The sequence below is a fragment of the Canis lupus genome, chromosome 31, assembly GCF_011100685.1.
Source record: "Canis lupus familiaris isolate Mischka breed German Shepherd chromosome 31, alternate assembly UU_Cfam_GSD_1.0, whole genome shotgun sequence".
Taxonomy (NCBI): Eukaryota; Metazoa; Chordata; class Mammalia; order Carnivora; family Canidae; genus Canis; species Canis lupus.
In genome coordinates, this window is record NC_049252.1 from 28,477,367 (window position 1) to 28,537,973 (window position 60,607).

A 60,607-nucleotide genomic window follows, 5' to 3' on the forward strand; every position below is an offset into this window, starting at 1 on the left:
GTGGGAAGGGGTCATGAGGACCCTTTTCAACTGTCTCTGCTCACGAGCGTGCTTTAAAATCAACCTATTTGCAGGGACAGGGGATCATAGCGGGAAAAAAAAAAAAAAAAAAAAACTTGGGCAGTACTGAATGGGTGTCAAGAAAAACCAGCACCACCCGTAACCCCGGAGAGAAGCTCTGGGTGGGCGTCCCAGCGTGTTTATTTAATTTGGAAAAGCATGCCTTTAATGTTGGGGGGCGGCGTCCCCCAGATCCGGGGCACACTGTACGTGCAGTTTCGCAACCGTTTTCCTACCGGTGTTTTCCACCCACGCGATGTGGGGAAGCCAGGTCCCCTCCCTCCGCGTCTCCCCTCCTCCAGCTCCCGAGCCCCGCCCCCGCTCCAGCAGCCCCAGCCCGGCGCTAGGGCTCCGGCCCGGGGGGGCGGGGCCTGTGGGGGGCGGGGCCTGTGGGGGGGCGGGGCCTTGGCGGAGACGGGGTCTCGGCGAGAGCCTCTGTGGAGGCGGGGCCTCGGCGGGGGGCGGGGTCTCTGTGGGGGCGGGGCCTTGGCGGAGACGGGGTCTCGGCGAGAGCCTCTGTGGAGGCGGGGCCTCGGCGGGGGCGGGGTCTCTGTGGGGGCGTGGCCTCGTCTGGCCCCGCCCTCCGGCACCCGGAAGCGGCCCGGGCGCGGAGCTGGAAGGTCGGCCGGCGCCTCGGGGAGCCGGCACGGGGGCGCTTGCCCGGCGGCTGCCGCGGCCCCCGAGCGCCCCCGAGCGCCCCCCGCCGGCTCCCGGCGCGGCCATGCGGCGGAGCCTGCGGAGCTTGCTGGGCGGCTGCCTCCTGATGTCAGGTGAGGGGTCCGCGGGGAGGGGGCTCCCGGCCGCGCTGGGGAGCTGGAGGCCGAGCCGCGCCGCGGGCGGCGCCCCCCGAGCGGACCCCAGGCGCCCCGGGAGTGCGGGCGCCGGCGCGGCCCCCGGAGCCTCCCTTTCAGCCTCAGCGCCCCGGCATCCGAGCTCTGCCTCTCCGCCCCCCAGCTCTGTGGCTTCGGGGCTCTAAAGCCACCGAAACCTTTTCAGCCCTCCTCCGAGTGTCCTCCCCGGCTTCAGACAGCAGCGGGCCCCTCCCTCCTTCCTTGCTGATGACCTGGGCTCCTTCCAGGACGCCGCACTCTCCCGGCCTTCCTCCCGCCTCTCAGCCTGTCTGCACCCCGGATCCTCCAGCCCTGCCAGATCTTGCCCCCGCCCCCCCGCCCCGCGCCGGCCCTGTAGGGGATACCAGCAGAACCCTGGCCTGGAGTACCATAGTACAGGCCGTGACTCACTGTGAGTCTCCCTTGGCACCGGTTGCAAGAGGGGCCAGTGGTTTATCCTACTCTTCACTCTGCTTTGGGGTATGCTTGATATTTTATATTGAAAATGGGGATGCCTGGGTGGCTCAGTGGTTGTGATCCCGGGGATCCTGGGGTCCATCCAGCCTCAGGCTCCCTGCAGGGAGCCTGCTTTTCTCCCTCTGTCTAGGTCTCTGCCTCTCTCTGTGTGTCTCTCATGAATAAATAAATAAAATCTTTAAAAATAAAAAGTTTAAAAGTGATTTCTATCTCTAGCCCAGATCTCTCCTCTGTGCACCAGGCTCCTTTCTCCAGCTGTCTGGGACATTCCTGCAGGTCTATCTCTCTAGTATCTCCAAGCTAACGCAGCTAAAATAAGACTTTTGGTGTCTTTGCCCCCAGTGCCAATCAGGACATCAGGTGCCTAAGCCGGGAATGAATATTAATCTCTCCATACCAAATGTAGACAGAAAGTCTAGAGTCTATACCTCTGGAAATATATCTAAAATCCATCTACCCACACCCTCACACCTTTTTCCCACCACCCAAATCCAGGTCACCCCCAACTGTCCCTACCTCTTGCTCTCTGCCCCACCCTGACCCCCCAGCACCCCCTGGCAGTTCTTCAGATAAAATCCAGAGAGTACAGCTAATAGCTAATGTATGTCTCGTTTCCCCTCACCCACATGCCTATCTGAAGACGTGGAACCATAGGGGAGACCCATGTGTTGGGTACGGTCATTTACTTCTACAACTGGTTTTAAGGAGCAAGGATGCCAACTTTTTTTTTTTTTTTTTTAACAGCATTAGGGCTGGTGCCACCTCCTAAAAACGTCAGAATGAAGTCAGTTAATTTCAAGAACATTCTCCAGTGGGAGTTGCCTGCTTTTCCCAAAGGGACTCTGACTTTCACAGCCCAGTACCAAAGGTGAGTCTGGGATGCTCTTGGCAGAAGGGCCCTGAGCTGGTCACTGAGCTGGACCAGAGGAGAGAGCCTGACTGCTGTCACCTGCATGATCATGACAACTCCTAGGGAACCTCCCTGCTGGCCTTTTTCTTTCTGTGTGGAAAATTCTTGTGAAAGTTCTCTTCTCTGAAAAGAGATACATCAACTCTTTCTTGCTTTTTGTTTGTTGTGATGGTTCAGCATTTGACCATCACAGGGCCACCAGTAGATACAGACATTTACTCGTGTGAGCATGGATGTCATTGGCCCTAGTGGTAGCCTGTTGCCCTATGAGCATATGGGATTTGTCACAATTGATGTTTTTTTAAGAGAAAAAATGTCACTGATATCATCTCCACTTATTAGAGCAGTATTGCTAGAAGTCAACAATTTGCAAATGGAAGCCATCCAGGAAGACTGAGGTATGCAAAACAGGAAGGCCCTTGCCATCCAGCCACCCATCCCCTCCAACAGATTATGACAGAACCTCGCCATGCAGTGAGGTGCAGATAATTTGCATGGTGGGTGCTCAGCTACTCTGTGGCTTGAAAGTAAAACAGCTAGCTGCTGGTTCCGAAAAGCTCTAGCCTCTGAAAGCAGCAGAGGCTAATGAAGGAAGGGTGAGTATCACCAAGACAATTATCTCAGCGGTGCTCTGACCGCCCAGTACCTGCCCTGCCGGTCGATTTTTCCCTCTGCCGGCCCTCCCTCAGCAGCTTGCCATCATACGCCACAGGCTAGACTGCAGGTGACACACCTTTACGCCAAGTGCAAATAGCAGCAGGAGGCCAAAGGGTGATGAGCCGACACACCTGCTTCCAATATGACCCAGAAATGTGCAAAGATAGTCCCTTTGATGAAGCAGGAGGAAGCACAGGTCCCTAGAACCCATTAATCCCACACTCCTCCTCCTCCAAATTTCTTTTGTAGACATAGCCCAGGCCTGCTAAGGCAGGGAAGAAGTAGGAAGATGAGTAAGATAGCCTTTGTTCACTTTTTGGGGAGCTCCTTTGTTCGAAGTAATTTGCAGCTAACAGAACACTTTAAGGTTTCAAGTACAATGCAAAGAACTTCCAAATCACTTATGTCCACATTCACCAATTTTTAAGATTACCACACTTTCTTTCTTCCTCTTTCTCTGTCTTAAGTCATGCCCTTTGCCCCTTAAATTTTCATCATGAATTTCCTAAGAGTGAGGGTAACCTTTTATATCACCACCTGCAGCCATCAAGGTTGGCAGCCTCGACATTGGTGCAGTGCTTTCATCCGACCTACAGTCCTCAGTCCAGTTTTGTCTGTTTTCTCAAGGATTTAGGAAGGATTGTTGTGCCACTCATCTTTCCCTGCGTGTATTTTCTACCCCTGATTGGTTTGATAATTTCATGACTGTTTCCACTCCCAACAGGGAGCCTGCTTCTCCCTCTGCCTATATCTCTGCCTCTCTCTCTGTGTGTGTCTCATGAATGAATAAACAAAATCTTAGAAAAAAAACAAAAAGAATTCAGCTTGAGAGGTTGTGTGTACAAACTCTCCCATACGTGTGTGCTGGGTAAGGGTGACCAGAGGAGGGGTACTTCGGAGGATGAGTTGGTGATTTGAATGTGGAAACATCTTTGTTGGTTTTTTTAAAAAAATATTTAGTTTATTTGATAGAAAGTGTGCACACACATGTGTGTGAGCACATGAGCAGAGGGGAGAGGGAGAGGGAGAAGCAGACACCCCACTGAGCAGGGAGCCCAAAGCAGGGCTTGATCCCGGGACCCTAGGATCATGACCTGAGCCCAAGGCAGACACTTAACCGACTGAGGCCCCCAGGTGCCCTGGAAACATCTTTGAAAATGAGATGTAAATATGGAGAATGGGTTATATTACCTATTTCACAGGGAGGAAAATATTTTTAAATGCAATAAAAATGACTTGATAAAAGAGAAGTTATTGCAAAACAACTTTTGAAATACTCCATGTTCCAGCCAGTTGATGATGCATTAGTTTAAATGAAGGAAGTGGCCACATGTGAAAAAGCCCCCTTAATGCACTGACCCCTGGAGTCTCCAAATGATGGGATGTCAGGCAGCCCATGAAGAGTTGACTGGCGAAGTGTTTGTGGTATAGTAAGTGAAACGAGCAGATTATAGGATAGGCTGAGCCCGATGACCTCTACGTACTTTTATTTTTTCTTAAGATTTTATTTATTTATTCATGAGAGACACAGAGAGAGAGAGAGAGAGAAACATAGAGAGAAGCAGGCTCCATGCAGGGAGCCCAACGTGGGACTCGATCCCGGGTCTCCAGGATCACACCCTAGGCCCAAGGCAGGCGCTCAACCACTGAGCCACCCAGGCGTCCCGACCTCTACGTACTTTTAGCAAGAACTTGTGGGTATCGCCTAGAATGTGGCCAGGTGTATGGTGGTGCCCAAGACCGTGAGCCCAGACGTCAAGCTGATCCAAGATCCACTGGGCAAGTTTCTTAGGTTCTCCATCCCTGCACCTCATCTATGGAGTAGGAGCAGTCTCCGTCCTGCCCTCGTGGGCTGTGAAAATTCAGGGACATAATACAGATGAAACACTTCTTGCCCTGCCTGACACCTATGTGCTGGACAAGTGGGCTCTGACTGTTTTTATCACTGTCACCTTGGTTGTCCCCTCTGAGGACAGCCACATTGGAGGAAGGGACACAGAGGAACCAGCCAGACAAAATCCTCACATCTTCCAAGACAGGAGACTGGGTTTCCTCGGGTCAGGTGGAGCTGATTACACATCCTCCGGTGGCTGTGACATCTCGAGGTCACATGCACCTGGTGGCTCTTCCCAGACAGTGTTTTCCTCTATAAGCTTCATGCTTCTACCACGCTTCTCCCTTCAGGGCTCAAGCTGTGTTTTAAAGCAATCATATGCAACAAATCTGTAGACAGATGAATCATTTTATAGTTTTTCCCTAGTAATAGCAGCTGTAGTGATTTGTAGGATGTTGTTTGAAATTCCTATAATAGGCTTATTTGGGCTAATTCATGTATAGCAATACTCACAAACTGTGTCCCTGTGCTTCTATAAATTGCAGAATCAAGGAGGGCAGCTTTCTTGGTCAAACATATCGAAGACTCAGCCCCGTGTTGGAGAGGCACACAGCTCATTAAAGCTGTGAAAGTCACTGAGGGAGTTCTGTTGTGAAGACAGACACCTCTTTACGTTGAACCTAGTTTCTGCCCCAGATCGTTTGACCAGGGGACAGATTTTTTTTTTAATTTTAAAGATTTTATTTATTCATGAGAGACACACAGAGAGAGGCAGAGACATAGGCAGAGGGAGAAGCAGGCTCCCTGTGGGGAGCCTGATGTGGGACTCAGTCCCAGGACCCCGAGATCACGACCCCAGCCAAAGGCAGATGCTCAACCATTGAGCCACCCAGGCGTCCTGGGAGAGATTATTTTTGACGTGACTTATGATATCTCAGGGATCACTGAAGTCCCGTGGGGCACAGTTTGGGAAATGCTCATACAAAAAAATAAGCTTGCTGTTCATCAAAACTGATGATGAAGAATTTGGTGTATTTTTCTCGTGTTATCCTCCATCACCCTTTGGTAGTGGGGATTAATAAAGCACTGGTCAGCCCCAGAGTGGACTGGAGTGAGAACTTTCATGTTTTTTTCTGATTTTACAGTTATAGGAAATTCCAGGATCTATGCACAAGTACTGCCTTCACGGAATGTGATTTCTCAAGTCTTTCCAAGTATGGTGATCACACCCTGAGAGTCAGGGCTGAGTTTGCAGATGAGCATTCTGACTGGGTAAACATCACCTTTTGTCCTGTGGATGACAGTAAGCCACTTTGTTTTCCATTTCATTGTCATGCCATCATCATGCCTTGGTTTTCTTTCCCCAGGAGGTAGCCTGTCGGAGGGAATTCTTTGAGCCCCCACAGAGTGGGTGGGTGGCCTTGCAGAAGGGGGTTAGGAAATATAATAATGAGATCTATGACCCAAAAGAGGTTTGTGGGAGAGACAGGAAGGGATAGCCATAAAGTCAATATGATGATTAAATATAAATCTATCAACGTTAATGCCTGGTGGCTATAGAATGAGTTAAGGCCAGTGTTGTCAATGAGAAGAACGGGAAGGATTAATGTAGTACATTTTCTGGGAGGAAGTCAGTTTGGAGTTAGGACGTCAGGAAATGTGACATGACAGATAGAAGAATAAAGGTTATTCGAGACAGGTATCAAATAAAGGTTACTCGAAGACCAGACGCAGATGGCCAGCTTGGCCAGAAGGAAGGACAGAGCACTGGATTTGGCTAATGGCAGATGCATTGGGTCAGGCTGGCTGGTAAGCATAAAAAAAAAAAAAAAAAAAATGACCCCAGGTTAGATCTGGCGGGGGACTCACCAGGGGTTATGAGGTGAACATAATTAGAACATCGGGAATTGGAAACTAATGAAGCGACCTTATAGCAGTTGAGACAGCAAGAGGATAGGGGGTGACAGGAACCTCATTAACAAGGCTCAGGTGCAGCCTTTCAAGGAGTAGCCCCAGAGAAATTTGGAAGGATCGAGTCTACTCAGAGTGGGGTCTTTATACCGCCACCTGCTCTGGACCCCCATGGCTCCCACAATTTCACCCTCCCTGGTTAGGAATGCAGCTAGGATGCCCTTCCACTCTCTCCCAATTCTGTCCCAGGCTTGGGCACCAAAACTCTTATTTCTGGAGTCAGAAATTATCAAAGTAATATGATCTTTTTTCTAGGGATCTTTAAAAAACTAAGAAAAGTCAACACTTATAAAAAAAAAAAAAAAAAAAAAAAAAAAAAACCACAAGCAGCTTGACAGTAGTCAAGTTTCCAAAACATAGTTCAGGTTTCTGCCCCTGTAATTGTTCACTGACTTACCAGGTCCTGACTGGTTCCAGTTCCCTATTGGGGCCCATCTGTGGAAGTTCCCTTTAGAAATTCATATAGAATAGATAAGCAGCTTGCCTGAAGGTCACACAGATAAGGGGTGGCCCAGCAAGGATTCTGAGCCAGGCCCCTGCACCCATGCTCTTAGCAACAACTCCCCCTACTTTGAGTACTTACCTCTTGGACTTTATATGACAGGAAAGATATCAGAAAGAATTTGTTTATACTTGTTTTGAAAAGATATGTAGTAAGTTTTCTTATCTTGTTTTTAGCTACCAGCATATTAAAAACAGGGTAAAATCCTGGAAACAGGCCCATTGATAGCCTCAAAAAAAAAAAGAATACAGGATATAACTTGAATAGCACCGTCATCCAGAGATACTTATTATCCATTGTACAATTATTACTGAGCGCCTACTATATGTCAGGCACATTCTTAGTGCAGAAGCTGTAATAGCGAAACAAAATCCCAGCTGTCATGAAGCATACACTGTAATGGGGGAAGACAAATAAACAAATAGATATATATTTTATGATAGATGTGACTGTGGTTCCCCAGAAAATAAAGCAGGGTCCTGGGGCAGGTTGTGTTGGGAGCTGCTCTTTACATAGGGTGGTAAAAGAGTCTCCCTGAGGAGGTGACATTTGAACAGAGACCCAAATGAAGTGAAGGGGTTAGCCACATAAATATCCAGTAAAAGAGCATTTGGACAGAACAGCTTCAGACTCTATTGGAAATCCGTATGATTAACTATGTATGTTAGGCACTAAAAATAGTAGAAGTTACCATCTGTAGCTTCCAACCCAGCAAAGGAAATAAAGAAAATTCAACCCAATAGAAAGAAAAAAGAAGAAAGGAACAAACCAAAAAAAAAAAAAAGTCTTTGTAGAAAAAACAAAATAATATAGTTGGAATAATTACAAATATGTCAGAAAGACAATAAACATAAATGGACTAAACTTGATTACTAAAACAAAAGGCTATCAGATTTTGTTAAGAAACAAAATGCAACTACCCCCCCTTGGCCACATCAAAGCAATCTTACATCAAAGAGGAATCTTACATCCTTCAGTAGACCAGTTGGTCTGCACAGTTATGAAAAATAAAATGACGATGTTTTTAAAATGTGATTTTTGACTGCCCTTTTGCTTTGTTCTCTTCCTCTTAGCCATGATTGGACCACCTGGAATGCAAGTAGAAGCACTTGCTAACTCTCTCCATCTGCGTTTCTTAGCCCCTAAAATTGAGAATGAACCTGAAACATGGACCATGAGAAATATTTATAACTCGTGGGCTTATAATGTGCAATATTGGAAAAACGGCTCTGATGAAAAGGTAAGCCTGGCAAATCCCATGCATTTCAGACATAGGTTCCCCTTCTCTGTCTAGTGTTAATCTAAGCCCCTGACTATGGAGAAAAGAGGTAGGAGGCCATCCAGTCAGGGTCTTGCAAGATGGTAGTACCTTATAGTCCAGAGGATCTGAGGCTAGGTTCTCTGAGTGCCAGAAGCTTCCCAGTTTGAGGGATGCCTTGTATCTGGCCATGCTTCCCAGGTCCCAGGGGGAATTTGTAGAGCAGACTTGAGACTACAGATGGTAGGGTGCTCACACAGTGAGAGCAGGCCTGAAAGGAAGCTGCAGGAGAAGGAAGGTAGCACTGACTCAGCAGTTGGCTGGCGGAAGTCAGAGTCAGCTGAATCAGGTGACATTCTGCATGACTGCTGTTCTATGGTATGAACCCCCATGCCCCGTGTACACCATAGGATAGTCAAGTCCACACTCAGGACAGCCCCACCCCCAGACGCTAGATGAACAGTGTCACATTTTACCTGTCTGACCCCACTTTTCATTCTTGCTCTCCTCCTCTTCAGGGGATGGTTCCTTTAAAAACATGAGCTAAGAGATTGACCCAGTTGGAAGGTTGCCCCTGCTACTGGGACTCTAGTCATATTCTCAATCTCCACCTCCTCGTGTCTGCAAGACGGGCATAATAACCCACTTCATGGGGTGCCAGGTGTTGGCGGGGTGGCCCAATCAATTAAGTGTCCCAACTCTTGATTTCAGCTCAGGTCATGATCTCAGGATTGTGGGATCAAGCCCCACATTGGGCTCCACAACCAGCACAGAATCCACTTGAGATTCTCTCCCTCTCCCTCTGCCCCTCCCCCTGGTTGCGCTCGTGCTCGCTCGCTCTCTCTCTCTCTCTTTCTCAAATAAATAAAATCTTTTAAAAATAACCCACTTCATTAATAAAGTGGAGATAATTACCTACTTCACAGGATTTGAGAGAGTTTGATGACTTAATGAAAAGACTAAACTTGCCCTGTTACCTGAATAATGTGTATGGTGGATACATGGGGTTTTTCCTTCCCCTTATGTAGACATAATAAGGCTATTTTCATTCATCCTTGGTTAGGCTCTGTTCTTACACTCAGCACTTCCTAGCTGAAGGCCATTTGTGCTCCTAACTCACTGACATATGTTGTGTAAGTTAGGTTACATATATGTTATCTCCTCTCTATTAGATGTTGGTCCTGTTGCTTAATTCTCATGAGTTCGGGAGACAAGGGTCACCTGTGTGTGTTGTCTTAGGAATTATGGAATTAAATTTATATGTACATACGCATACGGCACAGGCTCTCAAAATCTCAAGTTGATTTTTCCTCAAAAAAACTCTTGGTTTTTATGATCATGAAATGATGCAGAATATTGGCCTTCTTGACAGAATAGATGATTTCACTTATAGTCAAGCCCCCGGGAGATGTGTGCCTAGAAAGCAATATAGGAAAATGAGTTTTACGGTCACTTATCAAATGCAGGCATCTCTGTGAAGCTCTGGGGTAACAAAGGTCTGACAGGGCCAACCCACTCCAGGACTTCACATCCTACTTTTATGAAGGCTCAGTTTCCACAGCTGCCATGCCTGAGTGCCTCCTGCACCAAGCGTGAAATAAACACCCAGCTTAGCTTCTCATCCAGAATGTGCCCACAGAATAGACATCTGGTTGCACATTTTTCCTGTCACTTCTGCCTTTGGTGTGACACCCCACGTGTCAGAAAGGCCTCCTGCGTCCCAGGTCCTCCTGGGTATCTGTAGTGTCGCCAGGACAGGTTTATACATGCCCTAGACTGACCATTTATGTCTCCCACCAAATTCACATGCTGAAACGCAATACCCAGTGTGAAGGTGTTAGGAGGTGGGGCCTTTGGGAGGCATAGGGTCAGTGGTCCCTCATAAAAGGGACCGCAATGAGCTCCCTCGGCAATAGACATAAGACAGTATGGTTCCTTTTTTAGAACTAATGCAGTGTGAAGGGAGCCTGGCTGGCTCAGTCAGTTAAGTGTCCAACTCTTGATTTTGGCTCAGGTCACGATCTCAGGGTTGTGGGATCTTGCCTCCCACTGCCACTCGTGCTCACTCTCTCTCTCTCAAATGAATAAGTACATCTTTAGAATGCTATGTTAAAAGGCTGCCGTATTAGGTCCCTAAACTCATAGCATAAAAAAAGACTTCGCGAAATTCTGTTTCGTCCCGATGGGAGAAAGTGAGCAGACAAAACCAGAAATTGCCCAGGTGTCAAAGATGGCAGGAAAAAGCAATCAGAGGGGACTTGAGCAGGGAGGCTCTTCATGTCTGTCCTTCCCTGCTTGTCACTATGGGTCAGGTCTGAGTTCAATCTCTGAAAAAATAGCATTGCAATGTTTTAGGGGTAGTGGATACGTAGAAACAAGAGCCATTCCAATTATTTTTAATTATTGGAAGTTGTACCATATTCTTTGCGTATTCAGTGGTACAACCCAATCCTTGTCAATAAGCTTGGCTTTCTCCTACAATGAAGGAATAGAGACAAGTTGTCAACAAACCCAGCACCGCCCCCCCCCCCAAAAAAAGAACAAATTGCTGAAGTTAAAAAAAAGAGTCTGTGCTCACTTTCTATTGAAGTTCCTATTCATGTAACACATTTTAAATAGGACCCTTCTATCAGGAAATATAACCAAGATGGAAATGTGGGTGACATATACTCTTCTGGCCCTTTATTTTGCTGGAAACTTTTAGTTTCCCAAATTCAGGAATATATCGTCAGTGAGGATACCCTATGCTCATACTAAGCCAAGTCAGGGAGGCCCCACAAGAAGCACAGTGTGCCTCCCAGAGGAGCCGGGCTGCCTGACGAGGGCATTTCAGGTGCTCCAGTGGAGGAGCGATTCTAAAGAGAACCCTGGGCCCCTAAGGTCAGAAACCTGCTCTTAGAAGGAAAAGCACATGGGGGCCTCTGGGTGGCTCAGTGGTTGAGCATCTGCCTCCGGCTCAGGTTATGATCCTGGGGTCCTGGGATAGAGTCCTGCATCAGGCTCAGGAAGCCTGCTTCCTCCTCTGCCTATGTCTCTGCCTCTACCTCCCTGTGTGTCTCTCATGAATAAATAAAATCTTAAAAAATATATAGAGAGAAAGTGAGTAGGATGGTTTGTATGGCATCTAAACTAGAGAATCCAGTAAACGAAGTGGTTTGTCAGGACCAGTCAGTCCTTGCCCCAGGCCTTAAAATGCTCCCAGGGCTCCCCCGACATGAACGGGGAGCAACACCTGCTTCCTTCCTCTTCCTGTTTTGAGCCCAAGGTAAAGATGATAACTGCTGAGCATGGGAGGGGGGAAGAAGATGGTGTCCCATCACTGCTGCGGCATGTTTTTATTTTTGGCTTCATTCCTAGTGGCCGATTACCTGTCAGTATGACTTTGAGGTCCTCCGAGATCTGGAGCCGTGGACAACTTACTGCGTTCGAGTTCAAGGGTTTCTTCCCGAACGGAACAAAACTGGGGAATGGAGCAAGCCTGTCTGTGAGCAAACAGCCAATGATGGTGAGTGTCCGGATGGAGCATCTAATTCCGCTTCCCCTGAGCCCTTCAGATAGCTTTATAGACCCCCTCGAGGTGTTTGCATCCGCAGGTTCCTCAGACTGGAACACATCCAGTTCAGAGTGCCTCCCCTTCCCGGGCTGCATGTCTCCAGCCTCTTCAGACATATGAGGAAGAGTGTAGATGCTTCAAGCACTGTCCCCCGCAAGGGCTATTTGTCACGGCCTCCAGGACCTCAACGCAGTGGCTCACAGATCTTAAAGAAGGAGGGAGAGAAGGGGGGAAGAGTACCTTGGGCCCGGACACTTGTGATCATTTACATACAGACACATCGCATTTGCATACAGGGTGATCCAAACTTGTGGCCTGGATGTCTGCACACAAACAACAGGCCTCTTTATTATTTAAAGACATCGTTGAGGGCGCCTGGGTGGCTCAGTCGGGTAAGTGTCTGCCTTTGGCTCAGGTCATGATCTCAGGGCCCTAGGATCGAGTCCCGCATCTCCTTCTCCCTCTCCCTCTGCCCCTCCCCCTGCTCATGCTCTCTCTCTTGCTCTCTCTCTCAAATAAATAAAGTATTTTTTTTAATGAAAAAAAAAAAACCCACTGCCAAGTGCAGTGTCATCTCACTGCGTTCATGATGATTTATGGGCATTTCTCAAAATAAGAGCCCTGTATTTGAGCACTTTTAGCGCATTTGGTCTGTCTACACCTTTTTTTGAGGATTAGCATTCTAAGGAACGCAGCCTGGGGAAAAACCAGCCCATTGTGTGCCATAATTTAGCAACAAATCACTCTTGTCCGGAAGAGGAAAGGCAGCCGGTTTGAGCGACTTCCTTCTGGGTGCCCTAAAATTGCTTTGAGTTATCATCCTTATTGTTTCCAAGTGTTGATAACCACATAATTATCCATTCTGGGTTGTTTGTCATTTTTTCCGGAGATCAACATCAAGCTCATTGGCCTGTAGTTTTTTTAATCTCATTGCTGTAAACGCACAAATTGTTTGCCTTAACCCAGGATGCTTTCACGGCTCCCAGGCCAATGATCTTTGCGGTGTCCTCCAAAGCCCTTCGGCAATGGCAGCAGCAAGTTTTCTCAGGGCCACAGAGCCACATAGAAAATGAAAGGCCTGCTGCTGTCTCCCTGGGGTGATTTCTCTGGCATTTGCTGTTTCTCTCCGCGCACTCCCCCACCCCCAGTTGGGGCCTCCCATCGGTAAGGCCAAGGTCAGTGCGCTAGTGAACTGCCTGTGTCCTTCTCCCTCAGTCTGAGGGTCTGAGCCAGCTGAGCCTCTCTGCAATGCCTTTCTTTTTTAAAGATTTTATTTATTTATTCATAAGAGACACACAGAGAGAGGCAGAGACACAGGCAGAGGGAGAAACAGGCTCCCTGCGGGGAACCCGATGTAGGACTCGATCCCAGGACCCCGGGATCATGACCTGAGCCAAAGGCAGATGCTCAACGACTGAGCCACCCAGGTGTCCCTCTGCAATGTCTTTAAATAACAATAACCCCTTCCTTCGTGGGCTGCAAGTTACTTTCTAGGCCACATGTTATTTCTACAGAGCTTCTCGATGTTTTTTCTCATTCTGTTCCTCTCTTGAATCATTTTTACTTGAATCAGAATTCTGTACCTTGGGAGCCCCCATCCTGCTTGAGTCACTAGAATATCTGGTCTTAGAATTATCCTTCTTTTGGGGCGCCTGGGTAGGCTCAGTCGGTTGGGTGTCCGACTCTTGGTTTCCATTCACATCATGATCTCAAGGTCATGCATGAGGCTCAGCCTGCATTGAGCTCTGTGCTCAGTGCAGAGGCTGCTTCAGATTATCTCTCTCCCTCACCTTCTGCCCCTCCTTGCTCACATGCTTGCACCACTCTCTGTCTTTCTCTAAAATAAAGAAACAAAATCTTTAAAAAAGAATCATCCTTCTTTCCTCTAAACACCTGTCACCTGCTTTCCCAAAACCTTGAATGTATTTCAGGATCATCCAGTGTCCTGTCCTTCCTCCATTAACATAACACAGGACATGGGACGAGTCCTAGACTGCTCTGTGCCTCAGCCGTCTCATCTGCAAAATAGGGTGAGCAATGGGCAGCCACGGTGGCTCAGCAGTTTAGCGCTGCCTTCAGCCCGGGGTGTGATCCTGGAGACCCGGGATCGAGTCCCACATTGGGCTCCCTGCATGGAGCCTCCTTCTCCCTCAGCCTTTGTCTCTGCCTCTGTCTCTCTCTCTCTCTCTTTCTCGTGTCTCTCATAAAAAAATAAAATCTTTAAAAAAAAAATAAGGAGAGCAAGGTGGTGTCACCACACATGGGGGTGGCAGGACTCAGAACAATGCCTGGCACACAGTGAGCCCTACGTACATTAGATATTATGGTTATTCGTAATGACGTCCTTAAAATCACACCGTGGAGTATTCTTAAAGGTTTATGTCCTGAGACAAGCCTCGAGGCCTACAATTTGACTCATGAGAGAAATATCTCAAATATTTTGTGGCTACAAATGATTGCCCATGAATGACAAAACACAAGCATTTTAGAAAAGTCTAACCCATTGAAAACCTGCTTTTGTCAAACATCACTTTAGGTTTGTTTAAACATAGTTCTCTCTTGGGGATCCCTGGGTGGCTCAGCGGTTTAGCACCTGCCTTCGGCCCAGGGCGTGATCCTGGAGTCCCAGGATCGAGTCCCAGGATCGAGTCCCAGGATCGAGTCCCACGTCAGGCTCCCTACAGGGAGTCTGCCTATGTCTCTGCCTCTCTCTCTCTCTCTCTCTCTGTGTCTCTCATGAATAAATTTTTAAAAATAAAAAAAGATTAAACATAGTTCCCTCACTTAAACCTCACAACAAATTTTAACATGAGCCTCTTGTTAAGGATCTGCCCTGCTTACAGACTGGGCAGTGAGGGTTCAGAGAGGTCAAGTAACTTGTCCAGAGTCGCTCAGCTAGTCAATGAACAGGGACGGAGCAGGTTACCTTTCCCGTAATTTACTGCCGGCGGATACAATGCACAGCTGAGCACAGGCCCGATCTCCCCGAGGGTGAAGCAGGGAGATGCATTCCCCTGGAATGTGTGGTCAGGGGGAGCTGTACCCAAGTGAGAGAGCTTTCTGGAGGGGCTTTCGACTCCTGGATCCTCCCCCACTTCTTGGCCTGTGTGAAGCACTGGTGACCTGTCCTTACCCTTTCTCTCTCTGGGGAAGTCACAAAAGCATGCTTTGAATTTGCCGGCCACCAAGCAGGTGTGCCTGTGAAGCATCCTTAAGGAAATGACGCTGACACTTCGTGGCTGGGTCACAGGGACCCAGGCGCTGCCCTCCAGGGGCCCAGCACGGTGCCATCAACGGTGCCAAGTTCAGGGGGCTCAGCCAGCAGCATTCAGTCTGTGTTCACGGAGGGATCCGGATTCGTGCCCCACAGCAAACTGCTGAGACATTAGATGGAAGGCCAGATGGACAGGTGGGAGCCTGGGGCTTCCCTAAGAGCTGGGACGCCAGATCCCAGGTCAGCCTCCTGTTGTCCCCTGCGGCACGGCCAGCTCGCCACATGACCCTGCATTCACTGAGAAAGGACATGTCTGGGTTGGACGGGCTCAAAGTGGAGGCTGGAAGGCACCGCTCCTCAATTCTAGCAAACGAAGCGAGTGAGAATTCACAGGGGATCAGGGAAGAGTTCCCCTGAGCTCAGCAAGGGCGCGGGGCCAGAAAGATGGTGAGGCCACTGCTGGCACGAATGAGACACAGTGGGGTGACGAGGGAGGAAGGGGGTCCCAACCCCTGCCCTCTCTGCAAACACCCTAACTATTCAGACATCTAAGGAGTGTCTGTGGGCCACGCACAGTGGAGTGGGGGGTGGGGACCAGCAGCTGATACCGCCCCAGCGTGCTTTGGTCTGCCCCGTGCAAGTAGGGATGAATATTTTCCCCGCAAATAAAATGACTCCCTTTCAAATGACTTGCCCTTGAAGAGCAGGGTTCATTTGCTTGGCAACTCTCAGCACCAGATGCTTGAGGTTTGAATCAGGCGGGTGGTGCCTGCCGGTGGCCGGGCACTGGGAGGGTGGGTGGCCCTGGGGTAGCAGGAGGAGGCGTCTGGGGCTGAATGAGGGGAGCCAGGACCACAGACGCCCAGGTCAGAGGTAAAGCTGGATGTTAGTTAGAGTGGTCACAGCAGATCTTATTCAGTGAGGACTGCAGGAGGCAAAGAGGGACCCGGATGTTTTAAAGGAAGAACAAGGGATCAGAAATGGAGAGAGAGGGGATCCCTGGGTGACTCAGCGGTTTGGCACCTGCCTTTGGTCCGGGGCGTGATCCTGGAGTCCCGAGATCGAGTCCCACATCAGGCTCCGTGCATGGAGCCTGCTTCTCCCTCTGCCTGTGTCTCTGCCTCTCTCTCTCTCTCTCTCATGAATAAATAAAAAATAAAATCTAAAAAAAGGAAGAAGAAGAAGAAGAAGAGGAGAGAGAACCAGGGAAGGGACAGATCAGGAGACGCAGCTTGGAAGGTAGGTCAGGGTCCATGTACTTCGGCCATCGGTGCCTAAGGCCAGCTGGTCTTTGGCCAGTTGGGCTTCCACCTTCCCCACCAAAAGCTGGGGGCCGGGGACCCTCCTTCATGATGATTGCAACTTCAAAGAAAGACAGCCCTGGGTTTTAGGAGATACCTACGCATCTCAAAGGGGTGGGGGAAGGATTTGCCATCATAAGCTCTTTATAGGGATCCCTGGGTGGCGCAGCGGTTTGGCGCCTGCCTTTGGCCCAGGGCGCTATCCTGGAGATCCGGGATCGAATCCCACGTCAGGCTCCAGGTGCATGGAGCCTGCTTCTCCCTCTGCCTGTGTCTCTGCCTCTCTCTCTCACTGTGTGCCTATCATGAATAAATAAAAATTTAAAAAAAAAAAAAAAAGTCCATAAGCTCTTTATAACAGAAGCGCTAAGAAAGGAAGGCCAGGTGTTGGCGAACGTTCTCTGGGCAGCCTTGTGTTCTTCCAGAGGGAGACCCAGGGTGGGTGCTGGGTCGTGCCCGCAGCGTGGCCTTAGGCCCCTGGAGGGCACGCTGGAGCTCGGGCAGGTCTCTAAGTGCCACGGCGTGGACGCAGCCGTGGTGCCAAGAGCTTCTGCCAATTGCAACACAAAACACTTCACTGCATGTGTTTGCTTGGGGCTCCAGGGTCCCCCTCTTCTGCTTCGGGGCCAAAGAGGCTTTTCCAGAATGGGGAGGCTCACGGCTCAGAGCTCACAATTCTTGCGTATTATATGTCCACCGTCGTGCCAGAAACCAAAGCTGGAAAAAGATGGGAAGGGGTGACACTCGCTGGAAAGCCCTGGATCCTTGGGCAGGTGCCCCATGCTTCCTCCTCACCCCTTCTGAGATGAGCGTCCAGCCCTGTTTTCAGGGACTCCCACCGGATTGCGATGGTGACAGTGTTGAGGTCAGGTGCCCCGCCGTGTCCTTGACCTGAACCTGACCTAACGCGGCCTCCTGTTGTCCCCGCAGACACAGCCCCGTCCTGGACTGTCGCCATCGTCCTGGCAGCCTCGGTGTGCGTGGCCCTCCTGCTGCTCGGCTGCTCCGCCCTGCTGTGGTGCCTGTACAAGAGGACCAAGCACGTCTTCTCCCCCAGGAACTGTCTGCCTCAGCATCTGAAAGAGGTAGGCCTAGGACGGGGTTGGGGGCCGGGCGCGGATCAGAAAACCCTGATCGGAAGGGCCGGCTAATCCCACACGGTGCCAGGCTTTCCTGGAGGATGACACCCTTCTGCATGCGTCTCTGTCCCCAACCCCTCCCCGGCGCCCATATCAGGAAGTCCATGGTCACAGAACAGCCTGCAGGGAAGAGGCAAAGCCCTCTTTCTCGGACCTTCCATCCCTGAAGCCCCGAGTGGTCAGAGGTGACAGGCACTCAGCTGGGGGGCAGCTGCCAGCAGTGACACCCCCCATCCCAGGCAGCTGGGGCGGCCAAAACCTCCCTCCCAAAGGAGGTCTGGGGGGCACACCTCAGCATCCACACCTCTTAGACGACAGGGACCTGCTGGAGCGGGACCTCTGAGACTGAAGTTGTTCCCTCTTCCTGGGGGAAGTTACAAGAGAAAGGATAATGGGACTGGCCCCAGTCCCCCCTCTGCAGCTGGTCCCAGGAACACAAGTGACACTCAGGGTCTCGTGGCTCCGCTGGGCCCCCTGCAGGCCCCTCTCCCTCTCACGTGACTAGCCACTGCTCATCTGCTGGGGTGACCCAGGCCCTCTGCTCTGAGAAGTCGGAGTCTCTGCTCATGGGCACCGGAGGCCTGTGCTGCTCTACTTTTCACTTGCCATCAGCATCTGAGACACCCAACGACTCCCTTCCTTGCCAGTTAGGCTCTTGACATGAAGAGGTGGCCACCATAGCTTCAAGTTTACCAGGACTCCCACTGTGCCCCCTGGTAGAAAGGCTCTCCCTCTGGGAACCCTCTAGACCAGAGGTCCGCAAACCTTTCCTGAATTAAAGGGCCAGAGAAGCAAGTAGTTGAGGCTTCACAGGCCAAGAAGCAAAAATCAAGATATTATAGGGCACTTCTCCAGCCGCTTAGACGGAATCCTTTAAAACTCTGAAAACCTTTCTGAGTCCCTGGGCTTCACCATAGTTTGCTGACCTCACTCTAGACTCCCAGAGCCTAAAGATGCGTGTGCAGGGAGCACTGGTTCCCCAAGTGGGTCACGGGGAGTGAGGGTAAGCGGGGCCACTCCTGTTTCTACCCCTTGGTTCCTGAACCCGTGTATGCTATGCATTGAGGATGCAGCATCTCCTATTGGCCCTTGCTCCCAGATTGCCCCCGGGTGCTGGAGGGTAGCACCCCCGTTCTCACAGGGCACCATTTCCTGGCTGGCACCTCACCTGCACTACCAGTCAGTCAGTCCATTGCTCCTCCAGGCCGGCAGCTGCTGGGTGGTGCAGTGTGTGGTGTCATCAGTGGGTCCCCGAGACATGTTGCCCACTCCAGGCCATGCTGGCCGTCATTGGGCCCCTTGGTCTGGCCTGATGTCACCTATTACAATGATGTATTGGCTTGTTAGCGCCTCTGTAACAGTCTGCAGCTTGTCATCTCTCAGTTCTGGAGGCCAGAGGTCTGAGATCAAGGGTGTGGGCAGGGTGGTTCCCTCTCAGGCTATGAGGGGGCATCTGCTCCCGGCCTCTCTCCCGGCTTCTGGAGTTTTCCTGGCACCCTTTGGTGTCCCTTGGCTTGTAGACCCCTCATCCCAGTGCCTGCCTTCATCTTCACATGCTGCCCTCTGTGTGTGTGTGTGTGTGTGTGTGTGTCTGTGTCTAAGTCCAAGTTTCCTCTTCTTGTAAGGACACCAGGCATATTGGATTGGAGGCCCACCCTGATGAGTGTGCTTTACCCAAGTTACCTCTGTATAGACGCCGTCACCAAGTAAGGTCACATTCTGAGGCGGTGACACTTCGAGGGGCAGCGGAGCACCTCAGCTGGAGCTGACACCTGCTGCAGGGATGATTTGCCATCCCGGCCCTAGAGGGCCTTGGTGGGCACCACTGAGGTCTGAGGGATTGTGTGCTCCGCTGGCCCCGGCTCCTGTGGCAGTCTCGGCGTTCTTAATGATACAGAGACACTTGGGGCTGCTCCCGTGGGTCCCTAACACATGCCTCTCCCACAGACTTCCTCATTCCTGACCCTCCAGTCCCCCTTTCTTCGGGGTCCCTGACCACCGGCCTAGCCATTAACCCCTGCCTGTGAGTCCCCGAAGAGCCCAATCTTGGGCCTTGTGATGGTCCCTTCTGGGTGGCACGGTCTCCCAGGGTCCTGTAGCCACAGGCTCTATCTCTACTGGGTCCCTGTCACATCCAAGAGCTATTTGAACCTTCTTAAAGGGTATAATTCTCTGCCGCAGATGGCCTGGCCTAGCTCCAGAACTCTAGTGATCTGCCCTGTGATTCTCCTTTGAGGATTTGCCGTACACTCCAGCCAGCGTCTTTTCCCACCACAGACCCTCAGGGACCTGCCAGGCCACACAGCCAGCTCACGGCCATTGGGTTCCGTTAATGTGTCATCATTGGCAGATAATGCCGGGCCTGCGTACCCCTGCCCCAGCCGGTCCCAGGATGTGGCGAGGGCAGCTTGCTCCATAGCCTCTACTTTCTGCAGGGCCCCTTCCTGCCCTTGGCAGCTGTCCTGTGTCACCCTGTGAACACACTGGAGTTGCATTGGCAAGGGTGGAACATGCTGCCTCCAGACCCACGGAGGCTCACCTGGCGTGGTGCTGGTTCTCAGCATCAGGAAAGGTGAGGTAGGCTCGCCGGTCCTGTACCTCGGAGAGGATGTCCAGCATGCCCTCTGCCATGGGTTTCTCAGGCTCTGAAGCACATCTGCCCAACCAAGGCCTCGCCACTTCTTTCCCTTCTGGTCCTGTTACCACATTGTCATGACAGCTGGTGTCAGGCCTTGTCCCCAGACCATCCAGTCAGCTGGCAGAGACTGTCCCCGGGAAGGACACAGTCCCTTGGCCTCAGCCCCTCCCTTCTGTATGGCACAGCTTCTGGGACTCTGCTCTGAGCCGGGCCAGCCCCCTTCCTGTTCTGGAAGCTACAGAACAAGCACCTCCACCGTGAGGGCTGGTCTCGGCCAAACAGCATCCACAGTGAGACCATGACCACCGGCAGGTGTTTCAGAGTGGCCAGAACCTTCTATCAAGAGTGGTGACTGAGACAGCAGAACCAGAATGGGCCAAGAGGCCTCTGTGAGATCTGGAGAAGCAGGAAGAACAAAGGGGGGTGGGCCCATTGCCCCGGGTAGAAGGTGTTTTGTAAGTAGAGACCCAACAGGAAGCAAAGCTATTCACCTGCTACTTCGGTTTCTGGCTCGCCATCACAGAGACCCTCAGACAGGAAAGGACAGATGGGGTTACGTGTCGCCAGGCAAATCAAAGCCAGAGACGGGCGGGGCGGGGGTAGTGAAGGGGGGGCCTTCGGAAGGAGCCCCTGCTGTGAGGCTAGAAGACTTTGCAGCCCTGCCTGCAGAGCCAGCCCCTGTGATTGACCTGAGAAATGGGGCAAGTGCTTGGGGGGGGGGGTGCGGGGGGTGAGCAGTGAAGGATGAAGGAAGTGAGTGCCAGGCAACCATGCAGACTGGGATCATTGCATCATGAAATCCTCCAGCCTGATGCATGATGTAAAAGGTCCACTAACCACGGCCAGAGAATAGTTAGGAATTTCGGGAGACTTAGTGGGGGTGGAGACTTTGAGTTGAAGCCACAGGGGGTTTATCCAATACAGCTAGATGGGGTTTCAGGGTGTCCCACCCAGAGACCAGCCTGATCCTTGCATTCCTGAGACTCAGCACATCTTCCTCCGCTCTTCTTTCCTGTGCCCTTTCCTGGGAGGATCAAGGGTGGCTCTAGTCCGATCTTACAGATCCCCTGGATCCGAGGATCTGCGGAGGCTCCTCCTGCCCCCTACCCATGTCCTCCTTTGGGCAACAGAAATCTGGACATAATTCCTCTTGCCTGCCCCTCCCCTCGCTTCCATCAGCTGGTCGAGACCCAGGGGGTGGGAGGTGACACCAGGGGCAGTGCGGCTGCCAGCGGCTTCAAGTAAGTGGCATCAAAGGGCTGAGTGTGCAGATTACGTTAAGAGGGGAGCCAACCGGCCGACGTGAAGCTACAGGTGAACAGAGGAGGGGAGAGGGGAACCTGCGGAGCCTTGGGACCGTCTCCACCTCATCCTGAAGATAGAGAGCGTAGGTGGACCTACAAGGAGGAAAAATGGCAAATGTGAAGTTGGCAGATGTTCTGGGAAACACAGCTGGGCAGCTCTCATGGCTCAACTGGTCAGACCAGGGTTCCCACCCGGGGCCAGCCCCGTGCCCTGGGAGAGACAAACCCACAAGGCCGTGTCCATAAACTGCTCTACACAGAAACATAGCGCAAGCCGTGTGTGGGGTAAATCGGCTAGTAGCCACTGGCTCGCGGCCGCCGACTGGGCGGGCAGCACGGGGCTGAGAGCTGAAATCCGGGACACGTCGGGGCCTGGCGAGCGCCAGAGCGGGCCCCTAACTCAGCCTGAGGACGCACGGGAGATCCAGTTCATTACTCCAGGACACATTCATCCCATGCCCGCACCAGGCTGCTGCCTAGAGGCAGCGACACTCAGGCTTTAGTGCCACAGCATTGGGAGTGGTCTAAAAATCTCTCTCCCGGTTTAAAAGAGGAACCATCAGGGGGTGCCTGGGTGGCCCAGCCAGTTAGGCGACTGCCTTTGGCTTGGGTCAGGGTCCTGGAGTTCCAGGATCAAGCCCCATGTGGGGCTCCCTGCTTGGCGGGGAGCCGCTTCTCTTCTCCCTCTGCCCCTCCCCACTGCTCATGCTTTCTCTCTCCCTCCCTCTCTCCTTCTTTCTCTCTCTCTCTCTGTCAAATAAATAAATAAAATCTTTAAAGGGACACCTAGGTGGCTCATTCTGTTGAGCGTCTCTCTTTGGCTCAGGCCGTGATCTTGGGGTCCTTGGGAGATCAAGCCCCACGTGCGGCTCTGTGCTTAGCAAGGAGTCTGCTTCTCTCTCTCTCTCTCTCTCCCTCTCTCCCTCTCCTCTCTCTCAAATAAACACATAAAATCTTTTCTAAAATTTTTCTTTAAAAAAAAAAAAAAAAGAGGAACCATCAGAGGGTGACCTGATTTCACCATGAGAGGTGGTCTGAAGTGCAGATCTGTTGTTGCATTTTAAGAAACTGTGGTAAAATACACGGAACATAAAATTTGCCATCTTGACCATTTGTGAGTCATTAAGTGAATTCACACTGGGTCCCGTTGTTGGGCAACCTTCACCACTGTCTATCTCCAGGACTTTTTCATCACCCCAAATGGAATCTGGCCCCATTCAACAGGAAATTCCTACTTCCCACTCTGCAGCCCCCGCAAGCCCCATCCTACTTTCTGTCCATGAATTTGACCCCTCTGGGGACCTCACCTGAGTGGAATCATATGACATTCGTCCTTTTGTGTCTGGCTTATTCCACCCAGCATGACCTCCTCGAGCTTCATCCGTGTAGCCTGTGTCAGAAATTCATTCCTTTTTAAGGCTCAGTGAATTTTCCCTTGTACGGAGGGACCCCATTTTATTTATCCATTTCGGCGTCGATGGGCATGTGGTCGGCTTCTGCCGTCTGGCTTTCGTAAATCACACTGCTGTGCACATGGCTGTACCAGTCCTCCTTTGAGACCCTGCTCTCGGTTCTTCTGAGTGTATATTCGGAAGTGAAATTCCTGCATCGTGCGATAATTCTATTTTTAAATCTTTGAGGAACTCTCCTGCTGTGATTGTCACATGCTTTAAACCAGCGTTCTCGGGGCGCCTGGGTGGCTCAGTGGTTGAGCATCTGCCTTCGGCTCAGGTCATGATCCCGGGGTCCAGGGATCGAGTCCCACATCAGGCTCCCTCTGCCTGTGTCTCTGCCTCTCTCTTTCTCTCTGTGTCTCTCATGAATAAATAAAATCTTTTTTTTTTTATTTAAAAATATAAATAAGTAAATAAAGCATCACTCTCCAGCCAGGAGTCTTGTATAAAATCTGTGTAAGCCCAGAAAAAGAATTTGGACAATTTTGATCATTAACTTTCTCTCTCTCTCGTAGTTTTTGGGTCACCCTCATCACAATACCCTTCTGTTTTTCTCCTTCCCGCCCTCTGATGAGAATGAAGTCTTTGACAAACTGAGTGTCATTACGCAAGTCTCCGAAAGCAGCAGACAGAGCTCCGGCAACAGCTGTACTCCCGGGACCCCGTCTGGGCAGGGATCCTCCGAGCTGGTCCCCAAGGAGGGAGCAAACACACAGGGGTGCAGCACCCCCCTGCTTCTCTCGCCTGCCACTGAGGGTCACCAGAGCGGGACACCCCCTGAGCAAACCCCAAATCCAGAACTCTCAGATTCCAGGACGTCTAAACAACCACAGAGCTAGATTTTAAAGACTGGCTTGGCAAAAAAAAAAAAAAAAAAATACTCCACGTTGGGAATTTGCTGCTCTATAAAAGGCCTCAATGATTTAAAAAGAAGAAAAAAAAAAGATACGTTGATCATTGGGAGTATAATTTTCAGCTTCTGATGCACACTAATATAGGGAACGAGTTTTGAATTAAATTAGAAGAAACAAAAATATCTAAAATGAGGAATAAAAACTGAGATGCTATAAAATCCAACCAGACGGCTGATGGACTGATCACCAAAACCACCTCAACTCTAAAGGGGTCAGCAAGCTTTCTGGATTCTCAGGGAGGGATACTTAGACTGAACTTATTTTGCTACCTGTATATGTTTTATATCGTGCTGGTGCTCTATTAAAGTTTTATTCTCTATTTAATATGCATGCATTAATGGAACCACACTTGGATGACTGTCAGATATTGAATGAGGCTCTCGTTTGCCATTGCTGGTGTCCATTCGTTCTACAGGTATTCCTCAGTCCCTTGCTGCTGTCAACCAGGAACCGCACCAGGTGTGAGGGTCTAATGACATCTGGGACCTGTCAGTCTAGGAAGCCTTGAATTCCACCTCAGATACCTACTAGCCTCTGACCCCGCCGTTTCCTCATCTGTACGTGGAGATGAAAAGACTTAAAGATTAGTCATACTCCATAAAAAGTGCTGCCCCCAGGGGAGCCTGGGTGGCTCAGTAAGCTAAGCGGTTGACCCCTTCAGGGTCGTGGGCTCCATGATCAATGGGGAGTCTGCTTGAGGATTCTCTTCTCTCCCGCTCCCCTTGCATGCCCCTCTTTTTTTTTTTTTAAGATTTTATTTTTTTATTCATAAGAGACAGAGACAGAGGGAGAAGCAGGCTCCCTGTGGGGGGGGGGGTCCAATGTGGGTTTCAATCCCAAGACCCCAAGATCACCCCCTGAGCCAAAGACAGACACTTAACCAACTAAGCCACCCAGGTGCACCCACCCCCTTTTCTAAAATAAATAAATCTTAAAAAAAAAAAAAGTAGTGCTGCCCCCAGTGCTTGTATACAGTAGGTACTCAATAAATAGTAGCCATTGTTTTTTTTTAATAGTAGCCACTGTTACACGCAACATAATCTCATGAGTATGACTTTAACTCCACAAACTGAGGTCAGCAACAAATGTCCCTTCCTCTGTGCCAGATTGCCCAATAAAGCATTCGTCAAAGGCCACAAACATAGGAAAAATAACTTCTTCGAACAACTTGACATTTTTAAAATGAACCATCATGGGCGGGGCAGCAGATAGCCGGGCAGGGAGATGAGCAAATGGTCAACCTTCCTTGCATTCATTTTACATTTCAGCATATTTTTTTAAATATTTTATTTATTTATTCATGAGAGATATGGAGAGAGAAGCAGAGACATACAGGAAGAAACAGGGTCCCCACGGGGAGCCAGATGCTGGACTTGATCCCCCGACCCCAAGATCACGACCTGAGCCGAAGGCAGATGCTCACCCACTGAGCCACCCAGGGGCCCCTACATTTCAGTATTTTTCAATTATTGTCAGTAACACCGTGAGGGAGTGATCACCATATTTTCGGTTCTCAGTGCCCCCAGAGATCTGTAGTCGGGGGGCTAAGTCTCGAGACAGGGGGGAAAGTGATTCCCAGTTGAGCAGGCTCCCCTCCCTACACGTACAGTGACAGAAGGGCTCTACTTGTGGGAGCACCTGGATCAGGGAGCATGTCCATCCCTGCTCTGGACACTCAGCATTCTTTTTGCCCCCCCTCCCCACCTTGCACCTGAATCTCCTTCACGTGACTGAGGCATCTCCCACTTTGCAAATGTGAACCCCTCCCTCTTTCTGGGGGCTCCAGAAGCTGCATGCTCGGTTCCCAGCCCCTTCGCTGCTGGGCTATAGGCACGCAAGCTTGGCTCCAGCCCAGCTTTGATTTAGGAGATGGGTGGCAGCGGCAGAGGCAGGGGTTCTGGGAGAAGTGGCCAGCGGCCAGGGGGTCACCCCAGCATCAGTGACGTCCCCACCAGCCTGGGTCTGATTTGGACATTGCTCCTGCCTGGGTCCCCGCCGAGGCTGTTTCCCCCAACCCTTCCAGAGAAATCTCTGAGCTCCTCTATATCATCCTGAGAAACTCCTTTTCTGCTTATATCAGCTGGAATCAGTTTCTAATGTTTGCAGCTAAAACCCTGAGCAGGGGGCACCTGGGTGACTCAGTCCATTAAGCGTCTGCCTTCAGCTCTGGTCATGATCTTGGGGTCCTGGGATCGAGCCGCGCGTTAGGCTCCCTGCTCGATGGGGAGTCTGCTTCTCCCTTTCTCTCTGCCCCACCCCACCCTGCTCTTGTGCTCTCTCTCCCTCTCTTTCTCCCTCTCAAATAAATAAATAAAATCTTTAACAATTAAATAAAGGGGCACCTGGGTGGCCTAGTGCTTGATCATCTGCCTTCAGCTCAGGACGTTATCCCAGGGTCCTAGGGTTGAGTCCCACATCGGGCTCCTTGCATGTGAGCTTCTCCCTCTGCCTGTGTCTCTGACTCTCTCTCTGCATCTCTCATGAATAAATAAAATCTTAAAAAAAAAAAAAAAGAAGAAGAAGAAGAAAGATTCCTATTTGACTTCCACTTTCCGCAATATGGCTAACTAGGCTACCTCCTTGACCCTCAGACAAAATCAACTGAAATGCTGGCTGTAATGTTTAAAAAAAAAAAAAAAAAATTTCGGATGTTTCCTAACAAAGAAGGGAGGAATATTCAAAGGACAAAAGCTACAGCAGCTAACCAAGTGCCACTTTTCACCTGGAGGGCATTTGACAAACCCTGCAGGTATCAGCCCCTCACAAGGACCGAGGAGACAGAGGACAAAGACCAGGGCTCACCCGAGGTGGGAGCTAAAGGAGCCTTCTCCCCATAAATCTGAAATCCCAAAGAGCCACCCCCACTGTGTCAGGGCCACTGGAATAAATGAATCCCATCCCGCCTCCACGTGTGTTTCCTTGCGTTGCCATAACAAAGTCCCACAAACTTGGTGACTTAACAGAAGCCTATTTTCTCACAGTTCAAGGGACCAGAAATCCAAAATCAGTATCACTAGGCTGAATTCAAGATGTTGAAAAGTCTTCAGAGGTTTTGGGGGACGATGTATTCCTTCTTCTTGCAAATGGCAGCGTCCCTGGGCTGGTGGCAGTGTCACTCCTGTCTCTGCTTCTGTATTCACATGACCTTCTCCCTTCTGTCTCTCTCTTATGAGGACACTTGTGGTTTGCCTGTGAGCCCCACCCAGATAATCCAAGAAATTTCCCCATCTCAAGAAACCCAATTTGAGCACATCTGCAAAGACCCTGTTTCCAAATAAAGTCACATTCACAGGTGTCAGGGATTAGGATCTGGCATCTCTGGGGTTATTGTTCAGCCTACCACACATCCCTACCACCGACTACAGCATTTCAGTTGATACTGAGGGAGCTTTTGTCTTGGTTTTGATCGTGTTTTCTGCTTGAAGGGGCAAAATACATCTTTCCTGAAAAGTGCTCTAAAGATTTACAGCCCTAGATCACACTGTCCGTCCAGGTGGTCAAGTAACAGGGTTAGCTGTTAGAAATCATGAAACACAAGAGGAAAGCATGGTGTCCAAGAGCCAGCAGAAGCAGCAGGCAGTTCATCAGACCCACAAAGACTTCAGAACCGGCCATAAACAGAATAGACAGCATGCTTAGTGCAGTTAGATACATGTAAGGGGCACTGATCGCGTCCAGAATGCACAAGAGGCTGGATCATTCAGCTTTACTGGGGTAGCACATGAATCCCAAATATCAGCAACTTCTTCATTCTAGGATCTAGGCTAAAGGACATGCTACGTGAGGGAAGAAATGCCAACCCCACAGAGGTTCTTAGAGCTTCTGCTTGGACGTGGGGCGGGTCACTTCTGTCCACATTCCTTGGTCAAAGACATGACCAAGGCCAATGTCAATAGAGTGGAGAAGTACTCCTCCCCAGGGAGGAACTGCAAGTCATATAGCAACAACCAGGAATGTATAATCCTCTTACAAGGAAGGGAGTGAACAATTGGGACCAGTAATTATGATCTGCTACAGACAAAAAGAACCAAATTGATTTGAGGGGTGGGATGCAAGTAGACCTGTAGAAATGAAAAATACAATAGTTGACATTTAAAAGTCAGAGGATGAGTTTAACCACGGATTAGACACAGTTGAAGAGAGAGAAAACTTAGGGTTCAGAGAAACAGAACTATTAGGTTGTGTGTATTTATAAAGAGGGAAGGAAATTTGTTTTAAGGAATCAGCTCACAGGACTGTGGAGGCCGACAAGTCCAAAATACATAAGGCAGACTGACAGGGTAGAGACCTAGGGAAGAACTGACATTTAGTTGAGTCCAAAAGCAGCCTCAAGGAAGGATGACTTCTTCCACGAAGACCTCAATCTTTTTTCTCTTAAGGTCTTCAACTGATTGGATGAGGCCCACCCACATGATAGAGGGTAATTTGCTTTATTCAAAGTCTACTGATTTAAACGCTAATTTCACCTAAAAAATATCTTCACAGCAACATTAAGACATGTTTGATCAGATAGCTGGGTACTATGGCCCAGCCAATTTGACACATAAAATTAGCCACTGGAAGGGTAGATCTGACATGAATATCAAGGATGCAATATAGAGAAACGTAGGATAGAAAATATGAGAGGTTGGGGCCCCTGCGTGGCTCAGTGGTTGAGCATCTGCCTTCAGCTCAGGTCGTGATCCCAGGGTCCTGGGATCGAGTCCCACATCGGGCTCCCCACAGGGAGCCTGCTTCTCCCTCTGCCTGTGTCTCTGCCTCTCTCTCTGTGTCTCTCATGAATAAATAGATAAAAATCTTTTTTAAAAAAAAAAAGAAAATATGAGAGGTTAATATATAAGACATATGATGGGTAGAGATAATCTATTAATGTCTGATCACAACCTCAGAGGAGAGGTAAGAGAGGATGAGGCAACAGCACTATCTGAATATTTGAAAAAACAACGGCTGATTAAAGACACCAGTCTATGGGACACCTGGGTGGCTCGGTGGTTGGGCGCCTGCCTTTGGCTCGGGTCGTGATCCTGGATCCTGGATCAGGTCCCACATCGGGCTCCCTGCGATGAGCCTGCTTCTCCCTCTGCCTGTGTCTCTGCCTCTCTCTCTCAGTCTGTGTCTCATGAATGAATAAATAAATCTTAAAAAAAAAAAAAAAAAAAAAAAAGACACCAGTCTACCATATCAGGAGTCCCAACAAATCCCAAGCTGGACAAATAAGAAAAAAAATCACATTAAAAAAAAAGGGGGGGAATCCCTGGGTGGCTCAGCGGTTTGGCCCCCTGCCTTTGGCCCAGGGCATGATCCTGGAGTCCCGGGATCAAGTCCCACGTCGGGCTCCCTGCATGGAGCCTGCTTCTCCCTCTGTGTCTCTGCCTCTCACACATCTCTGTGTTTCTCATGAATAAATAAATAAAATCTTAAAAAAAAAAAAAAGGAAAGAAATCACATCAGAGTGAATTTGACAGGATGTCAGAAACAGAGAAGGTAGATGACCTTCAAAGGAAGAACAATATTAAGTTTACAGATTATTTCTCAGCAGTTTTAATAGAACCCCGAAGTGGGTGGAATACGTTCCAAGTGCTTCAAAAATCTTGGCTGACTTAGAACTGCATATCCTGCAAATTTTGTATCCCTCCAGGAAAGGGGACAAAATACTCAGACAAACAAAAGTTGAGAGCGTTTGACATCAAAAGGTCTTTATCAGATAAAGTTCTAACGGGCGTATGTTAGGCAGAAGGATACTATTCCCACACCGAAGTTACGACACGTAAGAAGAAAAGAGGAAAGAAACTGGTAAATTCGTGAGAAAACCTAAACAAACACTGACTGCATGAAACAGCAATAATATATTCTGGGTTGGCAATGCAACAACTTAAACCCAAGAAGGCAAACAACTGCAGATAATGTGACCTAATGTTCCTGTTGTGTTAGGGCACCTGGGTGGCTCAGTGGTTGAGCGTCTGTCTGCCTTTGATTCAGGGCGTGATCCTAGAGACCCTGGATCAAGGCCCACATCGGGCTCCCTGCAGGGAGCCTGCTTCTCCCTCTGCCTGTGTCTCTGCCTCTCTCTGTGTGTCTCTAACGAATAGATAAATAAAATATTTAAGAAAAATGTTCCTGTTGTGTTTCAGAGAAGAATAATGGCAGTGGTTCATTTGAGACATGGATAAGTTAAGTATGTTAAGATTTCGAGAGTAACCTCATCACTAGAGAAGTGCTTCCCAACTGGGGACAGTTTCGACCCCAGGGATCGTGTGACAATGTCTGGGAACGTTTTTGGTTGTCAAACCTGGAGGGGTGTTACTGGCCCCCGGTGAATAGAAGCTAGGAAAGGGCAAAGCATCCAACAATGCACAAGACAGCCAACACACAACAAAGAATTATCCAGCCCAAAATATCAATAGAGGAGAGGTTGAGAAGCTCTGTACTACAAGGAAAAGCAGAGTAAGAAAAATGACTCAGTCAAGAGATTACACTGACAAAAAAGAAGAGATCTTATTTAAAAAAAAAAAAAAAAAAAAAAAAAAGACAGAACAAATGGAAAACATAAGTAAGGGCAGCCCTGGAGGCTCAGCGGTTTAGCGCCTGCCTTCAGTCCAGGGCCTGATCCTGGAGACCCGGGATCAAGTCCCACATCAGGGAGCCTGCTTCTCCCTCTGCCTGTGTCTCTGCCTCTCTCTCTCTCTCTCTCTCTCTGTGCCTCTCATGAATAAATGAATAAAATCTTAAAAAAAAGAAAACATAAGTAATATAATAGAAATACATCAAAAAGTAAAAGGACTAAGTGATCCAGTAGAAGATAAAATGGTCAGTGTGTATTTTTAAAATGATTGTAAAATTGTACCTGTTTCTAAAAGACCCAGAGAAAACATACACACATAGAAAAATTGGAAGTAGCAAGAGGACAAAGGATATGCCAGGCAAATCCTCACCAAGAAAGCCAATTTCATTACATCAACATCATACAAAGAAGATGTTAAGGCACAAAGCATCTTCATAAGAAGCTTCGGTTCATCGGGAAGGTAAAGTGGTTCTAAACATGCACACACTGCACAGCACAGCTTCAAAAGAGATAAAAATGGACAGAGCCACAGGAGAGCCAGACAAATTCACTGTCATATTGAGATAGTGATAATGGCTACGACTTGTGTCACGCTGACAGCAAGCCAGACGCTGTGCTGGGCACGTTACCAATTCTGTTGTCTGTTGACTCTAAAATGCCACCAGTTATGACGCACCATTAGTATTTGAACTAGAAAAAAGGAAGAGGGGCGCCTGGGTGGCCCAGTCGGTTATGCATCTGACTCTTAATCTCGGCTCAGATCTTGATCTCAGGGTGGAGAGTTCAAGGCCTGTGTTGGGCTCCACACTGAGTGTGGAGACTACTCTTTAAAAAGTAGAAGAGGGGATTCCTGGGTGGCTCAGGGGTTTAGCGCCGGCCTTCGGCCCAGGGCATGATCCTGGAGACCTGGGATCGAGTCCCACATGGGGCTCCCTGCATGGAGCCTGCTTCCCCCCCGCCGCCTGTGTCTCTGCCTCTCTCTGTGTGTGTCTTTCATGAATAAATAAAATCTTTAAAAATAAAAAAATTAAAAATAAATAAAAAATAAAAAGTAGAAGAAAAATGGGACACCTGGGTGGCTCAGCGATTGAGCATCTGCCTTTGGCTCAGGGTGTGATCCCAGAGTCCCAGGATCGAGTCGCCATCGAGTCCCTGCATGGAGCCTGCTTCTCCCTCTGCCTTGTGTCTCTGCCTCTCTCTCTGTGTCTCTCATGAGCAAATAAATAAATAAATAATTTAAAAAATAAGTAGGAGAAAGAAAGAAGAAAGAAGAAAGAAAGAAAAGAAAGAAAGAAAGAAAGAAAGAAAGAAAGAAAGAAAGAAAGAAAGAAAGAAAGAAAGAAAGAAAATGAAATCCCTTTTTCTACACGGTGCAACTATTTGGGGTGTCTCCCTTTCAAATGCACTAGAAACTTTTTTTTTTTTTGCTTTTTTTTAAAGATTTTTAATTATTTGAGAGAGAAAGCACAGGCAGAGTGGGGGAGGGAGAGGGAGCAGACTCCCTGCTGAGCACAGAGCCCGACATGGGGCTCGATCCCAGGACCCCAGGATCTTGATCTGAGCTGAAGGCAGATGTTTAACTGACTGAGCCACCCAGGTGGCACCCCTTCCTTTTATTTTCTTTTTTAATTAAGTGATATTATTGACAAAGTTATCATGTATTAAGTGCTTACTGTGTGCCAGGCTTTGTGGTTTATTATCTCACCTACGCTCTGTGTGGAACCTTCGGCAGGAACCTCTGAAACGGTGTGACAGCATGAGTTCCTCCTCCGCGATCTGTGACCAGGGAGGTGGCCTGTGCCCTGCAGGTAGTCAGGGTGGGTTGTGCTGCCTCGTTGAATGTCTGGAGCCCAGCCCTGGTGAGGAGGATGTGGGCAACTGGCTGCTGAGCTGCAAACTTTGCAGCGAGGCAACTGGGGGGAAGCCCACTTACATGGGGAATGTGTCCTGTTTGTTCCAAAGGCCGCTGAGGGCAGCCAGCCAGCCGAGCCACCTTCCCCTCCTCCGGGTCCTTCCCCTGGGAACCCAGCCTGATGGGAGAGGAACTCAGTACACTTCCTTGGGGGGCTCCTGTCCTGCTGCCCTGAGCCCCCAAAGTGTCTGTTTCCCCTCCCACTCCTGTGGCCCCATCACCACCACCCAGGGAGCTGTAGAAATGCCAATGCCCAGCTTGCCCTGACCCATTAATTCCGGCTCTCTGGGGCGATATCCAGGCATCACTATCTTATAAAGTTCCCTCAGGTTATTCCGACGTGCAACCCAGACGGAGAACCACTGCTCTCTTAGAGCATCTGTGCTATTGTTCAAGAAAAAAACCATAGGCCCAAGATGGCGTCTCTGAGGCCAAGTCGCCAACCTGGGGCTTGATACGTGATCTAACTGCAGTTCCAACCGCCCCCAGAAACGGAGTCTCAACTGGTCAGTCAGGGCCAAGGTGTCTGCCATGTGGGCCCCTTCGGTCCCCCCAAAGGAAGATGAGATCATCTGCTTGATAAGACCCCTTACTCTACCCCCCGAAGGGGAAGCCTTACCTGCAACAGTCCTTTGCTTCCAGTAATAATTTTCTTGCCCACCCTCCTTCCTTCCATAACATCCTACCATTTGGTACAACTCCTCAGAGCGCCCTTCTACTTGTAGATGGGGTGCCGCACCATTCTGGAATCACTTAACAAAGCCAGTGAGATCTTCAAATTTACTTGGTTGAGTTTTTGTTAATAACAGCAGGTTGTGGGACGCCTGGGTGGCTCAGTGGTTGAGCCTTTGGCTCAGGTCGTGATCCTGGGGTCCTGGGATTGAGTCCCGCATCAGGCTCCCCACAGGGAACCTGCTTCTCCCTTTGGCTGTGTCTCTGCCTCTCTCTGTGTCTCTCATGAGTAAATAAATAAAATCTTTTTAAAATATAAATAAATAACAGTAGGTTGTGAGTACCTGCTGACCTGTACTCCCTGTGTCTTCCTGTTCTCTAGCCTTCAAAGGGAGTACTCTTGCTTTTAATACGCAGCTAACACGGCCCACCCACCACCCTGTGCTTTTCTAGGAAGGTCAGAGGTCATCTGGGGTTGTGAGCATCTCAAGCAGTCACCGCCCCCCTCCCCCTGCACTGCTTCAGGCTTTGGAGGTGCTCACTACTGGGTCGTCTGGGAAGCAGTTCTTGGCGCTGCTTCTACCCCTTTCCCTGGGCCAGTACCTGTCCCAGAGCCTGGTACTAAGAAATATCTATTGAATCACTGGCTAATAAAAAAAAAAAAAAAAAAAAAAATGGTGAACTGAAGCCTTCTTGAATATGTGAGGGTGACACATAGGGACGAAGTCTAGAGTCATAAGCACATGCAGATGAAACAGAGCTGATTCTGCTCAGATTAAGTAAGTTCACAGAACACCATAAATCACATGAAAGACAGCAACAAATCCAGTGAAAAGTGTCCAGGTCAAAAAAGGGAGGGGGGGTATTCTTTCAGGTTATCCTGATTCCTTTTACATTGAGTTGAAGTTGCTTTTCAGATCCAACTGCATATCAGAAGTCACTAAGAATTTTACAGCGTCTCCATCCATTCCCCATTCTTAATATTTTGGTGTCTCATTGCTAAATGTAGCGTCTAATTTAGTCCACAGTGGAAGAACCCGTTGGAATCACCCCCTCAATGGCAAACTCTGTTTTGGGTTTTTTTTTTAATATTTTATTTATTTATTCATGAGAGACACAGAGAAAGAGGCTGAGACATAGGCAGAGGGAGAGAAGCAGGCTTCCTGCAGGGACTCTGATGTGGGACTCGATCCCAGAATCCCGGGATTATGACCCGAGCCAAAGGCAGATGCTCAACCACTGAGCCACCCAGACGTCCCAAAAACTGTTTTAATGTTAAAAGCCATCTTGGAGCCCAAGGACTAATCATGGAATATTTTCAGGAATGAGCTTTTAAAATTTAGCTCTTTGGCTGTTTAGATAAGCCCACCATCAAGGAGTTTCTAGAACCATATTGGGTCAAATATTCTCAGTCCTTGTTGAATGCTCTGATCACCCTCCTTAGAGGCAGATGTGAGAATTTAAGGGTTGCTGTGCCCCTAGATTTGTTATTTTCCCCAAAGATTGGCTCTACGGTTTATGCCACGATGGGCTCCTGAGACTACCACCATCACTTGGCGTTTGCTTGTGGCTTCTGTCATCGGAAGTCACACCTAATTTCTCAGGTTTCATTCTCACCAAAAGGCGAGGAAGACACAAACAGAGCTACATAAGGGTGGATTGGACACTATGGAAGAAAAGTTAAGTTAAACAAAAATCACTATTTTCCCTTTCTTTTTCTAGCCTTCCAGAAGTTTCACTCATGGAACTAACTCAGGGCTAGAAAACACAGTCTTTTTTTTTTTTTTTTTTTAGAAAACACAGTCTTAAAAAGTGACAACAGATTGGATTTGCCAAACAAAACCAGGGAATGCTCATACTTGGATGGCTCCTATATGAAACTGAAAGAGGTTTTTGTGGCTAATAACACCCAGCACGGCCTCCAGGAAGCCACATAGACATGCAATACTAATATCGGTGCAAAGAACACAGGAAGTTCTCCATGAACCCTCAAGGGGGTTGGTGGCCCTCCTCTGTCCTGCCCAGCATCCTGTGTGAACTGCAATTTCAGTAGTTTAAAAAATAATAATAATAACGGCTTTCCTGAGATGTAATTCAGACACTACACAATGTACTCATTTGAAGCATATCATAAAATTATAATATTATAAATGCAAACATTTTCAGCATATTCACAAAGCTGAGCAGCTGTCACCACTATCCACTTGCAGAACATTTTCATCTCCCTATAAAGAGGTCCCCTACCCATTAGCAGTCCCTCCGCATTCCTCCCTCCCCTCTCAGCCCTTAAGAACTACTAATCTACTGTAGGTGTCAATGGATTTGCCTATTCTGGACATTTAAATATAAGTGGAATCCATACAGTATGTGATCCTCTTTCACTTAACATAATATTCCCGAGAGTCATCCATGCTGTACAGTGTGTAGCCACACTTCATTTGCTTTTATTGCTGTTTATTGCTTGGTCATCATATCATTGTATGGATAGACCATATTGTGCTTAGCCATTCTCCAGCTGGTGATCACTTGGACCACTTCCACTGTTTGATCCCATGAATAAAACTGCTACGCACATTTGTGTACAGGTCTTTTGTGTGGACATGTGTCTTCGGTTCTCTTGGGTAGATACCTAGGAGTGGAATTGCTGGGTCATATGAGAATTTTATGTTTAGCTGTTTGATCAACTGCCGGAGTGTTTTCCTAAGCAGTTTCATACTTTTCAGCAATCTTTCTGAAACTGTGCCCCATAGGGTTAATGAGGTTAAACCTGTCACCAGCAAGACCCCTCCTAGCCCCCTTCTTCACAGGAATGTTAACTTCATCTTTGAGAGGCAATTAAGAAGAGCTCCAGTGGCCTAGATCATTTTGAGCTCGACCACTGACTCATACCTGTGTGATGGGCCAGGGAGTATCCCAGGCACCTCTACCTCATTATAATGTTAAAATCCCCACCCAAAAAGGAGGACAAGCTTCATTCACATAACACAGGATGTGTGTATAGGCATGTTTTCTAAGCATACCTGTGCAACTCTATGCCCATTTTTACATATGATGACAAACTCCCCCTTTCTGAATCTTCATCCTAACCCCAAATAAAAGATACCCACTCACCCTTACTCAGTGAGTCACAACTTTGGATGTTATTCTCCATGATCTCTGATTTGCTGTAGATAAAGTATCCTTTGTGTGACAACTCCACGCGGTGTAGTCCGTACCTGAGACTCACCAAGGAGCAAACTCACATTAGTTCATTTCCACGGCATCTGTCCCCACTGTTAATTATTAGAACAGCAGGACCATATTCTGTTTTCACCCTTGTCTCCTCAGCCCTTGGAATCACAAAGTTGTGTTAAATAACAAAAATCCAACCGGTACATTTTACAGATCGAATTGGCCTTGTTGAATATTCCTGAGTCGGGCAACATCCCATCTAGCAAGAAGAGGAATTGCACAAAATGGAAAGTTTATGTAGAAGGAGGGTGGGGGCAAGAAAGTTATTAGCAGACAAACAGGATTGTTCCAGGCAAGGATTTCCCTTTGGGGGAGAAGTAGGGGGTCTTACCCTGAACATGACCTCATCTCCCTTTGGGGGACTGAGAGAGCCCTTGTGGCAGACTCGTTGGCCCTGACAGAAAAAAACCCTGACCAGTTAAGACTATATTTCTGGGGTAGGTTGAAACCACAATTAGATCTGGTATTAAGCCCCAATTTGGGAACTGTTGTCTAAATGACACCATCTGGGGCCTGTGGTTTTCTTTTTAACAGGTGCTAACAGATGTCTGATGAGACTTCTGCCAATTTCAAGTTCTCTATTTTTTGAGGCCCATCTTCCTCGGTCCATAATGACCTTGACATCACTGTGAGATAGAAAAACAGTTCTTGGTAAAACTTGACATTTTTTGCTCCCTCTTTCCAAGCTAACGCCTTATTACTGCTTCCTTAATTATTCTTTTCCCTCTTAGAAGTTCTGATGCCAGCCGTTTGGCTGGTCCAGAGCTGTCAGGGTTTCCCTTCATGGGCTCTGTGTCTTCATTGGCCTCATTTAGGGGAAGTGATGGGTGGAAGGGTACACAAGGGGATCTGTATCCAGGCTGGCTTCTAGGAACATGAGAGGGGAGAAGAGCAGGAGGGAATTTCCCAAAATTGAATTCAGTGGATCCGAGAGATATACACTCTTGATTCTCCTTGAAAAGGACAGAGGATAAACACTGAAAGACAGAGTGGCTGGCTGGTGAGCTGACTCAATATATCAGTATTGGCTAAATCTCATGAGTGCTTTTTCAACTCAAAGTCTCCATCTCCAGCAAGTCTCTCTAAACTCAAAATTATTCTCTGGGCCATGGTTAATGGATTCTCTGCATTGTGCATCACACCGGAGAATTTAATGATGTGAGGACTCTGATCTGCAGTTTCCTGGGTTTCCTTCACCCTCACCCCCTTGGCGGTTCTCCAAGAGCCTCCTCGCCCCTGCATTTCTCAGGGTAATCACAGGGGCTGGCTCTGCAGGCAGGGCTGCAAAGTCTTCTAGCTTCACAGCGGGGGCTCCTTCCAGCGCCCCCCCTTTACTACGCCCCATCTCTGGCTTTGATTTGCCTGGCGACATGTAACCCCATCTGTCCTTTCCTGTCAGTCTCTGTGATGGCGAGCCAGAAGCAGAAACAGCAGGTGAATAGTTTTGCTTCCCGTTGGGTCTCCACTTACAAAACACCTTCTACCCCGGGGCAATGGGCCCGCCCCTCTTTGTTCTTCCCCTTTCTCAAGAGCTCACAAAGATTCTTGGCTCATTCTGGTGCTGGGATCTCAGTTACCACTCTTGTTAGAAGTTTCTAACCCCTTGGAAACACTTGCCTTTGGCAATATGCCCACTCAGAATCTAAATTTAGAGCGGATCCTCCTTGGGTCTGGGCTCAAAAACCCTCAACAGGTAACTATTTATTTATGACTCTCCTCTTTCATCTTTACATGTAACTATATAGCCAGAATTCCAATTCTTAGGACCTCTTCCTCTCTACTGTGCCTCGATGGTAGCCCCAATTTATTCTAAAACATTTGCAGCTGACTTTTCTATAATCTATGATTTCTGCACCTCTCAGCTTTCCCATGACTGGGCCATCATGGAAGCTGTTTCTTCCCTTGGTCCACAAAAGCATCAGGCATTCATTACAGCATGGCATTAATCAGGCAGTAGGATGGCAATAATGTGGTAGGCTACATAATGTCCCTCCCTCCACCCCAAAAGATATCCAGGTCCTAATCCCTGGAATCTGTGAATGTGACTTTATTTGGGGGGGGGGGAAGGTCTTTGCAAATGGGATTAAATTCAATATCTCGAGATAAAGGCTTTATCCTGTATAATTGTAGTGGGCCCTAATGCCCTTACGGTTCTAAGCCACACAGTCGGTGGCACTTTGTGTTACTTTAAAAATAAAACTATCAGTTATTTTACCAGCAAAAGCTGGATTTATTTGGGAATGGCAGAGAATTGCAATGCAAAACCATTGGCAAGTCTGGAAAATAAAGGAGAGAACCCTCTTCTATAGAGAAAGACGGGGAGGTGGGCAGGGCTGTTGTAAAGAAAAAGCCCATTGGAGTAAATTTTCAGAGCTAGAAGAATAGTGGCTTTTCATTGGCTGAGCTGTGACTGTCTCTCATTGGCTGGCTGTTGCCAATGGGATAAGCAAACCTCCTTCCACCTGCTGGGAGAGTGAGTAGCATGAAGGGGCAAGGTACCTCTCTTCCTGCTGGGTGTGCAAGAGAAGACAGTGCTGGCCATGGGAGCTCCCTCTGCTGGCCTCCTGACTCTTTTCTAAATGAGGTTTCCTTTTATTGATTTTCATGTTTGTTAAAGCAACCATCAAAAACTCATACAGATGAGGAAGATGCCTTTGCTCTAGAAGCAGCGTGGCCTGTGTGCCAATTCTGACTTTGTCACTACTGGCTGAGCGACCTTGGCAAAATGCTTAACATCTATCCTCGCTGGTGTTCTAATCTGCACCACGGGAGGTGATGAAAAGGATGCGTATCTTAAAGAAAATTAGGGACTAAGTGTGGGAAGTACAAAAAATAACATCTGACATATATAATTTTTAAGGTGTTTTCTTATTGAAATGAAGACTAACAACCTTGAATTTATCAGTTAAGTGGTGACAAACTATATTCACAAGATCATTGAAATGATGCTTTGGGGCTAGATTTTATGTCTCATAATATGTTCCATGGCCTGAACTTTTACTAGGACATAACAATGACAATGACTGTTCATGATAAAAATAATAATGTAAGAAGTATAGGAATCTCTAACATATGTTAAGGACTCACTTTGGTGCCTGGCACTGCTCTACATCCTCTCATACCCCCACACCCCCCATGTCCCACCCCTGTGTGCTGTGGCACCATTTTACTCCCTGTATTTTCAGATGACATGGCTGAGGCACAGGGCAGCTCCAGGACTCACCACACATCACATGTTATGTCGAAGTTGACAGCAGGAAAAGATGGGACACAGGGCAAGTGGGCATATACTCAAGGCATCAGGAAAGCAGACAGCTGTTTAGAGAAAGAAGGATGATTTCAAGATCAGGGATTAGTGATTCAAGCAGGATAAGGATTCCAGAGGTACAGAATTCTGATTCAAATACAAATGACTCAAGAGAGGAATAAAATGGGGCGGGGAGATTCATAGAGTGTTATAACCTGAATTGTGTCCACCCCAAAATCCCTATGTTAGAGTCCTAACCCCCAGTATCTCAGAATGTTACTGTATTTGGAGATAAGGTCTTTATTTTTTTAAAGATTTTATTTATTTATTCATGAGAGACACAGAGAGAAAGGCAGAGACACAGGCAGAGGGAGAAGCAGGCTCCCTATGGGGAGCCCAATGTGGGACTCCCCTGGGAGTCCCTGGGATCACAACCTGAGCTGAAGGCAGAGCCTCAACCACTGAGCCATCCAGGCGCCCCATGGAGGTGGAATTTTTAAAGCCGTGACTAAGTTAAAAATGATCTCACATGGGTAGGCCCCAATCCAATATGCCTGATGTCCTTGTAAGAAAAGGACGTACCACGGATGTGTGCATATAAAGGAAAGGCCATGTGAAGACACGGCCACAAAATGGTCATCTGTTAGCCAAGGAGAGAAGCCTTGGGAGAAACCAACACTGTGGACCCTTTAATCTCAGACCTCCCACCTCCAGAATTATGAGAAGTAAGTGTCTGCTATTGGAGCTGCCCAGTCTGTGGGCCTGGGCTATGGCAGCTGGAACAGACTAGTGCAGAAGGTCAGGAAAAATAACTTGTGGCCTGGATGCACCCACACAACTTACTGGTGTTTACAGTCATCGTTGGGAATGTTCAGCAAGTTCCCATCTCTGAAAGTCTTACACAGGCCTAGAAGGAAGGCCATGTATTAAGAGTCTACTGTGTCGGGATCCCTGGGTGGCGCAGCGGTTTGGCGCCTGCCTTTGGCCCAGGGCGCGATTCTGGAGACCCAGGATCGAATCTCACATCAGGCTCCCGGTGCATGGAGCCTGCTTCTCCCTCTGCCTATGTCTCTGCCTCTCTCTCTCTCTCTCTCTCTCTCTCTCTGTGACTATCATAAATAAATAAAAATTAAAAAAAAAAAAAAGAGTCTACTGTGTCCATGGCACTGAGCTGAGAAATGTGAGTTACCAGGAAGAGTTATCCAGAGACCCCTCCAGGGTCTGGACTTGGGCACCGCCTCCCAGGCTAACAGAACTTACTACGTGACTGATCTCTTGGTCAGGGAGATTGGGGAAATCACACTGAATGAGAAGATGCCAACACAGCAGATACAGACAAAGAATTACCATATTTTCCCAAAGACAGGGAAAAGCAAGATTCTAACCATTAGGATTACGTCTGATTCACCAGGAAAAAAAAAAAAAAAAAGGTAATATCTAGGATTAATTACCGAATGGATAGTTTTGAACCCATCAACATGGCCTCATTTCTTTCTATGGGCAGGGTGACTTCTACAGGGAATTAGTGAAATCTTACAGACCAGCTTCTGCTTCACTGTGCTTCCCATAACACTAGGGTTCCTCAAAAGGGTGACCATGAAAAAGGGATTGAATATCAAGGAACTGAGGAAGCACTCAGTTACACAAAATTAGTTTGAACAAGTTATTATTGTAAGACTTTTCAGAGCATTTGTATGCTAACACATGCAGTGCATTTTCCCAGAGAGTATAGCAGATCATTTTTCAACATTTGACGATAAGATCCTTGTTTGGAAGAAGACCCATAAATACAGATGCCAGTCAAGGAACGTAACAATGATTTAGTGATAAATATGTGGAAAAGAAGAGGAGATATAGCCTAGGCAATAATATAATTAGAAGGAATTGTGGCCAGTTGGCTCAGTCGATTAAGCATCGGACTCTTGATTTTGGCTCAGGTCATGATCTCAGAGTGGTGGGACCGAACCTCATATGGGGCTCCACGTCAGTGCAGAGTCGGCTTGCCCCTCTCCCCACTTGCTTGCTCTCTCTCTTTAAAATAAATAAGAATCTGGGGCACCTGTGTGGTTCAGTGGTTGAGCATCTGCCTTCAGCACAGGTTGTGATCCCGGGGTCCTGGGATCAAATCCTATGTCAGGCTCCCTGCCTATGTCTCTGCCTCTCTCTCTCTCTCTCTCTCTCTGTCTCTCATGAACAAATAAATAAGATATTTTTAATTAAACAAATAAAATAAAATAAAAATCTTTTTTAGAAAAGAAAGAAAAAGAAGGAATTGTGGCCAAAAAAGCAAATAGTTAATGACTTCACAGCATAACGAATCCACAAACACAAGTTCCGGAAGCCATTCCTTTCAAATCTGTAGATAAGACAAAACTGGAATGAGTAATGAGCATGTTAGATGAAACATTCAATAAGAATTTGACAAGCACTGGTGGGCTAAAGATAACAACATATCCTTACCAGGGGTTGTTCATTAAATTGAGGTTTCTCGGAGGATCCCTGGGTGGCGCAACGGTTTGGCGCCTGCCTTTGGCCCAGGGCGCGATCCTGGAGACCCGGGATCGAATCCCACATTGGGCTCCCGGTGCATGGAGCCTGCTTCTCCCTCTGCCTGTGTCTCTCTGCCTCTCTCTCTCTCTCTCTGTGACTATCATAAATAAATAAAAATTTTTAAAAATATATTAAAAAAATAAAATAAAATAAAATAAAATAAAAAAATAAAAATAAATAAATTGAGGTTTCTCACAGCTGAGTGACACAAAGAAGGCAAGAATTGAAAATGAGCTGGACAGGGTATTTTATGTCAAACTCAGCCTGTGGTAGCAATGTGCAACCTGTCTAGAAAGCTAGGTGACCTGTACCTGCATTCTCCGAATCCCACCATGCAGGCCACGAGGACCACCTGCTGAGCCCTCCAAGAGCTTGACATTGGCCCATCCTTTTTTCTAGAGAAACACCAAGTGCCAACCGGTGCATCTGGGTTAAAGACATAAAGGAGTTCTTTGTAGGATTCTCACAACTTCTCTATCAATTTTAAATTATTTCAAAGTAAAAATTTGAAAGAAAAAAAAATAAAGGAAGAGGAAACCCTAAGGGTCCAGGGCCTGTGTCAGATCACATAGAGAAATCCACATTTCAGTCCTGGTACCACCATGAAAACCTGCCAGACATTGTGAAAAGGGTGGCAGGATGGGGAATGTTTTTAAAGGTAGCTGAGGGGATCCCTGGGTGGCTCAGCGGTTTAGCGCCTGCCTTTGGCCCAGGGCACGATCCTGGAGTCCCGGGATCGAGTCCCGCATCAGGCTCCCACCATGGAGCCTGCTTCTCCCTCCTCCTGTGTCTCTGCCTCTCTCTCTCTCTCTCTCTCTCTCTCTATCATAAAATAAATAAATAAATAAATCTTTAAAAAAAATAAAGGAAGCTGAGATATGATGGGGGCTGACCTTTCCTCGGCCATCTCACGGAGGGCTAATGAGAGCGCACAACAGTACAACAGGGCTCAAGGAGGCCGACCTTGGCTCTCGGAAGGAAAATATGTGTGTCCATCCCTTTGGTCTAAGACAGAAGAAGCTACCTAAGAAAGTGATGGTCTCCTTCTAGTACGAAGGTGACAGTCAGGACTGAACTAGGTTGCAATTTGAGGTGGATGCAATAATATCTAAGGAGTCTTCCAACCCTAACCTGGTGGGTGTCTATAAAACTATTTTAGGAGCACCTGGGTGGCTCAGTGAGTTAAGAGTTGGACTCTTGATTTTGGCTTAGATCATGATTTCAGGTCATGAGTTCAAGCCTTGCGTGGGGTCCATGCTGGGTGTGGAGCATGCTTGAGATTCTCTCTCTCCCTCACCCTTTGCCCTCCCCACACACCTCTCTCTCTCTCTCTCAAAAAATAAATAATTTTTCAAAGCTATTTCAAATGCTCAGAGGAGGCAGGATTATAGATGCTATATCTCACAACTCACTGTTGGCTGCTTACTCAGGACAGGCTCACTTTATCCCATTGTTTTGTCCTAATCAAGAATAAACCCTAGAGGGCTAATACCAAAAATATAGAAATAATTTATACAACTCAGCATCAGCCAAACAAGCAATCTGATTAAAACTGGGCAGAGGGGGACGCCTGGGTGGCTCAGTGGTTGAGTGTCTGCCTTTGGCTCAAGGCATGGTGCCAGAGTCCTGGGATCAAGTCCCACATCGGGCTCCCCTCAAGAGGCCTGCTTCTCCCTCTGCCTGTGTCTCTGCCTCTCTCTCTCTCTGTGTCTCTCATGAATAAATAAATAAAAATTGTTTTAAAAAACTCACAGATTAAAAAAATAATAAAGTAATATGAAAAATAAAATTGGGCAGGAAAAAAAAAATTGGGCAGGAGACCTGAAAAGGCAATTTTCCAGAGAAGACAAACAAATGGCTGACAGGTGCATGAAAAGATGCTCAAGAGCACTTATCATCAGGGAAATGCAAATCAAAGCCGCAGTAAGATATCACCTCGCACCCATCAGAATGGCTAGTATCAAAAAGACAAGAAATAGCAAGGGTTGGTGAAAATATGGAGGAAAGGAAACCCTTGCACTGTTAATAGGAAAGTAAAATGGTGCAGCCACTGTGGAAAACAGTAAAGAAATGCCTCAAAAAATTAAAAATAGAATTACCACATGATCCAGTAATTTCACTACTGGGTATTGACCCAAAGGAAATGAAAACATTAATTCTCAAAGACATATGTTTATTGCAACACTATTTACAATAATCAACCTATGGAAGCAACCTACGTGTCCATTAACAGATGAATGGATAAAGAAGTTGGGATCCCTGGGTGGCGCAGTGGTTTAGCGCCTGTCTTTGGCCCAGGGTGTGATCCTGGAGACCTGGGATCGAATCCCACGTCGGGCTCTGGTGCATGGAGCCTGCTTCTCCCTCTGCCTGTGTCTCTGCCTCTCTCTCACTCTCTCTCTGTGACTGTCATAAATTTAAAAAAAAAAAAGAAGTTGTAGACACACACACACAATGGAATATCACTCAACTATAAAAAGGAATGAGATCTTGCCATTTGGGACAACATGGATAAACCTAGACAATATTCTGCTAAATGAAATAAGTTAGATAGAGAGAGACAAACACGATATGATTTCACTTATATGTGGAATCCAAAACAGCAAAACAAATGAACAAACAAAAAACAGAAACAGAATCATAAATACAGAGAACAAACTGGTGGTTACAGGGATTGGGGAGGGGGGAGGAATGGGTGAAATAGGTGAAGGGGATTAAGAGGTACAAGCTTCCAGTTATAAAATAAGTAGGTCCGGATGAAAAGTACAGCACCAGGAATGTAGTCAATAATATTGTACATTGACAGGTGACAACTACACTTATCATGAAACTAATATAAAATTGTATGTCAACTGTACTTCATTAAAAACAGTGATAGGGTGCCTGGATGGCTCAGTTGGTGAAGCATCTGCCTTCGGCTCAGGTCACGATCCCGGGGGTCCTGGGATAGAGTCCCGCGTAGGGCTCCCTGCTCAGTGGGGAGTCTGCTTCTCCCTCTGCCCCTCCCCCCTGCTCATGCTCTCTCACTCCCACTCTCGCTCGCTCTCTCTCAAATCTAAAAAAAAAAAATCTTAAAAAATAATAATAATTGAGAAGAAAAAGAATATATCCCAGAATTAGAATAAAATAAGTTGTCCATGGCTCTAGATTGCAGAGGACCTCAGAGCCATACTGAGACATGATTTACAACTAGTGAAGACGGATACCAAATGATGCGCAGTTGTACTGGGTTGAATAAAGTCCCCTCAAAATTCACGTCCTCCCAAAACCTCAGAATGTGGCCTTATTTGAAAATAGTGTCTTGGCAGATGCAATTAATTAACTTAAGGTGAGGTCACACTAGATTGGGGTAGACCCTAGTACACTGCCTGGTGTCTTTGTAAGAAGAGATGCAGAGACACACACAGGGAAAAAGCCATGCGACTCTGTAAGCAGATTAGAGCAACGCGTCTATAAGTCAAGAAATGTCAAGAATAGCGAGTCACCATCAGAAACTGGAAAGAGACAGGGCACATATGCCCGGCCCATTTGGAAGAGCATGTGACTCTTGATGTCGGGGTCATGAGTTCAAACCCCACGTGAGGTGGGGAGCCTACTTAAAATCAGAAAGAAAAAAAAAAGGAAAAAGAAAGGAGGAGGAAGCAGGGAAGGATCCTCCCCCAGAGCCTTTGGAAGGAGCACAGCCCTGCCACATCTTGATTTCAGACTTCTAGTCTCTAGGACACTGAGAAAGTAAATTTCTGTCATTTTAAACCACTCAGTTTGCTGTGATTTCCCAAGGCAGCCACAGGAAACTGACACTGCAGTGAAAGGATCTATTGATTTTTCTTCTTTTTTTTTTTTTAAGATTTTATTTGAGAGAAAAGAGAGAATGAGTGGGAGGGACAGAGGGAGAGAGAGAATCCCAACCAGACTCCGCGCTGAGCAGCGGAGCCCAACGCAGGACTCGATCCCAGGACCCTGAGATCATGACCTGAGCCGGAGGCAGACACTTAATCCATTGAGCCACCCAGGTGCCCCAACGCTCTGCTGTTTTATCCTGACCAGGTATGACCTCTTTTTGGTGCTTTAAATGGGAAGGAGGGAGAACAGGAGGTCCCAGGTCACTGTATGGAACCTGATGCCACCCTCTCCTCAGCAACAGGCTTCTCTGCAAGCTAGATCCTGAATTCTCTAGTTCAGACAATGCTCAACCCAAGCCACTTCCCTGAAAAAGAAAAGGGGAAGAAAAAAAAAATCTGCCTCAAGCAACGGAGACTCCCTGCAATTTTCTCCCGGAGTCAAGTTCATATCTGTCTCCTGGCTGCCTCACGGCTCCTGTCTAGACCAAGCAGACCCCCCACCAATGCCTTTGTGTCCACGCCCATCAGAAGTCTTTGTGATCCCTGGGTGGCGCAGCGGTTTGGCGCCTGCCTTTGGCCCAGGGCGTGATCCTGGAGACCCGGGATCGAGTCCCACATCGGGCTCCCGGTGCATGGAGCCTGCTTCTCCCTCTGCCTGTGTCTCTGCCTCTCTCTCTCTCTCTCTGTGACTATCATAAATAAATAAATAAAAAATTAAAAAAAAAAAAAAAAGAAGTCTTTGTGAAACAGTCCCCTACTAGTGGGCTAGCCCTTTAAGAGCCCAGATTAACTCCCCCCCCCCCACCCGTTTGTGCCTAAAAATACACCAAAAAGACTTCACAATGGGAGTAAAGCCTCCCAGCAGGAAAAATCATGGCAAGAACACACTCAAGGTTGGATTGAACAATGCTACAAAAACAGGAAACACGGGGTAGCTGTGACTCCCCTTCCTTTGGAGACCCCATTGCACACCTGCCCCAGTGGAGCAGGAAAACAGCTAATCCCTAGTTAGCAATCTCTGTGTGCAGGCCTAGTGCTAAGCATTTTCACATTTTTAGTTAGTTCCCACAACAATCCTATGGAGCAGATACTATTATTTGCCTCATCTTTTCAAAAGTTGAAACTGAAGCACAAAGAGACTAAGTAACTTTCCCAAGGTCACAGAGCAAAGAAATGACAAGTCGGGATTTGAACTTTGGTGGCCTGGCTCCAGAGTCTGCTCATACCCACCTGTGACAGGCAGGTTAAGAAGGGCACCCATGATCCCCATCTCCTGGTAAGTCACCCCTTTCAGTAATCCCCTCCTCTTGAGTATGGATGGTACCCATCACTCAACAAAATGTGACAAAGTTGATGGGATGCCACTTCCGTATTTAAATTCCAGGTGATGGTACTTTCCATTTTACTAGTAGACTCTCCTTATGGCCTTCATGGCTTATACACATTGAAGAAGCATGCAGCCATGGTAGAAAGGCCCAGGTGGCAAGGACCTGAGGGTGCCTCCAGTCAACAGCCAGCAAAGACTAGAGGCCCTTAGTCCAATGACCCTAAAGAAATGAAATTCTTGGGGTACCTGGGTGGCTCAGTGGTTGAGCCTCTGCCTTCAGCTCAGGTCATGATCCGGGGTCCTGGGATCAAGTCCCACATCGGGCTCCCCCCAGGGAGTCTGCTTCTCCCTCTGCCTGTGTCTCTGCCTCTCTCATGAATAAATAAATAAAATCTTTTAAAAAATGAAATTCTTCCAACTATATGAGCTTAAAAATGGGTTCTTCCCCAGTTGACTTTGGCCCTGGCTGACACCTTGAGAAGCCTTAAACAGAGAAACCAGCTAAGCTGGACTGAATTCCTCATCCATAGAAACTATGACATAATAAATGTTGTTTGAAGCTTTTAGGTGTGGGGTTATTTGTTATGCAGCAATAGATAGCTAATACAGCCTCCTGGGATTGAGTCCCAGTTTAAGTCCCAGCTTAAGTCCCAGTTTAAGTTCCAGTTTAAGTCCCAGCTTAAGTCCCAGCTTAAGTCCTAAGCTTAGCCATGAACCCACTGACCATGCACCATCCCAGGTTTCAAGTTCTCATCAAATTCAGTGAGACATGAGCCAGTCTCATTCACTCAACAACTGTTTACTTAGTAACCACTTAGTGCCAGGGAGAAGTTATTGTGAGCTGTGACATTGGTCTTGCTCTGTGCTTGGACTGAAACCTACCCCCCACTCCCACCCTGGGCCTCCAGCTTGCAGGGAGCAGATCATGGGACTCCTCCACCTCCACAATCCTGAGATAATTCTTACAACAAATCTGCTTGGTTCCATTTCTCTACAGAACTCTAACACAGTAGACAAGAACCATACGTAAATAGGTCATATGACAGATCACAGTAAATTCCAGGCAGGAGAAAGCAATTGCAGAATGTGCTATGTTGGTTGCATCACAAACACTTGGGCCCTACTTTCAAGATAAGATATTCAAAGAGCCTTGTTTTTCAAAAAATTCTAAGACTAAGGACACACACACCAAAAAATCCAAGCAAAAATGATCAGCTAGAGCCAATAACCTGGCCAGAGATCCTCATGTAATGGACAAAAGCTGGTCAAAAAACCATAAAGAGCCTATTGACCTTGGACGGAATCTTCTGGATGATAGCCACAGCTTCTGTCCCTGATTCTGAGCCTTCAACTCTTAATCTGTATTGGTCACCTGTCTGGTCAGCAAAGATCACTCTGCCTCTCCAAGTCAGGCAAAGGATCAGTCTATAAGTCAAGGACCTATCAGGGAAGAGATGGCACCCTCCAATGGAGTGACTGAGAAGCATGGAGTGAAGGTACTATTGATAGAGGGGTGGGCAGGGTTGACCAACGGGGAAAAATACAGTAGCAAGAGGCTAGCATGGGGGGCTGACTAGGTCAGGCCTGAAGGAGAGGGGGAGGATCACTTTCTCCACAGAGAGCTGGGGACAGCGACAGGGTATACAACCTCTTGAGGGACACAGACAACTCACAGCAACTCCTCTGGAAAGGAGCCCACCTCCCTGTTCCCCCACCCTCAGATCTCAGGCCGATGCCTGCCACTGACAAAACCCAATCAAAGACAGGGGTAAAGGACTCCGTTGATGCACCTTAATACAACGAGTCTCCCAAAGCACCCAGAACATGGACCAGGGCAGCTGAGGAGACAGTGGATCCGGGGAGGCAAAGGGAAGGCCTCCAGAACCCCAGGGAAGCAAAATGCAAAAGAGAGAATAAGAGGAAGAGCAAAGATAATGAGGAAGCAAATTTAGATCCATTACATTTGGTATTTTTCCAAAAAGGTTTTTTCAGGATTTCCTACCAAATATTTGGTAATCTTTATATTCATGTGTATCAGATTTTTAAGATGCTTAAAGCATTTAAAAGTGTCTCATGGGACACCTGGGTGGATCAGTGGTTGAGCTTCTGCCTTTGGCTCAGGACGTGACCCTGGAGTCCCGGGACCGAGTCCCGCATCTGGGTCCCTGCATGGAGCCTGCTTCTCCCTCTGACTGTGTCTCTGCCATTCTCTCTGTGTCTTTCATGAATGAATAAATAAAATATTTTTTAAAAAATAAAAATAAAAGTGTCTCATAATGTGGCTCACAATTTCCATCAAGTTTTCATTTGGAAGAGCTTAATTGCTTAAGTTTTTCTCATTCTTCAAGTGTTTGGGGAACTCTAATCTGTAAAACTCATCTTTTCATATAATAAAAGCAGAATGTGAAGATTTTATCAACTGCTTCAGAACAAGTAACAATTTCAGGTGGGTTCCTGGAAGTGTACAAAAGCCCCTTGGACATAAAAGTTAATTATTAAAAGGGGGTAAGTCCAGTGTCACTGTGAGCTGCGGGGAAGTAAGCTCTGGGTGATCTTGCACCTCTTCTTCCTCATGGTCACCTGTTGATCCTGTCCTGAGTTGACCCCAGAGCCCAGTTCTAAACTTCAGATTTTCTTAATTTGAGGGTTTTTTTCTTGGGTGGGGGTGGGTGGGTGTTGGGTTGGGTAGAAGAACTAGAGCTTTCAAGAGTCTCAAAGGTAATAAAAAGTCAAATAACCCAACTGAAAAATGGGCAAAGAATCGGTATAGACATTCCTCCAAAGAAGATACACAAATGGCCAAGAGGCACATGAAAAGTTACTCAGAAAAGAAAAGAAAAAGAAGGGGCAGCCCCGGTGGCGCAGCGGTTTAGTGCTGCCTGCAGCCTGGGGTGTGATCCTGGAGACCCGGGATCGATTCCCACATCGGGCTTCCTGCATGGAGCCTGCTTCTCGCTCTGCCTGTGTCTCTGCCTCTCTCTTCGCTCTCTCTGAATGAATGAATGAATAAATCTTAAAAAAAAAAAAGAAAATAATAAAGAAAAGTTACTCAGTAGCCATCAGGGGAAGGAAATTCACACCACAATGAGATTCCACGCTACACGCTAGGATGCTATAATGAAAGAGACCTCTAATAAGTGTTCAAAAAGATACAGAAAAATCAAGCCCCATTTATCGCTGGTGAGATTGTAAAATAGGCGGCCACTTCAGAAAAGTCTGGCAGTTCCTCTAAAGGTTAAACAGGAGCACCTGGATGGCTCAGTGGTTGACCATCTGCCATCGGCTCAGGTCGAGGTTGTGATCCCCGGGTTCTGGGATCAAGTTCCACATCAGGCTCCCCACCCAGGGAGCCTGCTTCTCCCTCTGCCTCTCTCTGTGTGTCTCTCATGAACAAATAAATACAATCTTTACAAAATAAAAATAAAATGCAAAATTCGTGGCTGAGATTCTTTCTCAGGCTGTCTCTCGGCCACCTTATCTCCATAAAAGAGGGAGAGAGAAAACCCTAATACAAGGTAGACTCCTGTGATAAAGACAGAAGCAAAGGGACATGGGCCTCTTTCTCTTTCCAGCATCAGGAAAGGGTCCCAACCGAGGCCATAACATGTGCGGATTCACCCTTTTGCCCTCACAGGTGCGGACAGCCCAACCTGTTCACCCACAGACCTTCAGAGCACACTGGGGAGCCACCCTGACCAGAGACCTTCAGTTGTCTGGGAGGTGCTAGGGTTAGCCTGCCAAAGGGCCCCAAAGAGAAAGAAGAGGGAGGGAAAGTTCCCTCCCCAGGGCAAAATGGGAAATCCCTCACATTTTTGGGTGAGGGCAATCCAGGTGGTTCCCCGGGGCTTCAGATCTTCACCAACGAGGCACCTTGGCCAGAGGTCGGAGGTTGGCGGGTCCCCAAGGAGCCTGAGAAGTCAGTCCTCCAAAGAAATGTCCTGAAAATTTCCAAGAGAATATACAGGGAGCACCCAGGGCCAGCAAAGGCTCTCACCATGCAGGGCCTACCAAATTAGGGGATGGCTACAAAGTCTCCCCATATGGGTCACCAAATGTGGGGTTCCCCCAGTTGGACAGGGGCCACCAAATTTGGAGTGACCCAACAACTTGGTGGAAGCCGGCAGCACAGGCAAAGAATTCGCCCAAGGATCCCTGGGTGGCTCAATGGTTTAGCACCTGCCTTCAACCCAGGGCGTGATCCTGGAGTCCTGGGGTCGAGTCCTGCATCAGGCTCCCTGCGTGGAGCCTGCTTCTCCCTCTGCCTGTGTCTCTGCCCCTCTCTCTCTCTCTCTCTGTGTCTCTCATGAATAAATAAATGAAATCTTAAAAAAAAAAAAAAAAAAAAAAAAGAATTCGCCCCAGACAGAGCAAAGAAGGCAGAAGTTTATTGAATATCCTGCCAGGAAGCAGCGGGCAGGATAGCGAAGTAGAGACCATGGGCCATATGAAATATGTTCATTTACAATGTAGTGAGCATATTCAATTTTGAAGAACAAATGTAACTTATTGTGTATTTGTCATCAAATAAATTACATTTCTGAGAACCTGGGGGGCTCGGTCGGTTAAGCATTCAGCTCTTGGTTTCAGCTCAGATCATGATCTCAGGGTCATGGAACCGAGTCCTGCATTGTTCTCCGTGCTGGGATTGCTGAGGCAATCTCTCTTTCCCTCTTCTTCTGCTCCTCCCACCACTGCCTCCTCCATTCATGCACACTCTTTGAGGGCTTCCCCCCCACCCCCCGCTCTCAAATAAATAAATAAGGATGCCTGGGTGGCTCAGTGTTTGAGCATCTGCCTTTGGCTGAGGTCATCATCCCAGGGTCCCAAGATCCAGTCCCACATTGGGCCTGCTTCTCTCTCAGCCTGTGTCTCTGCCTCTCTGTGTCTCTCATGAATAAATAAATAAAATCTTAAAAAAAAAAATACCATTCCTCGATAAAGCCCTATCTTTCTTCTCCTCCCCTCCTCCTCCTTCACTACAAGTGAACCTAAGGAGATCTGTAACAGAGGCTACAGGAAAATGGCCCATGTGGTGTAAGCGATAATGAACTTGACCCACCCACCTAACAATGTCTCATACAAAATAAGCTCTAAATTTCTTTTTCATATCTTGCTCTTCAACACAGCCACTGAATGCCACAGTGTTTATATCATAAAACTGTATTGTATTTCATGATAAGAGTTTATGGAGACAACTTTTGCTCTGCTCCTTACAGCTCAGGGGCTGCTTTTTGCTTCTCCTGGCCTCTTTTCTCACCAGCCCTCTCCTCTCCAAGCCAACTTGCCCTTGCTTTCCCACTCCTCCTCTCTGACCTGCCCAGACCCTGGACCCTCCAGGTCTCTACCATGTAGTTGGGCTTTGCTGGTGATCCTCCTGGCTCCCAACCGCTGGCCACCCAGCTGACAGCTTTCCCTTTTCATCTCTCAACCCTCTCCTGGCATCAGTACCCAGAGAATTTCCCAGAAACTCCTCAGAAGACCTTCTTGATTCTGGCAAATATGGTGCAAATGCATCAGAATTAAGGAAGAGAGCAGAACTTTTCTTTCAAGACCTGTCACTTTACGTGTGTAAAAAGTGTCCTGAAAGAGGAGACACTTCATAACTTTTGACAGAATCTGTACTGTATTTGCAATATGATTTGGATGTGCTAATTGTTACAACTGAAAAGAATGAGATTGCTCATCTGTGTTTAAAATTAAACATAGAGGGGGGAACACTTGGGTGGCTCAGTGATTGAGCATCTGCCTTTGGTTCAGGTTGTGATCTTGGGGTCCTAGGATTGAGTCTCACATCGGGCTCCCCAGAGGGAGTCTGCTTCTCCCTCTGCCTGTGTCTCTGCCTCTCCTCTGTGTCTCTCGTGAATAAATAAATAAAATATTTAAAATAAATAAATAAAATTAAGTGGAGGGGGAAACAACACAAAAATTAAATTAAATTAAGTTAAATTAAATTAAATTAAATTAAATTAGGGGGCGTATGGCTGGCTCAGTTGGTAGAGCACATGATTTAATCTTGGTGTTGTCAGTCTGAGGCCCATATTGGGTGAAGAGATTATTTAAAAACAAAATCTTTTTTATTTATTTTTTTTTTTTTTCAAAATCTTTTTTAAAAAAGATTAAGTTAAATGATGCAGATCACCTTCCACGGCATCTGCCTGCAGTTCTGTGCCCAAATCAGATCACAACAAGAAAGTTTCCTTAACCAAAACTGCCAAGAAAGGCTTAGAACTGAAACGGAACCTGATAGAAGAGCTTCGGAAATGTGTGGACATGTACAAAAATACCTTTTCATCTTCTCCGTGGCCAATGTGAAGAAAGCCAGTTGAAAGACATCTAGAATGCCTGGAAGCACAGCTGGATGTTCTTTGGCAAAAACAAAGCGATGACGGTGGCCTTAGGTGGAAGCCCATTTAACGACTACAAAGACAACCTGCATCAGGTCAGCAAGAAGTTGAGGGGTGAAGTCAGTCTCCACTTCACCAACCGAACTAAGGAGGAAGTGAATGGGTGGTTCACGAAACACATGGAAATGGACTTCACTAGAGCTGGAAACCAAGTAACACTCACCATGAGCCTGGACTGGGGGCCCCTGGAGCAGTCCCCCCAGTCCCCATGGAGCCACAGCAGAGAGATGTGCTCTCAGGAGAGGTGTGGTGACCCTGCTGTCCAACTAGGAGGTGTGCAAGGAGGGCTGTGTGCTGACCCCAAAGCAGGCTCGCATGCCGAAGCTTTTTGGGTGTGAGATGACTGAATTCAAGGTAACCATCAAGAACACATGGGATGCACAGTCCAGAAGGTTCCAGCAGACAGATGGGAGATGACTTGCCCAAGAACATGATTAAGTCTGCAGAAGAACGAGAAGGGAAAGACAACAGCTGACAGGCGCTCAAGGCCAGGATGTGTGAGACCACCAACCTCACTGGGAGAGAAGCTGTCTAGCTATTTATTTTGCTGTGAATTCAGACAAGGGAGGGTGAGAGGGGCAGACTGCAGAGTGGCTCCCTGGATGACAAAGAGGACTTTTTCTAGAAAAAAGGCCTTAGCTTTGGGCTTTTGTTTGGATTCCCAGGATTCTCTTTTGTTTACCTGGGGCCAACTTCCAGCACTAGCTCCTTCATGAGGTCTGGGGATGTGGAGCTGCCACCAGAGCCAGGGCTCTCCTCTCCCCTGGCCCTCTGTACCCTCCAACTGGAAACAAGGGTTTGCATTTCCCCAGAAATATGCAAACCCTGGCTGCCCTCCCTACTCCTTTCTTTCTCTCTTTCCTCTCCCTACCCCACGTCCCCCCTTACCCCCTTCCTCCCTCCTAAACCACGGCCAAGAGTCTTAGAGATGACGAGAAGGTAGGATGCTTTCACTAAGACAAGAGTAAGCCACTGCTGAAACCCAGAGAGGATATTACAACCATTCCACAGCAAAAAATATAAAAAAATAAAATAAAATAAAATAAAATAAAATAAAATAAAATAAATAAAATAAAATAAAAATTAAAAATTAGATGAAGTTGATTAATATTTTACTAGGTTAAGAGAACTGCTAATGTTGAATATGCTAGCCCAAGGGTAACTATATAAGTAGAAAACTCTAAATAGCTTTCATCACCAATAAAAGACCTTGACAGTCAACTAGCTATAATACAATTACATGAAAACTGTACAGATCGTATCAGAAGGTTCCATGAAAGGAACAGACTGTAAATTATGATCATCTAAGCTAGGGGGGAGAAAAACATCGATTCCTTGTTCTTAAAGTATATTCCCTGGACAGTAACAATCACCTGGAAACTTACTAGAAATGCAAACTCTGGGCCCACTCAGACCAAGTGGATGGGAGACTATGGGTGAGGACTGTATTTTAATGTTTTTCCAAGCCCTCGGGTGATCTTAATGCACACCAACATCGGAGAATCACTGCCTGAAAAGTGCCTAAGTTGTTAATTGACTATCACATCTGCAGATTTTTGCATTCCTGTGGCTTTCTGTTCTTGCAGGAGCAGAAAATTACCTTATTTGGTAGATATAAACAGATAAGAAACCCCAATATCAGAGAAGAGATTCTTTGTGACAGCTGGAGCCTACATTTCAACTCGTCTCAGAGATTTGTATTCACTGTGGTTTAACAGTCTGAGTAAGAGACAACTCTGCCACATGCTGGGTGTCTGAATTCTTCCTGCCAGAGTGGGATCGAACACAGTATGAGAAGCACAGGTGTGGGAATTTGCTCCTCTTTATCAATCTCTCTACTGAATTTTTAGAGAGAGAAGAAGAGTAGGGCTTTCGGTGTAAGAAGCTATGGGAAGGGTGTCAACCTTTGATCCATATCATCACTGGTCTTAATGGGACCCCTCTCCCCTGCCAAGAAGATCCTGAGATGACAACTGAGAGCATGTGGTTTTTTGGGGAGGTGCAGGACAGTACCAAAGCAGAGGGGAAGTGATACATGGAAGGAAAGACTTCCAACAAGCCAGCTATCAAAGTGCATGGTAAATCTTAACCCCATGGAGACGCAGAAGGAAATGGTATAGAGCACATTCCTCAGAAGTATACAGGCCAGGGGTGCCTGGGTGGCTCAGTCAGTTAAACGTCTGCTTCTTGATTTCAGCCCAGGTCATGATCTCAGGGTGGTGAGATCAAGCCCTGCGTTGGGCTCTACACTCAGCACGGAGTCTGCTTGAGATTCTCTCTCCCTCTCCCTCTCCCTCTCCCCCTCCCCCCACTCACACATGTGCACACCCTCTAAATAAATAAATAAGTAAAATATTTTAAAAATGAAATATGCTGGCCAGTATAGGCAGCTGGGGCACTTATACCTCCACATCTCATTCCTAAGATTCCAAAGGCCCACATCCAAAAAAGGTACAGGTGCTGGCCACAAAAAAAAAAAAAAGCAGGCTGCTGGACCCAGACAAGTAAAGGGGATGCCAGGTGCCATGGATTGGTCACCTGTAGCATTAGTATATGCAAAGCCAAATGATAAAGTCTGGTCCAGGTCCAAAAATTGGAAAATGAGGACTGGGTCACTGCTTAGGATGGAGATTATCTGGGTTCATTCCTGAAGCAGCAAATAAGCTTTGCAAATGATCAAAATGAGGTAAGAAACAGATGGGTACACATGGCTCACCACTGCTTCCCTTTTACCTCAAGCTCACAATTCTGTGGTCTCAGCAGTTGTACTGAGAAGACTCTTCTTTCGTGGGTTCATAAACTCTTATTTGCCTCTAACACACAACAACTTATCTTATAAATAAGACACCATCAGTTATGGTGCCCAAGAAAACAGCCTTTGGCCTTTTCAATATAAATGGACAGTAAAAGATTACCAGACAATGAGAAAAACTAGCAAAACTAGCAACATAAGGGGGAAAGACAAAAATAAGCAAACAGAACAAATTGCCTCTTGAAGAAAAAGAATGTTGGAAAGATGAGAATGTCAGAAAAAAACAAATTCTAAAAGGTTTGACATGTTAGAGCATCCATAAAACAAAGACAGGATGCTATTTTTTTTTTTTTTTTTGAAAGAAGAACAATAAAGGAGGCCCCTGGGTGGTTTAGTTGGTTAAGAATCTGCCTTCAGCTCAGCTCATGATCTCAGGTTCCTGGGATCAAGCCCCAAGTCGGGCTCCTTGCTCAGTCCCTCTGTTTCTGTGATCTCTCTCTCTCTCTCTCTCTTTCTCTCAAATAAATAGATAAAATCTTTAAAAAAAGAATAATAAAGTGCTTTTGAAAATTAAACACATAAATTGCAGAAATAAATATTTCATTAGAAATCAAGTAAATCCTTCAGAACCAAGAGTGAAAGTACAAAGAGATAAAAACTACAGAGAACAGAAAAGAGATATCAAGGGTGAATCCAGGAAGTACAACTTTTACTAATGAGGAAAAAGCAGAAAAAAATGGAGAGGAAAAAGTATCTAAAACAAAACAAAACAGTACAATTTGGGGGCTTCTGCTTCTGGCTATGATGATGGAGTAATGCAGACCAGATTTACTCTGCTGCCTGAAACTACCAATAAACAAAAAGACAAAATATATTTTAGATACATATTAGAAAATAGGTATTTCAGGACAATACTCCCTGAGAGAAGAAAAACAAATGAGATAAGCTCTGTAATTGCATAAACTGACTTCCTGGAGATAATTTCCAGCCCTCAGCACAGAGAGGAGGAACCCAGAGCCCTGTGAATTGAGGATATGGAACTAGGAGCCCCAGAAAGCTGAGGCAGTTAAATCTGACAGGGAGAAGAGAATGCTGCACAGAGAAAGAAAGCTCTGGAGGTCTGAAAAGGGTCTCCCTGAAATATCTGGCTAAGTACTGATCAGAGCAAGTGTCAGGAAGAAACTTGAAGCTAAGGAAAAAACCACTCCCCCAAAAAACAAAGGGACCAATTCTTAGGGCTCATACAGGCTGGGAACAGTTCACCAGCCAGTGTGGAAAACCTCATAATTCATGGGGCATCGGGAAGAGTACTCAGGAGTATATCAACAGGGCAAATTTCACCCCACATTAAACATTTCTCTAGCACCATCTAACAAAAGCAAGCCTCAAAAGGACAAAACTATTTCCTGGTGACCAAACTGCATCCCAGAACAAAACTCAGGCATATTTATAGAAATACAAAAATTTCTAGCACTCAATAATGAAAAATTTACATTGTCTGTCATGCAATCAAAAATTACCAGGCATACAAAGAGGCAGGAAAATACAACCCATAATGAGAAGGAAAATAAATCAATACAAACAATAAATAGAATTAGCAAATTAGGATATTAAAACTTATTAAAACCATATTTCAAAAAAAATTTTTAAACCGTATTTCATATGTTCAAGAAGGTAGAGAAAAGCGTTAGTTGGGGACCCCAACACTCAGAGGCTCCTCTTCCCCACCTCCCCTGTTTTCGGAGTGTGGGTATGCTTGCCCAGAGGCTGATCCCAAGACACAGCCTTGAGATGGTGATACAGTGTCAGGAACACCTGCATCGTGTGTGTGTGTGTGTGTGTGTGTGTGTGTCTTTTATCAACTTTCAAGATTTGGTGTTAGGGCAGGTGTGGGGATCCATTTGTCCTGCTACTGCCAGAGCCAAGCATCAGGTATAAATTCTCTTTGTTTATGAAAACTTCCACCTACCAGGCTGGAGTGGTCTGCCTCTTTCTTGGGTTTCTCCCTGCCATCGGTGTACTGGGACCCAGTTTCAGAGCAGACCCGGAAAGCTCTGGGGGAGGGGGGCTGTGAACCGACAGCTGTGCACCAAGTCTAGTGTGGGGAGGGCAGGTGACACCTGCCAGGCAAAGCTTTGGAATTGCTTGTAGTCGGGACTGAAAGATCACACATAAGGATTTGGACTTGGAAGTGGACTTCTCATATGGGGAGCAAAATAACAGAGACTACATCCAGCACATTGATAGATGTAAAATCTGGCTATCAGAAGCCAGATCAAGGCCAAAGACAATTTGGGGAGCCATCAGCATAAATGACAGCTAATGAACTCATACAGGGGAGGAGACCATGAGGGGATATCACTTAACATGAGAAGAAAGGGGGCTAAGACAAAGCAGCGAGTGACACTAACATTTAAGTGCCCAGCAGTGGAGTGGGTTTGCAATGGAGATTGAGAAGAAAGCCCAGAGAAGTAGAAGGAAAGGCCAATGACAGAAATCATGAGACCCAAAGAAGAGAACAGGGTGGGGTAGGGGGTAGCTGGGTGGCTCAGTCGGTTAAGCAGCCAACTGTTGGTTTCACCTCATGTCATGATCTCATGGTCATGGGATCGAGTCCTGCATCCAGTGCATGGAGTCTGCTTCATATTCTTGCTCCCACTCCCTCTCCCTCTCCCTCCAGGTCATATTCTCTCTCTCTCTCTCTCTCTCTCTGTCTCTCTCTCTCTCTCTCCCTCCCTCCCTCCCTCCTCTCTCAAATAAATAAAGAAAATCTTTGGAGGGGGAAGAAATCTTGGGGAACAAGGAATGAGATTTACTAAATGCTTTTGAGAAGTGAAGTATGACAAAGGCTACAGAGTCTAATGAGTTTGAATACTAGCAATTAGCTGGTGTCTTGGTGAGAATGGGGCAAGCACAATGGTGGGGGCACAAAGCCAGACTCAGGAATACCCAGGCAGTGAAGAAACACAGATAGGTATGGATGAATGTAGCTAAATCTGGCTATGAGCGGTAGGGCAAAGGACAGCTTCTGGAGAGAGTGAAGGACATGCCTTTTTAAGATGGGAGAGACTTGAGTGTGTTTCATTGTTCATAAGAAGGGACCAAAGAGAGAAGATCAAGTCATGGGGGAAGGGAAAAAGAATCAATGGAAAGCCATCCCTAAAGGGGAGTTGCTTACAGATCCAGATGGGTAGATTATTGTTTGACCAAAGGAAAAATGGGTTCTCAGCAATAGAAGGAAAGAAAGAAGGGTTGTAGGTCCAAGGGATTTTGAGATTTGGGTGGTAGCAAGCTGAAGTCTGATCCGTTGACTGCTTTCATTTTCCGAGAAAGAAAGGAATGGGAGGGAGAACATTTGTTGAGGATGACAGGTGGTAGGGCAGAGATTTACAGTGAGTACAGAAGGTTTTAAATTTCAGCCCAGTTGAAGTCAGGGAATGAAATTTTGCTTGTTGGGGCCATGTGATCCTTCTGGTTTTCTCTGGCAGAACTAGATCTTCCCCTGAGCTTTTCTGAAGCAGAAAAAACAACAACCACAATGGTTGGTGGTGGGGCAGGGAAATAGTAATATTTATTGAGCACCATGTGCCAGACACTGGACTAGACTCTACATGCATTAATTACCTCAATCCTCATGCCACCTCTATGACATACCAACATTTATGGTCCCCATAAGAAAACAAGATGAAATAACTTGCTCAGAGTCCCAGAGCGACAGAGTGGGGAGACCAACCCAAGGCAAGTGAGCCCCAGAGCTCACCGTGTTAACCACTAACTCCAACTCTGTTTCAGGGGTACATAGTTACCAGCTGGGAAGGGCAAGGCTGTCCTTCATGGCATCACATACAAAGTGACAGGTGTCTTTCTCTCCCTGGATGCAGTCACTATGCAGGCAGTCTATTTAACTCTTACCTCAAGCCACCCTGAACACAAGCCTTCAAATATGACATTCCCTTTGCTGGAACACTGTTCCCTGTTCTTTCCCTGCCTCCTACTTATCCACTCAGTCTCCACTTAAACACCCCCTGCTCCAGGTCGCCTGTTGAAATCCAACCCCTCACAACCAAACTAGTTGAATGTTCCAGTGTTTGT

At 47.3% G+C, this 60,607-nt stretch overlaps 1 protein-coding gene, 1 long non-coding RNA gene and 1 pseudogene across 3 annotated transcripts; 2 read left to right on the forward strand and 1 right to left on the reverse strand.

Moving 5' to 3' along the window:
• Window positions 1-693: 693 nt before the first annotated feature.
• On the forward strand, window positions 694-24,340 carry IL10RB (interleukin 10 receptor subunit beta). 2 transcript variants are annotated; one of them, XM_038581374.1, is made up of 7 exons: window positions 694-830; window positions 2,112-2,235; window positions 5,914-6,071; window positions 8,315-8,481; window positions 11,857-12,004; window positions 17,498-17,652; window positions 23,618-24,340. In XM_038581374.1, exons 1-7 carry the CDS (start codon window positions 782-784, stop codon window positions 23,939-23,941), a joined length of 1,125 nt encoding a protein of 374 aa, XP_038437302.1. In that variant the 5' UTR covers window positions 694-781; the 3' UTR covers window positions 23,942-24,340. The 2 variants fall into 2 exon arrangements, with proteins under 2 accessions (XP_038437302.1, XP_038437303.1); XM_038581375.1 differs by lacking the exon at window positions 23,618-24,340 and adding an exon at window positions 20,142-20,839.
• On the reverse strand, window positions 16,903-23,764 carry LOC102153360. The gene is made up of 5 exons (XR_005382297.1): window positions 22,956-23,764; window positions 20,246-21,741; window positions 18,875-19,025; window positions 17,997-18,070; window positions 16,903-17,658 (listed from the first exon to the last, which is right to left on the reverse strand). It is a non-coding gene; the product is annotated as an uncharacterized LOC102153360 (long non-coding RNA).
• Window positions 24,341-47,291: 22,951 nt separating the features above from the next.
• Window positions 47,292-54,371, forward strand: LOC119867108 (annotated as a pseudogene).
• The last annotated feature ends 6,236 nt before the right edge of the window (window positions 54,372-60,607 follow it).

What these genes read in the sequence shown, in the direction of transcription:
- IL10RB (XM_038581374.1), top strand. Translation starts at nt 782, where the DNA reads ATGCGGCGGAGCCTGCGGAGCTTGCTGGGCGGCTGCCTCCTGATGTCA. An exon ending in TTCACAGCCCAGTACCAAAG is followed by an intron (nt 2,236 to 5,913) that starts GTGAGTCTGGGA and finishes CTGATTTTACAG; the next exon opens with TTATAGGAAATTCCAGGATC. An exon ending in TGCCTCAGCATCTGAAAGAG is followed by an intron (nt 17,653 to 23,617) that starts GTAGGCCTAGGA and finishes TCTCTCTCGTAG; the next exon opens with TTTTTGGGTCACCCTCATCA.